Source organism: Molothrus ater, chromosome 35, assembly GCF_012460135.2.
Source record: "Molothrus ater isolate BHLD 08-10-18 breed brown headed cowbird chromosome 35, BPBGC_Mater_1.1, whole genome shotgun sequence".
Lineage (NCBI taxonomy): Eukaryota > Metazoa > Chordata > Aves > Passeriformes > Icteridae > Molothrus > Molothrus ater.
Window position 1 is genome coordinate 1,201,849 of NC_071662.1, and position 70,814 is coordinate 1,272,662.

Here is a 70,814-nt window from a genome sequence, read left to right on the forward strand (position 1 = left end):
ATAAGCTGAGCCTTACAACACCAGGAGCAGCTTGCCTACTGGATTCCCAGAGGACAAGAGCTCCAGAACCAGCCTGGACTCCAGAGGAAGACCAGACCCTTCTACAGGATCACTGCTTGGACAGAATCACGTTCATCACTCCAACAGGACTGCAGCCATCATTTAATGGGACTGCTGCCACCAGCCTGAGCAGCAACAGGGTGTCAGGTTATATCCTGACTCTGTCAGTTTAGTGCAGTGTTTCTGTATCATTGCCTTGATTTTCTTTTCTTATGAAGTTGTAATTATGGTTTAGACTCTCCCCAGGTTTGCCTTCAAAGCAGTGCAAAAGACAATGTGTGCACAAGTTGTTTTCTCCCAAAACAGGATTTCCCATCCCCAAACCATTGCCAGATGAAGAGCAAGATGAAAGAAGAGGAAGGAGCCCCAGGACACCAGTCAGGTGAGAAGGAAGTCAGTGCCCTTTCCCCTCTCTCCTGCTCCATCTCCCAGCCCAGCACAGCCCCCGGCTGCAGGACCACCCTGCTGCCAACCCCGTCCTGCTGGGGATGCACTGGGGGGATCTCCTTCCCCTTCCCTCTGGCATGGAGGCAAATCCATCCTCTCCTTGTCCTTCCTCCCCAGGGAAGAAGCTGAGGATGTAGACCAAGGGGAAAAATCTCCTTGGCAGAACCTCATGGAAGAGGCTGTTTTGAGCGGCTCCATGGCAGAGGAATCCAAGGGGAGAGAAAATCCCCAGAGATCCCACAGGAGGAGGGGCTCAAAACCCAGCCCAGGGTGCTCTGAGGAGGAAAGACCCACCCTGAGCCAGGAAGGTGGACAGAGCTTCAGCCAGAGCTCAGAGCTGGTGGTCCATGTGCAGCTTCACAATGGGGAGAAGCCCCACAAGTGCTTGGAGTGTGGGAAGAGCTTCAGGAAGAGCAGCACCCTGATCAGCCACCAGATGATCCACACTGGGGAATGGCCTACGAGTGTGGGGAGTGGGAAGGGCTTCAGCTGCAGCTCTGCCCTCATCACCCACCAATGTATCCACACTGGGGAGAGGCCCTACGAGTGTCCCCAGTGTCAGAAGAGGTTTCACACCAGCTCCAGTCTCCACCTGCATGAGCGAATTCACTCAGAGAGGCCCTTCCACTGCCCTGACTGTGGGGAGGGCTTCAAGCAGAATCCCACCTCATCAGGCACCAGTGCATCCACACTGGGGAGAGGCCCTACGAGTGTCCCAATTGTCAGAAGAGGTTTCACACCAGCTTCCAGCTCCTCAACACCAGCGGATTCACACCCAGGCAAGGCCCTTCCTTTGCCCTGACTGTGGGAAGGACTTCAAGCACAACTCCACCCTCTCAACCACCAGCATCCACACTGGGGAGAGGCCCTACAAGTGTCCCCAGTGTGGGAAGAGCTTCACCAGCAGCTCTCATTTTACCAGACACCAATGGAGCCTCAGTAAGGGAAGCCCTGCAAATGCCTCGATTGCAGGAACAGCTTCATGCACCACTCCAGCTTCACCCCATGGAGAACCCACATTGGGAAGAGCCCTGGTGATCCATGTTCCCTGTGATCCATGCTGGGAAGACACCTGTCCCTTTTCCTGCCCCTGCCAATGACCTGATGTGGGATGGAAGAACGTGAGGGTCTGGCCATGGCCCTGTCATCACATTCACTCCCACCTCAGGTCATTGCCAGGGCAGGAAAGGGTGCCATGGAAACTGACCATAGCAACAGGAGGCTGGTGATGGTTGCCATGGAAACTGACCATAGCAACAGGGGGCTGGGTATGGTTGCCTGCTTAGGATCAGATTTGTCACAGGCCCTCAGAGGGGTTCCATGGGGACTTTCCAAGACTCTGTCTCTCTCTCTCCCTGAGGAGAAGGATGTCCTTTCCAGACAGGAGAAATTGTGGCCAGCCAGACCCAGTGAGCTGTGTTTTAGTTTTCCCTGTAAGCAGCTTTATTTATCCCTTCTGTTATCAATATTGTTTTTGTTCTGTCTGTTCCTTATCTGGTTGCTGTTCCAATAAATTGTTCTTATCCCAGCCCGGAATCTTTGCCTTTTGTGCTTTCCATGGGAGGCGGGAGGGCAGCGAGGGCAGCGCGGTTTTAGCGGGAGCAGGAAATTGGGGAATCCCATTCCTGAAGCCCGGCCCGTGGAAACCGAGCATCCCAGCTGGTGGCAGCCCTGGTGGCCATGGCAGCAGCCTTGGGAGCGGGTCCCTGGCTGGGGCTGTGGGAACCTCTTCCCTCTGGTGCCCAGGGACAGGAGTGGAGGGAGCAGCTGCAGCTGAGTCGGGGCAGGCTCAGGTTGGATGTCAGGAAAAGGTTTTTGCCCAGAGGCTGCTGGGGCCCTGGCCAGGCTCCCCAGGGAAGGCTCCCAGCTCCAGGGCTCTCTGAGCTGCAGCAGCGTTTGGCCAGTGCTGCCAGGCCCAGGCTGGCATTGTTGGGGTGTCCTGTGCAGGGCCAGCAGTTGGACTGGAGGATCCTGATGGGTCCCTCCCAGCTCAGCCAATTCTGTGCTTCTGGGATCCCATCAGCCTGGGGATGGGGCTGCCAATGGTTGCCATGGCAACAGGCTCTGGCTGCAGGCCTGAGCTGGTGTCCATGGCAACCAGCCCTGGCATGGGGTCTCCATGGAGCTGCCAAGGGACTAAGCATAGCAATAGGGGCTGGTGATGGTTGCCATGGAAACTGACCATAGCAACAGGGGGCTGGTGATGGTGAATTAAGAGTTTAAAGAAACTGCAAGTGTTAAAATCTAGAGGAAGGTTAATTTAGCCAAGGGGGACAGTATTGCGAGAGAAGTAGAAATAATAAGGGATAGTTAATTATTAGCAGATAAAGTAGTTAAGTCCAGGGCAATATCTCTGCCTGTCAGAAATCACCTGCCTGTCTTTACTATGTTTAAAGAAGTAGGGTGGGATATGGATTGAATTGTGGAAGAGGACTGTGGCCTGCACCTGGGCCCTGAAACTTGAGCTGTAGCCATGGGGTTGGAAAGCCTGCCAACAAGTCATACGTAAAGAGGTCAAATTGAGGAAGACATCTTTGCCTTCATCAGAAGGAGACCACTCCCATTTTAAAACCTCCCGACCCATTTGAAGTGAAAGACTGCACAAGCGTGAAGGAACTTTGGACCCAATTATTATACTTTTTACTATGAAGTGGGGATAGGCAGGGTTAGGTAATGAAAATGTATTAGGCACTTTGGAAATTATATGAATATATAAGACTTTTTCAGATAAATAGAGAGCCAGAGCCTGTAATTCTTTGCACATGCCTTTGGGAGATTACTCTGCTTGTATCTGGTGCTGTCAATAAGCACACCACTTTCTAACTTTAACTGCTTGGGGAGTTCTATTCCACACCTCATTTGATGACCGTGGCAGGACACTTCTCTGTCCTGGCGAGAGCAGCCAGGCTGAGCACGTCTCTGGGCACTGCCAGGACATTCCTTTCCTGGAGGGACCTACACTCTCGGCTGTTCATTGCAGGGACAGACAAGAACTGCTGGGACTGCGGATAATGGGCACGTTTAAATCTGTGTAAAGTAACCCACAAGCCGCACGCAGGGGAAGGGCTGTTGGTAAGCCACACAGAGACATCCTGCACACAACGTGAGCCTGTACAGTTTCCCTTTGGGTTTGTTGCCGGCAGAAGGATTTTCTGTGTTGATAAGGACCCACTAGCAATTCTGGGGGTGAATTGAGCAAATTCCGGTTTATTGCTGCTATTTGATTGTGTGTTGTTATTTTGATTGTGTTTTGATTTTGATGTGTTTGTGTGAGCTGATTGGTGAGGTGAATGTGGGTGAATGCTAAGGTGCTGTATGCTGTGTGTTGAGAGGAGGTGAGCACTTTATCCCTTGAGATACCCCTCCCCAGTGATTCTGTGTGTGGACTTTTTAGTTGCAGGGGATGGTATTCCCTTTAGCACCTGGTGGTTGGGTTTAACTGGTCCCTGCCAATGTTTTGGGTTTGGGTTTCACCAATGCCCTGCCTCTGGAACTTGAGAGGCAAGGGTCGGATGCTGTAACGCGGTGTCTTTGTGGTCCCTTTTTGAGGGGTTTGTGAAGCCATAATGCCTTTATTTTCTTGGATTTATTTGGTGTGGTTTGGGGTTTGATGGTTTGTGTGTATTTTTAGTACAATACTGCCATACTGCCATCTTGTGTCAAAAGTTATAATGGCAAAAACCTGGTAATTTTTGCTTTGTGCAGCTGTGGTTGTTGGCTATAGCTGTGTGTTGTTGGATGTCTTGTGGTGGCAGTTGAAGCTTGAGCCCGGGTTGAAATGGTTCAGCCCTTTAGGCCACCCCTTTTAGGATGGCTTTAGCTTGAACCAGTGTTTGTGGGTTGTTAGAGCTGTAACAGGGACAGCTTGTTGTATGAGAATAGTGGGGTGAGTTGACTCCCGGGATTTGAGCTATGGAAAGGGTTGCCAACAACTATCAGAGTGATCTGATAGGCACTGCTAAATGATTAAAATATATGATGAAACAACATAACCCAGATTGGACTGACATTCAATTCCTGTTGGATGCTTTAACTGAGATGGAAAAGCAGTTAATTTTGAAAATTAACAGGAACTTTGTGGAAGACACTTGTAGACCAGCTGAACTTGATGCTAAGGAATTTTTCCCCCTTTGAGATCCATGATGGGATCGAACTAAACCAGAAGATTTGGCCAAACTGGAGGATTATCAGGAGATTATAATAAAGGGAATGGAAAGGTCAATCGCTAAAACCATAAACTGGGCTGCCCTATATGCAGTGAGACAAGGCCCTTCTGAAAGTCCTGAATTTTTAGACCACTTGTGGGAGGCAATGCATCATCATGCATCTGTAGATCCTGATTCCCAGGATGGGATACAACAGTTAGCAAATTTGGCTTTGGGAAACAGGAGACATTAGGTGTAAGGTGTAGAAGATTTGGGGGCCTATGGGGTGAAATTTAGAAGCCTTATTAGAAGAGGCATGGAGGGGTTTTAGCAGTTGAGAGGAAGGATACAAACAAGGGATGAGAAAATTAGTAGCAGTAGAAAGAGAAGAGGAAAAAGGGAGATGGCATATTCAAATTGCTTCCACAGGAGGTCATCAGCAGTGGAATTATAGGGCATGGATGGATGGCTGGTCCAAAAAGGGAATGAAGCTCATGTTCTGCAAGTCAAGGCATTTTCAGAGATGGCACCACAGAAACGGACTGTGGGATCTTGGCTCCGAAATGGTCATTAGTATTGTTGATGCATTCAGTCTTTAAGCTGTTACAGTGCAACAAGGTCACTGAGTTATTATCTTTGTTATATTCATGTAACAGTGTCTAAAGTTGGACCCTTGGCTGAAATATCAATCCTGACATAAGTTTAGACAAAAAGTCCCGGTATTCAGTAGGACAGAAGAGGAAGAACTCCTTAAAATAGGAGCCAAGAAAGATAAGGAAGGGAAGTGGAAATTAGCAGATGGGAGGAAAATGTTGAATAAACCCCTTGCCAGGAAAATGCTAGAAGGCATACATGGAACAACACATTGGGGTACACAAGTACTAAGTGATCAATTTCTAAGGGATTTGGGATGCATAGGAATTTTTGGGATAGCTAAGCAGGTGACTGAACTGCTTGTGATATGTCAACAAGGAATAAGAAGATCATGAGGAAAACACCCAGGGGAGGGTGAGAACTAACCTTAGGGCTCTTTCAAAACATCCAAGGAGACTTTACTGAGCTTCCCCAGGTACAATGGTGGAAGTTTTGCCAGTGATAGTAGATCACTTGACTCACTGGGTAGAGGTGGTACCCACTGTGAAAGCCAATGCCAATGCTGTGATTAAAACACTTCCAGAATCAATCATTCCCCAATATGGGGTGGCAAACAGGATTGATTCAGACTGGGGAACTCATTTTACATCAAAGATGTTGCAGAAAGTTGTTCAGGCCCTGGCAGTAAAATTGGAATTACACACTCCATGGCAACCACAGAGTTCCCGTTGGGTTGAGAGGATGAATCCAACTCTTAAAAGAGCTCTAGTTAAGATAATGATTGAAACCCAAATGTCATGGATAAAATGTCTCCCTTTGGCCTTATTAAGAATGAGAACCCAACCCCAGTCAGATCTGGGGCTGTCACCCTATGAAATGATGTTTGGGTTTCCCTTCCTGACCTCACCCCAGAAGGCTGCCACCTATGAGGAAGGGGAAGCCAATGCCAAGAATAAGTGATGTCTATAGCACAAACCTTAAAGGGCTAAGACATAAAGGGGCAATTCCTCAAACTACCACCCTGGATTTCAGAATCCATAATATTAATCCTGGGGATTGGGTGATGATTAAGCCATGGAGAGATCAGCCTCTAACTCCTCAGTGGGAAGGTCCCTTTCAGGCACTGCTCACCACCGAATCGGCCGTGCGAGCTGCAGAGCAGGGATGGACTCATGGCAACAGAGTCAAAGGCCCAGGAGAAGAACCCAAAGAGTGGACTATAACATCCAGGCTGGGTGAAACAAGATTGATTCTCAAGCAGAGACTGAGACAACCAGAAAAACACCAAGACGCCCAAAAAGTAGAGTCAAGCTTCCACCAACCAACTCGAGAACTGTCTTCCTGTTTTCATGGGTGAGAATTACCAGCATCTGTTGAGGGGAAACACACAAGGGACTGTAAAAGGTAATGGGACAGCTTCTTTAAGAAAATAAGACAAAGGGAGGAGGGCAAGACCGGGTTGGCCCCTTTGTTTGCTACCAAGAAGGCTCCATAGCCCTGCTGTGGGCAGCAACCCCATAGGCATGGTAAGGTAGGGACAAAAGGCCATTCCAGACCTCTGTCATTCCTCAGTTGTCTTTTAATTCAACAGGGACTAGAGGGCAGGACCGAGTTGGCCTCTGTACTCACCCCTAAGATGCACCAACTATGGGTAGCAGCCACACAGGCACGGTAGATGGGAGTCAAAGCCATACTGGACCTCTGGGATGCCCTTTTGACCATTCCAAATGAGTGTGTCTAATGAAAACCTGAGATTTTTTTCTCCTGTTCCCACTGTCCATTGTCCACATCCACAGATGCTGGTATGACTCATTCAAGAGACAAAGAAAATTTTTTACTTAACTGTTTGAGCAAAATGACTTATAGAAAAAGAAAAAGGGGGCTTGTTATAGATGAGTAATCCTATGGTTGACTCTCACAATTAAGGGGTGAATGTTAAATATATGTTAAGAGAAGTTTTGTAGCTGTACAATTATCCTTCCCCTCCCCCTTGCATTGTTATCCCAGGATGGCCTCAGTAGTTGGGGCATTTGGGAGGGTTGGCTTGTTCCTATGGCAGCACCTGACTGTGGTGTTTGGGTTTGGGTTCTAATTCTGATGTTCACAGGGGTTCTTGGATGAGGGAAGAGATGAGAATGTTGACTCGATGTTTCAGAAGGTTTATTTATTATTTTATGATATATATTACATTAAAACTATACTAAAAGAATAGAATTAAATGTTTCATCAGAAGGCTGGCTAAGCTAAGAATAGAATGGAATGATAACAAAAGCTTCTGTCTCAGACAGAGAGTCCAAGCCAGCTGACCGTGATTGGCCATTAATTAGAAACAACTCTATGAGACCAATCACAGATCCACCTGTTGCATTCCACAGCAGCAGATAACCATTGTTTACATTTTGTTCCTGAGGCCTCTCAGCTTCTCAGGAGGAAACATCCTAAAGAAAGGATTTTTCATGAAAAGATGTCTGTGACACCTGACCTCCAATCAAGGTGTGAGACACTGATCTCCACCACTGGACAGTGAAGAAGGAGTCGATTGACAAGACTTTGGGAGGGGCTGGAGGTATAAAAGACAGAGCATCCATTTTGTAGATGAGAACATCCTGACTGAATCCTTTGCTCCTGGCACTGTGTTATTTTCTTTATTCAGTCTTCTGTTGTATTTTGATACGATTTTAATATTTTAAATTTTTGAAAGTGAAAATGGTTTCTCACATGAGGTTGGGGAATGTGGGGCAAGGTTGTCCACACTGGGTCAACTCTCAAGGTAAAACGTCTCTGACGTGGTGAGACCTCCTTAGGAGCGGCCCTACATCAATATAAATCACAGAAAGCTGCAATCAGCTCTTCTCTAAAGAGAACAGTAATAAAATACACTCTTTAAAATAGGATTACTTATTTCTTAGAAGCTCATTGAAATATTTCTCCAAAACTGTAAAAGGAAATCTGCCTAATAAACGCTCCAGAGCTGAGGGAAATTAAGGCAGAGCCATGGTGTGTCAGGACTTGCTTGACCCTAATGAGCCCCGTGGTGCATTTGGAGCTGAGCCCTGGAACCTCAGGGCCTGAGATTGCACAAACCTTTCCAGGAGTCAAAGTCAGAGGAAAAACTCAGAGTATCTCAAAGCATGAATGGGTCTCACTGAGGTCCATCCCCAACACAGGCTCCTCATGGACTCCTTGGAGGGGAGAATTGGAGGCCAGAATTGGAAAAAAAACCTCTCAGAGATTCAGAGTGGAAAGGAACATCCAAAGTACCTTAAAAACCTTGAGTATCTGAAAGTATTAATGAGCCCCACTGAATGTCAGTACAAAGCCCTCAAGGGACTTATTAAAGCAGATAATTGAGACCATGATTACACAAACTTCTCACAGAGTCTGTATCAAAAGGGCAACACCAAATACCTTAAAATAACTGAAGTACCTTGAAGCATTAATGAGCCCCACTGAGTGTTGTGACTGACAAAGCCTCTCCAGGGACTAATTACAGCAGATAATTGGAGGCCATGATTGCACAAACCTCTCAGAGACTGCAAGGCAAAAGCCAAACCCTAAGTCCTTTGAAAAACCTGCAGTCCCTGCAGGGAGCATGAAGGAGCCCCCAGGGCCATTGCTGAGCAAGGCTCCCCAGGGACTCCTTGCAGCAGATCCTTGAGGCCACTGGGATGTGGGCTAGGGGGGGATGCTGAGGGCAGCACAAGGGGCTGACAGTGCCCAGCCTGGCTGGGCTGTGCCAGGAGGCCCCAGGGCCTCAGGACAAGGTGTCTTCCCACAGCCCTTGGTGGCACAGACCCTGCTGTGCCCCAGGGCACCAAGACTTGGCTTCTCTTTGTCCCCTCCTGTCATCACTGCCTGCAGTTCTCTGCTCTGCCTGGGGCCTGGGGACACTTGCTCAGTCGTGTCCCTCAGAGGGACCCATTAAAAGCCCAAGAAACTTTGGAGTTGGATTCTGCCTTGGAGTTCTGGAGAGGTTTCTTCAGCTCCCTCTCAGGGACTGATGCTCAGGGCCTGAGCACAAAGGCCCAGAGGCTCATTAAAGTCCTTGTGCTGTGTCTGTGCTGCTGAGCTGGGCTGGGCTCCTGGCACAGAGGCAGCTCCTGCTCACCAAGGAGAGCTTCAAAAGCACATTTCTCTGGATGAGCAGCACTTCTGCCAGCCCAGCAGGGCTGGGGCACTGCCTGCAGCCAGCCCGGGCACAGCACAGAGGCACAGAGAGCTTCAATCAGTCAGGGCTGGGAAGGGGCTGAGAAGTGCCTGGGGCACAATCACTGCCAGCCCTTGGCACAGGAACCTCTGGCTGCAGGACAGTGCAGCTGCAGCTTCTGGAGCCATCTCCTGCAGCTGGAACATGCCAATGCCTGCAGAGCCTGTGAGTACATTCTCTGCTTGTCTCTTGTGCAGAGCAGCCAGGGGTGCCCAGGGCTGTCCTGCAGAGCAGGGTCCTGCAGCCCAGGGCGCTGTGCTGGGGCAGGGACTCTGCTGCCTGCCAGGGACAGCTCTCAGCCAGCCCTGGCAGCTGCTCCCAGCACTGGGGGACAAGATCTGGCTGGGAGGAGACAGCTGGTGAGGCTTGGGAGTGTTCTCCTTGTGTGGGGAGGATGCTGCATTGTTCAGGACTGCTCCCAGCATGACATTGAACTGCAGAACATTTCCAAGTAGATTATACCGGGAGCACAGCAAGGCAGGGACTGCATAAAAGGGAAAATCCTGTTGTTTTAATCTACTGCTCTGAGTTGCCTGGATGGGAAATCGCCCATATATATTTATCTTTCAGTTCAGGTTGAGAAGAATAAAAAAATTTCTCTCAGATCTGAATAAACCAGGGAGTGACAGAAATCACCACAGGGCCCTTCACAGGCAGCATCAGTGTCGCTTTTCCAGCCTCCTCAGGGTTGCTCTGACGCTGCCATCAGAGCCTGCAGAGCCAGAGCTGCCCCTGGGCAGTGCCTGAGCTGGAGGGCTCTGCAGGCCAGAGCTGAGCCCCCAGAGCTGGGCTGGGCTCTGGCAGCACTGGCAGGGCCCAGCCCTGGGTACAGGGAAGCAGCTGCTGGCAGGGACAGCTCCAGGCAGCAGAGCCCTGGGCAGGCAGTGGGGGGAAAGTGCCCCCAGGCTGTGCTGGGATATTTCAAGTCCTCTCCAAACCCAACTATTCCATGATTACTTTTCTTACAGATCCCCATGCCAAAGCACCCACAAATGTCCAACAGCAGCTCCATCAGGCACTTCCTCCTGCTGGCATTGGCAGACACGCGGCAGCTGCAGCTCCTGCACTTCTGCCTCTTGCTGGGCATCTCCCTGGCTGCCCTCCTGGGCAACGGCCTCGTCATCAGCGCCGTAGCCTACGGCCACCACCTGCACACGCCCATGTTCTTCTTCCTGCTCAACCTGGCCCTCGCTGACCTGGGCTCCATCTGCACCACTGTCCCCAAAGCCATGCACAATTCCCTCTGGACACCAGCAACATCTCCTACACTGGATGTGCTGCTCAGCTCTTTTTCTTTCTCTTCTTCATCTCAGCAGAGTATTTCCTCCTGACCATCATGTGCTACGACCGCTACGTGTCCATCTGCAAACCCCTGCACTACGGGACCCTCCTGGGCAGCAGAGCTTGTGCCCACATGGCAGCAGCTGCCTGGGCCAGTGCCTTTCTCACTGCTCTCATGCACACGGCCAATACATTTTCCCTGCCCCTGTGCCATGGCAATGCCCTGGATCAGTTCTTCTGTGAAATCCCACAGATCCTCAAACTCTCCTGCCCACACTCAAACCTCAGGGAACTTGGGCTCATTGCTCTAAGTGCATGTTTGGGATCTGGTTGTTTTGTCTTCAATGTTTTCTCCTATGTGCAGATTTTCAGGGCTATGCTGAGGATCCCCTCTGAGCAGGGACGGCACAAAGCCTTTTCCACCTGCCTCCCTCACCTGGCTGTGGTCTCTCTGTTTATCAGCACCTCATTTTTTACCTACCTGAAGCCCCCCTCCATCTCCTCCATATCCATGGACCTGGCCCTGTCAGTTCTGTACTCGGTGGTGCCTCCAGCCCTGAACCCCCTCATCTACAGCCTGAGGAACCAGGAGCTCAAGGCTGCAGTGGGGAGACTGATGACTGGATGGTTTCAGGAACATTAATCTGCTGGCCAGTTTCTGCAAATCACTAGAAATAAAAGTCATCTTTGATACTTCTTGTTGGTCTGGTTGAGGGTTTTTGTTCCCTTTGTTTTAATTTTTTCACACTGTCTACAAAGAAATGTCATACTTTGTGCCATTTCTCATTGTGTGTCTCTTGACCTTCCCTGTGTCAATGAGGGGCTGTGCTCTCGGCGCCTTTAAAGGAACTAAGAATCTCCCAGCAGAGTTTTCTGCAGAGATGCCCTTGTGTTGCCTTCTCTGGAGCTGCAGCAGCAATGTCTGTGTGCAGAGCTGGGGCAGATCAGGGCTGGCCCAGCAGCTGTGCCCAGCAGCAGCAGCAGCAGCAGCACTTGGTGTTGCCAGTGCTGCTGCCGTGGCCCTGCCCCGCTGCCCTGGTGGCCCTGGTGTTGCTGCAGGGCCTGAGTGCTCTCGGGGCCGGGCACAGCCCTGGGGGTGGCAGTGCCGGGGCTGCAGCAGGGACAGGCCATGGGCACTGCTGGGGCAGCGCTGACACCTCAGGCCAGGCCCTGGGGGCTCCAGGCTCCTTGCCCAGGCTCTCTCAAGAGCACGGCCAGGCCAATGCTCAGCACAGAAACCCCCCGTGATCAGCCCCAGTTTGCACTGCATGCAGCAGGATGAGGACCCCCATGCTGTTGCTGTGGGGACATGAACCTGAGGGAGCACAAATGCCATCAGCCCCTGGGGCCAGCAAGGCCTGGGGGACACCAGGGAAACCACTCAGCTTTGTCCTGGCCTCTGCACTCAGCCAGAAAGTTTGTTCCCATCAGCTGGGAGTTTCCTGTGCCACTGCAGATGCTGTTGCTCAGAGCCAGGGCTGCCTGGCAGCCACCCCCAAACTGCCCTTTTTCCTCTGCTTCTCCTTTGCTTTCTTGGCTCTTCTCTGGTACAAATTTCTTCCTCTTGCCCAGCCCTGTTCTCTGCCCTGCAAACAGCCCATCCTTGTTTGCCCTTTCCTCTCTGGCCCCACTCCCCATTGCAGTTCCTGACTTGGCACCATGGGAACGTCCCTTGGGGAGAAGGATCATCCTACAATTGCTGCAGGAATTGTCTGCAGGCTCCTGTAGTGCCTGCTGCTGCTCCCTTGCCACAGGCACCCCAGGCCAGGGGGCACATCTGGGCTGCTCTGTCTGCCTCTGGGGCTCCCTGTTCTGGGCAATGAGGAGGAGCTGCAGAGGCTCTGCAGGACTGACAGGATGGGCTTTGGGGCTGCCAGGAGAAGCTGAGGGACCTGGGCTGCTGGAGCTGCTGAAGAGGAGGCCCAGGGCTCATCCTGCACCTGCTCCAAGGGTGGTTTCAGAGAATCCCAGAATCAGCAAGGTTGGAAAAGACCTTGGAGATCATCAAGTCCAACCTCTGCCCTGACACTGCCTTGTCTCTCCTGAGCCTCCTCTTCTCCAGGATAAACAAACCCAGCTCCGTCATCCACTCCTCACAGGACTTGTGTTCCAGACCCCTCCCCAGCCTTGTTGCCCTTCTCTGGACACGCTCCAGCCCCTCCAATGGATCCTTGGTTCCATGAGGTCAGGCAGTGCAGCAATGCTCTCCTTGGTTCCACAGTGTCACAATGGCCTCTTGGTCCCAAGGGCCACCACGGTTTCAAACATGTTTCGTTCATTCCAGGAGTCCCTTAGGACCAGCCCTGGACCCTTGGTTCCATGGGGCCCTGCAGTGTCACAATGGCCCCATCGTGACACCAGGTCCTGCTCTGTCACAATGCTCTGCATGGTTCCACAAGGCTCTGCAGGGTCTCAGTGGCCTCTTGGTTCCATGAGGCCTCAGAGTGCCACACTGAATTCCTTGGTGCTGCAGTGTCACAATGAAGCCCTGGTGACACAAGATCCTGCAGTGTCACCAGGGACCCTTGGTTCCGTGGGCCCCACAGTGTCACAATTGTTCTTTCAGTTCCAAGAGTCCTTGCAATGGAACAATGGCCCCTTGATTCCATTGTCCCCAGGCTCTCCCAAGGGTCTCCTTGGTTCTGCAGTGTCACAATGGCCCCTTGGTTCCTCAAGGCCCTGCAGGGTCACAGTGGCCTCTGTGGTTCCAGCAGGACCCAGACTGTCACCATGGACTCCTTGCTTCCATCCAGCCCCACAGTGTCACCCTGGCCCCTTGGCTCTGTGCTGCCATGTCGTACACAGTGTCACCATGGTCCTCTTGGTGCCACCAGGAGCTGCAGCTTCTGCTGTGCCCTTGGCAGGGGCTGAGGCCGTGGGGCCAGTGCCCAGAGCAGCCTGGCTTGAACAGAGCTGTGGGGCCAGAGCCGGCCGGGCTGGGCTGGGCTCAGAGAGGCCCTTGGTGCTGCCCAGAGCTCAGGGCAGCTGGCAGAGCTTGCAGGGAGCTGGGCTGGGCTCAGAGAGCCTGGCCCAGAAACCATCAGTGTCCATCTCAGCATGGCTGAGCGTGCAGGGGCCAAGAAGAGCAGCCCAGGGTCTGCAAGTTCTCTATGTGGGAGCTGAGCTTGTGGACCCCTGAGCCCTCCCACGTGCTGGGGCTGCACCTCCAGCTCCAGAGGAGATCTGACAGATGGGAGCAGAGACAAATAATTCCTGCTGGGTTCTTTATTGTGTTTGCTTATACAGGTGACCTGGAGTCATATGTAGATGAGGTGTTCTGCATCAGATAACACTGGGAGAGTTATAAGAATAATATTTTTTACCTGAAAATGATATTTCATGCATAACATACAATGAGAAAAAAAAGACACATGATCAGAGGAGCATCTGAGTTTTTCAGAGGATGAGAGACTCATTCATGTTCCAGCAGGTCAAACCTGTTCAAATACTTCCCTCAGGGAATCCTTGAGATGAGAGGTGACCACCAGAGGCCAAGGCCAGCCAGAGCTCTCTGTCCTGGCAGCTTTTGTCTGGGAGAACCCTTGCATGTAGGGAATTTTTCTGAGTGAATATCAGTTTTGTCTATGGGCACCTGACTAGATGGATGGTTCTTTTCTATAGGAAGGAAAGCACTGCGTATCATTTCTCCAGGGGCTGATGAGAGGCAGCCCTCAACATTCTAAGATCAGCTGGACCTGTCAGGCCTGAGAGGCCACACCAGCCAGATCTGTTCCATGTTCCCTTGGTTTCATGTCACTCTGCAGTGTCACAATGTTCCCCTCACTTCTGCAGTGTCACAATGGCCCTGTGCTTCCATGAGGCCCTGCAGGGTCACAGTGGCCCTTTTGTTCCGTGTGGCCCTGCAGGGTCCCAAGGGTCTCCATGATTCCATGGGGCCTTGCAATGCCACAATGCTCTCCATGGATCCACAGTGCCCTGCAGGATCACAACGGCCCTTGGGCTCCACGAGGCCCTGAAATGCAGCAATGGCCTCTTGGTTCCACAAAGCCCTGCTGCTTCACACTGGCCCCTTGGGACCATGCGGCCCAACAGAGCCACAAAGATGTCCTTGGTTCCACGAGGCCCCACAGTGTCACAGTGGCCCCTTGGATCCATGGTGCTCTGCAGTGTCACAATGGCCCCTTCATTTCACAAGACTCCACGGTGTCACATTAGTCTCCACAGGAAAGAAACCACAGAGCACCCATGTTTCAGGGGCTGATGAACTGCAGTCACCAGAGGCCAAGGCCAGACCTGTCTGTCCTAGCAGGTTTATCTGGGAGCAAGCCTTGGGTGTTTGAAATTTTGAATGTTGAATCCCAATTTCAGTCCTTTTTGCCTCAAGGAGAAGGCCAGATCTTTTCCATAGAAAGGAAGGCATCAAGCCCCTGTCTTTGGAAGGCAGGTGAGAGCTGGCCCTCAGGAGGCAAAGGCCAGCCAGACTTGTCTGTAAAGGCACCTTTTGTGTAGAAGCAATCATTGGATATAGGACTTTTGGAGGTGGAATCCCAATTTTGGCCATGGGCACCTGGAGAAGAAGGATGGTTCTTTTCCATGGGAAGGAAAGGGCAGAGCCCCAGTGTTTCAGGGCAAAATCGAGGTGACAACCAGAGGCTAAGGCCAGCCAGAGCAGTCTGTCATGGCAGCTTTTGTCTTGAGAAACCCTAGCATGTAGGGAATTTTGGAGGAAAGGTAAGCGTTTTGACCAGGGGTGCCTGTGCAGGAGGGAGGGTTCTTCTCCATAGAAAAGAAAGCTCAGAGCTCCAGTGTTTGAAGGCAGGTGACAGCCAGCTCTCAGAAAGTCAAGCTCAGCCAGACTTGTTGGTAATGGCAGCTTTTGTCTGGGAGCAATCCCTGGATATGGGGAATTTGGGAATTTGGGAGGGGGAATTCCATTTTGGCCATGGATGCTTGAATGAGAAGGAAAGTTCTTTCCCATAGGAAGGAAAGTCCAGAACCCCAGTGTTTCATGGGTACATAAGAAGAGACCCTTGCCAAGCCAAGGGCAGTTGGACCAGTCAGGCCAAGCCAACCAGACCTGTTACCTGTTCCCTTGTTTCCATGGGCCCCTGCAGTGTCACAATGGTGGTGTCATATTGGATCCTTGTTTCCATGAGGCCCAGATGTGTCACACTGTCCTCTTGTTTCCATGGGGCCCCATGATGTCACAATGGTCCCTTGCTTCCACGAGGCCTTGCTGTGTCATAGGGGTCTCCTTGGTACCTTGGTGTCACAATGGACCCTTGGTTCCATGTGGACTCACAATGTCAGAAGGGTCTCCTTGGTTCCATGAAGCCCTGCAGAGCCCCTTGATTCAACAGGGCCTCAAAGTGTCATCATGGCCTCCAGGATTCCATAAGGCCCCTCAATGTCACAATGGACCTTTAGTTCCATGGGGTCCCATGCTATCACATGAATCCTTATTTCCATGGGGCCCTGTAGGGTCACAATGGCCTCCTTGGTTCCATGGTGCCACACAGTGTGAACACTGTCCCTTGGCCTGCCAACACTCCATAGTGTCACAATGCTTCCTTGCTTCCATGAGGTCTTGTAGTGTCACAATGGCCCCTTGGTTCAGTGACGCCATGTAGTGTCACAGTGGTCTCCATGAGTCCATAAGGCCTTACAGTGTCACAACAGACCATTGGTTTCACTGAGCCCCACAATGTCACTGTGGTCCCCTTGGCTCCACAAGGCTCTGAAGTGCCACAATGGCCCTTTGGTTTCTCAAGGCCTCAAACTTTAAAAATGGCCTCCATGATTCCACAAGGCCCTGCTGTGTCACAATGGACCTTTGGTTCCACTGAACCCTTCATTCCCTGGAGACCCGCAGGGTTCACTGGAGTCCCCTTGGTTCCATGAGGCCCTGCCATGCTGTAATGGCTCTTTGGTTCCAGTGGGTCCCAAAGTGTCAGAACAGTCTCCATTGTTCCATGAGGCCCCACAAAGTCACTGTCATCCCTGTGGTTCCCCTAGGCCCCACAGTGTGACAATGGACTCTTGGTTCCATGAGGTTCCTCAGTCACAATGGTCTCCTTGGATCCACAGTGTCACAGTGACCCCTTGGCTCCATGTGGCTGCACTGTGTCACAATGGCTCATGGTTCCATGAGGCCACACAGTTTAACAGCGGGCCCTTGGTTCCACGAGGCCTTGCTGTGTCACAATGGACTTCATGGGTTCCATGAGCTTTCACACTGCCCACAGCAGTCTCCTTGGTTCTGCAGGGACACCATGGACCATTTGTTCCATGAGGTTCCATAGTAGAACATGGTCACCTTAGTTCTGTGAGGTTCTGCAGTGTCACAATGGACCCATGGTTCCACCAGGCCTTGCTGTGTCAGAATGGCCCCATGGTTCCCAGAGGTTTCTCAGTGTCACAATGGTCTCCTTGGATCTCCCGTATCCAATGGACTGTTGGTTCAATGTGGCCCCAATGTGCCAAAATGGATTTTGGTTCCATGGGGTTCCATGGTGTCACAATGGACCCTTTGTTCCATGAGTTTGGTTCTGTGAGGCCTTGCCACAATCAAATAGCCGAAATATCAGAATAAGACTCGTTAACACTAAATTGCTGTTTAAGAGGGTATCATTTATTCAGGCCTGAGGTCTAGTGAGGGATAACTCCTAACCCTATGTGGACATGTAATTCTACCAGTGTCAGTAAATGTGTATTACAATTTACCCATTACCATAAAATCCACCCCAAGTTCCCAGTTTCAGTCCTTCTTTTTTCTGCCACTACATTCTTGAGCCAGATATCTTCCTGTCTTCCAGCCATCCTTGCTGGGAAAGCAGCCCCTGCATGCCTTGTTCCTGTGCTAAAAGTTCACAGGCACAGTAAAAATTGAATGAACCCTTTTGGTATCAAGGCCAAGGCTTTGTGTGAGAGGGCAGAGGCAGGCAGGAGGCAGAGCTGTCAGCAAAGGAAGGGCCCAGCCAGGTGGGGCAGCCGGGAGATGCCGACAGCCTGCAGGGACAGAGGAGCACGGCAGGGACACCGTAGGACAGCCTGGGCTGCACAGGGCACAGGGATGGGCAGCAGCTGCAAGACAGCCCTGACAGAGCCAACTTGGGCAGCACTTTGGCCATGGCAGACACAAAGAGCACCAAAGCCCCAGAGGGTCATTAAAGCCCTTGTGCTGTGTCTGTGCTGCTGAGCGGGGCCGGGCTCCTGGCCCAGAGGCAGCTCCTGGCAAGGGCAGCAGAACTGCAGAGAGACAGCTCTGGCCAGGAGCAGCTCCTGTGCACAGCCCAGCAGGGCTGGGGCACTGCCAGGGCCCCTCAGGGACACCAGCAGGGCACAGACAGAGCTCCCAGGGGCTCAGCACTGGCAGGGGCTGTGGCATGTCCCAGAGGGGGCTGTGTCACAGCAGCTCCTCTGTGGCTGTGTCATGGAGGCACAGAGCAGCTGTGATGTCAGCAAGGGGCTGTGTGACAGCACAGAGTGGGCTGTGTGAGGTCACAGATTGGGCTCTGACATCCCAGAGTTTGTTGTGTGAGGTCATTGAGCAGCTACAGCATCATAGAGGGGACTGTGTGACATCACAGAGCAGGCTGTGAGATCCTGGCATGGCTGTATGACATTAGAGGGGGCTGTGAGGTCAAAGTGTGTGCTGTGACCTTACAGAGTGTCAGTATGACATCACAGAGAGGGTCTTGTGGCACCACTGAGGGGATTGTGACATCACACAGCTGTCTGAGACATCATAGTGGGAGGCAATAGAGCAGATCTTGCCATCATAGAGGGTGGCTCTGTGACATGAGGGAGTGGGTTGTGACATCACCAGGTGGCTGTGTAACATCAAAGAGCAGCCTGTGACATCACAGTGTGACTCTTTGACATCAGAGTCTTCTGTGACATCACAGAGCAGATGTGTAACATCACAAGGGGACTGTGTGACATCACAGGGGACTGTGTGACATGACAGATATGGCTGTGTGACATCACAAGGGGGCTGTGTGACATCACAGGGGCTGTGTGACATCATAGGGGTGCTGTATGACATCCCAGAGTGCGCTGTGACATCACAGGGGCTGTGGGACATCACAGGAAAATGTGCGACATCACAGGGGCTGTGTAACATCACAGGGGCTGTGTGAGGTCACTGGGGAGGTCACTCTGCCCCGGCCCCCCTCATCGTTCCCCCCAGTGCAGTCCAACCCTGCTCGTGCACAGCGGGGTCCCCTGTCCCCCCGGGTCCCCCCGCCCCCGGCACCGCAGCCTCCTCCAGAGGATGTTCCACGAGATCGACCCCAGAGCCTGACACGGGGATGGGGGCCGGGGCCCTGGGGGTGGCACAGGGGGACAGGGACCCCCCGGCAGCGTCCTCGTGTCCCCCAGAGCCAGAGCCTGGGCCAGGGCTCCTTCACCCTGGTACCAACGAGGCCTTGAGAGCGCTGAAGAAATCCCCACCAAGGGATCAGCAAAAACCAGATTTAATATTAAGGGACAGCAGCACAAAGTTCCTTGGCAAGAGTCACTCTGCTCCTGACTGGACACTTCAGGCACACCAAGGAAACAAAGCAACAACAAAACCAAACCAAATCCAGGCAATCAAACCAGAAATGAACCAAGAGCTGTCCCTGTGTGTATATGAGACACAAGAACAGTGAGGGTAAAAGGAATATGGCCCAAAAGCTTAACAGAGCCCAAACTTAATAGGACTTAACATAACCTTAACTGATACCTTCAACTTCACAATTTAGCAAAAGAACAGCACTTAACACTATTTAACCTAATTTTTAACTGATGACTTTACAATTTAACAGAGGAATAACAATTAACTGTATTTAATTCCACTTATAACTTTTAAATAACTTAGCAAAAGAACAACTCTTAGCAGCATTTAACTTCCCTTAGACCTCATGACTTATCCTCACTTACAGGCCTGACTGGCTCAGCTATCCAAGGCACTCAAACCCTTCCGAGAGCAGCATTTCTGCCACATTTCCCCAGCACAGGCACTCCTGTGTGCACACAGACACAAAGAGTCAGTGCAAGGCACCTGGGAGAAATTCCCCTGAGGGCAGGAAATGCTCCCTGTGGATCCTTTGGCATCTCCCCAGAGGGTGAAGGGTTGAGCCTGGAGGAGTGGGGGGATCGGCCCAGGCTCCGTCGTTGTTGGGGATCCCCGAGTGCAGCAAACGGGAGAGTTCCCGGCTGGGAGAGGCCCCACTCAGAGGGAGTCGCTGGCCCAGGAGAGCTCCAAGGGCTCCTTTTGGAGCGCTGTTTGCAGGGCCCCAAGAGAGGGGCTTCAGTCCCAGCAATGGTTCATCCTGGCCACACTTGGCACCAACAGCTTTCTTTGGCAGTGTGAGAACAGGGATGTTGTGCCACTGAGGGAACAAAACCAGTTCCCACGGCTGCTCCTACAGAAAGCAGGAGCTGGTTGGGCAGCAGCAGTGCCTGGAGCAGACAGTGTTTGTGATGAGCTGCAGAGGAGCTGAGCCCAGGGGCTGTTGGCCAAGGCCGAGGCCCAAGGAGCATTTCTCATCTGGCAGGGCAACCTGAGAAGGGGAGGGAGGAATGCAGCAGCACAGGCCCATGGAACCAAGGGACCATTGTGACACTGTGGGGCCCTGTGAGACCAAGGGACCATTGTGACACCGTGGGGCCCTGTGAGACCAAGGGACCATTGTGACACTGTGGGGCCCTGTGAGACCAAGGGACCATTGTGACACTGTGGGGCCCTGTGAGACCAAGGGACCATTGTGACACCGTGGGGCCCTGTGACACCAAGGGACCATTGTGACTCTGTGGAGACCTCATGGAACCAGTGAGACAATTGAGACCCTGGGGGCCCCCGCAGAACCAAGAGGACCATTGTGATACTGTGGGGCCTTGTGAAACCAAGCGGCCTTTGTGACACTGTAGGGCTGCATGGAACCAAAAGTCCATTGTGACACTACAAGGCCCCATGCAATTGATAGGACCATTGTGACACTGCAGGGCCTTCTGGAACCTAGGGGCAATTGTGACACTGTGGGACCCCATGGAACCAAGTCACCATTAGGGTACTGTGGGGCCTCATGGATCCAAGGCATCATTGTGACACTATGGGGTCCCACAAAACCAATGGAACACAGAACAGGTTTGGGTGGTTTGGCCCCCCAGGGGCTACCTGACTGGTCCAGCTGACCGTGGCATGTTGAGGGTCTCTTCTAATCTGCTGCTGAAACACTGGGGCTCTGTGCTTTCCTTCCTGTGGAAAAGAACTGTCCTTCTTCTCCCGGCACCCATGGACAGAATTGGAATTCCACCTCCAAATTTCCTTATATCCAGCGATTGTTCCCATAGGAATATTGCCAGGATAAGTCTGGCTGGCAATGGTTTCACAAGGGTCACCTCTCATCTGTCCCCAAAACACTGGGGAAGACTGCATGCTCTCCTTCCTATGGGAAAGAACTGTCCTGCTTCCCAGGAACCCATGGGTGACATTGGGATTCAACCTCCAAAATTCCCTTAATCCAAAGACTGCTCCCAGACAAAATCTGCCATTCCTGACAAGTCTGGATGGCCTTGGCCTAGTGAGACTCTCACCTGGCTTCCAAACACTGGGGCTCTGTGCTTTCCTTCCTATGGAAAAGAACTGTCCTTCTCAGCCAGGTGCCTCTGGCCAGAATTGGCCAGAGGCATTCGCTGTTGTGACAGACTGGAGGAGATTGTTGGCTGGAAACATTTCATATGTGGGGGAGGAAGGGGCAGGTCCAGCCTTGCCCTGCCCTGGAACCCCTGCCCTGCCCTGGAACCCCAATCCCCCCAGAGCCTCTATCCCAGCCCAGCAGTGGCTGCCAGTCCCTGGCACAGCACAGGCGATGCTCCACAGCCACCTCTGCAGCCCCCAGCCCAGCTCCTGAGGGACCAAATGAGCCCAAGCCCCACCTGGGGGAAGAGCCCAGGGAGACCAAGGGGTATTGAAGGCTGACCACAAGGCAAGCACGCATCTTGACCCTGCATCCTCTTGGAATTTCCATCTGAACAGTGCTGGAATCCAGGAGTTGGTAGCTGTGTGTGTGCTTCTCTGTATCTTTTTTGTCTTTCTCTCTTTCTGTGTCTTCTTCTTCTGTTTCTCTTGCAAATTTTGATTAACATTACATTGAACAGGCTTAGAGTTTCTGAAGGTGAATGGGCCAAGTTAATGCTTTGAGAAATGTTTTTTGTTGATTGAATGTCTGTCGTAGTTTGATATGAGAAGAATTTTAAAAAGTAATACAAAACTTTTTATGTAACTGACAATCTGTTAAACCACTGAGGTACTGAACATGCCTCTGTGAAACACAAATGTTAAAGACAAAAAAACCCAGGAACCTCCTCTTTCTTTTTCAGTCAACAAAGAAGCAGCAGGCCCTGGCCCTGACCTCCATCTCAACCAAACCAAACCAAACCAAACCAAACCAAACCAAATCAAACCAAACCAAGCAACCCTGCCATGGGCTGAGCCCCTTCCCCCCTCCCCAGGTTGCCCCCCCCTCCCCATTAGCCCCATTCTGACCAAACCAAACCCCAACAACTCCCAAACAAGAAAACAAAAGAGGCTACAAAACCCCAACCAGAACAAAGCCAGCCACAGCTATTAAAATCTCACCATGAAGTCCCCTCCCCCCAACACAACTAAAATCAAAAACCCCTACAACCCACACGGAATAATACTACAACTAAAATTAAACACAAAAAACCCGAAAATCAACCATAAATCCAATCCTAACACAACCCAACCACAACTTCCACCACAAGTTACTGGCAGGTCAGGTGTTAATCCTTTCAATACTTCAATCCTGCCTGAAGTAAAATAAAAACAAAATACAAGCATATAAAAAAACCAACATAAAAGCATCAAAGTCAGTAAAGGAGAAATTAAATCCCAAATACGAAAGAAAAAATACCTTAATCTTAAAACTAAAATCCTCTTATAAACTATAAAGAAAAAACTCTTTTTCATTATAACACAATAAACAATTGAAAAAAAATTAATATTGAACAAAAACCTGCATACTAAAATAAACAAATGTTAAAATAACTGTAATTCATCAAAATTTAAACAGAAAAAAATAGTAATCCAATACCCCCAAGAGTAGATCTCTATTCCCAGAGATAAAAATAAATTTAGACGTAAATAATAAAAACCTTTACCTTTAAAGAACTCATCTTTAAAACAATACGCCATAAGTCATGGCCCATCAACAAGCAGTAAAAAACCTTGTAGCAATGAAACAATTTCACAAGAATAAAGTTCCCCAGACAGGTGCTAGCCATGACAAAATTAGGAGCCACAAAAAAAAATTTTTTCCTCTTGTAAAAAAATCTCCATAACCTTAAGAAGAAAAACTTCTCTCCCTAAGTAAACTAAATAAAGACAATTCTATAAATATTAAACTAACTAGAAATTTTAGGTTTACTTTCTTTACATTGTCAGTAAAAAGAAAAAGTTGTAAAGAAAAAAAAAGGGTTCTAAATAATTTATTTTAATTCTTAGTACCTTTTTTCTTCATAAATTTATTTTAAATAAAATTTTCTATATACGCTTTAAAAATCTTAGGCCTACTTTACTATTCTCATAATACAATCTCACAATAAAATAAATAGATAAATATTTAACTGACACTAAAACCCCCCATAATCATCAATCCATTAATTAAGAAATCTCAAAAATAGAAAAATCTTAAATTAACAAACCAAAACCACTACAATGTCATAATAAACGTTTTGCCAAAGTTTCTCCAATTTTCTGAACTTCCCAGGGAAGGCTGTTTGGTTGTTTTGAGCTCCTAGAATCTCTTGTAATGGTATTTCTCCAGTGCACTCAACACTCAGAGTACACAAACAATTGTAATTCCTTTTAAATGTCTCCTTGAGAGAGATGTTTGGGGAATGGGAGTCTGGGCTTGTGTGTCCTGCTTGGCCCAGCCCAGACAGGGCTTTCCCAGCCACATTCCACACTCCATTGCCCAGCTGGAGCCGCTGCTGCCTCTGAGTTGTGCTGCCCCAGCCCCAGGGACGCTCTCCTTGTCTGCCCATTCCCCCACGGTCTCTGGGCAGGGATGGCCTCAGTGGGGGCTGCTGACATCCTCAGCAACTTGGAGGCTGCTGCTGAATTTCACTGCTCCAGAGGCTTGTTCAGCCTTCAGCTCTTCAGTGCAGGAATTCAGGGTCCCAGGGCTCATGAACATTCAGAACACCTGAACAAGCCAAACCTCTGGGAATCGTTTGAATTTAATTTTCAAATCATTTGTGGTTAATTAGATCTCAGTAGTGCATTCAAACTGAATACATGATATTTAAAAAGACAGCGAGAAAAGATTTTTCAGGTCCTGTTTAGTTTTGTTTTCCCGTTAATTCATTGATATGTGCAATCTCCAATTGACACTGAATCCAAGCACCTCCTCATGCAGTTGGAATGGATATGAAAATCAAGACCCTTCATGGCTGACAATCAATCAGACTCTGTCCCTACCCCAAGCCCACCATTTCCCCCATCCAAGCCCTGGCACTCAGAGCAGCCTTGTGCAAATCTGAGCTCCCTCCAGCCCAGGCTGCACCTGCAGCTTTCAGCTCCTTGGTTCCAACTCCCATCTGCTTTCCTTGGAGAAGGAGCTGCCCGAGACACAGAGGGATGTTCATTTCTTGTCAGCCAGCAAAGCCAAGGGAAGGCACAGCTCCATCAAATGCAAAAGTCTTTTTTCTCCCTGGCTCTGCCCCTGATCCCCACAGCCTGTCCTGTTTCCTTCATCCCTCCTTTGCCAGGGACTTTCTGGGACAAGGGAGCTCTGCTCTGGGGATGGAGGGAGGTCCAAGTGCCACCACTGGAGTGGGAGCCACAACTCATCAGGTTTGTGTCCTTTGAGGGACCAAGAACTGGTGAGACTCAGAGGCACAGACAGTTTCTCTTCATGGCCAACAGACCATAGTTGAACAAGACAATTTAATAACAATGTCACTCTTCCCTGAGCTATGTGCAATGTCCGAGCAGCGTCTGATGAGTCCACCATCCACAAGGGATTTACATACTAAAATTAATTTCAGAGAAACATGGTTCTGTGATAGATATAAACACAATTATGTTCTTGTATCAGGATGCTCATCCTGGAGTAGGGGCAAAACAGCTCCAACAATTCCTGATTTGCAAAGCTGTCAGTGGTGGGTGGAGAAGGGAGGTCAGGCTGCTCTTGGTGCTGAGGAAATGCTGAAACCAGCCTGACTCATTTCATCTCCTCCTGTCCTGGCTGATCTCCCCTCTTTCCCCTTCCACCCATTGGCTTTTGTCTCCCACCAGGCCCCCGGTGAAGAGCCTGGCTCTGTGTTCTCCATCCCCTCCTTGCTGGCACTGCCAGGCTGGGATGAGGAGCCCCTCAGCCTTCCCTGCTCCAGGCTGGACAAGCCCAGCTCCCTCAGCCTCTGCTCACAGCCCAAGGGCTCCAGCCCCACCTTGGAGGCCCTTCCCAGACCCTGCTGCAGCTGCCAGACCTCTTTCCTGCCCTGGGCAACCCAACCCAGGCCACAGTGACCTGGGTAATCCCCGTCCTTGATGTCCTGGTCACACAGCCCTGGCCCCTTGTCCCCATATCAGGCTCTGGGGTGGATCCTGTGGAACATCCTTTGGTGGAGGCTGTGGCTCCAGGTTGGCCGGGGGGAACCCGGGGGACAGGGACCCTGCTGGGCGTGGACAGCATTGGACTTGTTGGGAGAAACTGTGAGGGGGAGCTGGGGCGGAGTGACCAACCCAGTGACCTGACACAGCCCTGCTGGGATGTCACACAGCCCCTCTGGGATGTCACAGTCTGCTCTGTGAGCTCACAGCCCCTTCTCTAATGTCACAAAGCTGGTGTCTGGTGTCACAGACAATTCTGTGATGTCATAGTCTCCTCTATGATGTCAGATGTCTGCCCTGTGATGTCACAGCCTACTCTGTGACCTCTTGTTACCAGATGATCAATTGTCTACACCAGGTGAGCTGACACCTGGAGCTTGTTCTCCACATCCCCAGGCCTATGGAAACCACACAATGCCCATTGTGTGAGAAGGGGAACTGGAATTTCAGCAGCCTCAGTGTCTTGCCAGCTCAGCCAGGCCCACTGGAACATTGGGGTCCACGACCACCAGGGACCACCAGAGAGACCCCCAGGACAGAAGAACACATGGGTAAAGGGGAGGGGAAATATGTTAATGATTTTGGGGAAATGATTATCATATGTGTGTTTAGTCCAGGACAATCAATGGATATGTGTGCCAAATGCAGAAAATAAACAGCAACTCTCCTGTACTCAGCATGCTCTCCCCTGTGCAAGCAGCTGAATAAAGAATGCTGCTTCTTAATGCTTCACTGGTGTTAAAAGGATTTTTCTGTTTTACCAGATTTTTGGTAACACTCCCACTGCCAAGGAAAGCTCTGTCTGCTGCTGTTCACAAACAGAAGGGCTGGGGGCAGATGTGGGGCTCAGAGGCTGCCTGGGGCACAGTGACCATGAAATAATCAAGTTTTCAATGTTCTGTGAAAGGAGGATGGGCAGCAACAAAACTTCCACACTGGAATTAGGAAGAGCAGACTTTGGCCTATTGAGGATGCTGATTTGGGGAGTACCGAATCAGGTACTGATTTATTTTAAAGGAAACACCCCTTAAAAACAAAGGGGTCCAGGAAGGACACACATTTCAAGAAGATAATTTAAGGGGGAAGGAGCAGCCTGTCCCAGTGTGGAAAAAGATGAGCTGGTGAGGAAAATGACTGTCCTGGCTGCCCATGGAGCTTTTGTGGGAACTCAGGGATAAAAGGACTGGCAACTCAGGAAGCATTTAAGGATTTCGATGGGTTATTCAGAAAGAAAAGTTGAGATGTGAAAGCTCAATTAGAGCTTAATCTGGCGGCTTCTGTAAAAAAAAAGGATTTTATAAAAATAAATTATAGCAAAAGTAGGGAGAAGAAGAACCTCTACTATTTATTATAGGCAGTAGAGGATATAGTAATTAAAGATAAGGGAAAGGCTGAGCTACTTAACACCTTGTTTCTCTCAGTTTTCAATATCAGGACAGGTTTTCCTCAGGACAAGTGTTCTCCTGAGCTGGTAGATGGGCACAGGGAGCAGAACAGCCCCCTGGAATCCAGGAGGAAGCAGCTGGGGACCTGCTGAGCCACTCAGATGCCCACAGGTGTATGGGATCAGTTGGGATCCATCCCAGGGGGATGAGGGAGCTGTGGATGAGCTCCCCAAGCTGCTCTCCATCATTTACCATCAGTGCTGGCTCAGCAGGGAGGGCCCAGAGCACTGGAGGTGCCAGTGTGAGCCCATCCCCAGGAAGGGCTGGCAGGAGGAGCTGGGGAACTCCAGGCCTGTCAGCCTGACCTGGGTGCCCGGCAAGGTTATGGAACAGATCACCTTGAGTGCCATCACAGGGCACCCACAGGATGGCCCAGGGATCAGAGCCAGCCAGCGTGGATTTAGGGGTGGCAGGTCCTGCCTGACCAGCCTGGTCTCCTTTTATGCCCAGGTGACCCAGCTGTGGATGCGGGAAAGGCTGTGGATGTTGTGTGCCTGGACTCCAGCAGAGCCTTTGACTCTGTCTCTGACAGCATTCCCTGGAAAAGCTGCAGCCCACGGCTTGGGCAGGTTCCCTCCTGGCTGGGAGATTTAAGAGCTGGCTGGAGGCTGGGCCCAGAGAGTGGTGGGGATGGTGCTGCACCCAGCTGGTGTCCAGGCACTGCTGCTGTCCCCAGGGATCTGTGCTGGGCCCAGTCCTGTTTAATATCTTCACTGATGGTCTGGGTGAGGGGATCGAGTGCAGCATTCACAAATTGCAGATGGCACCAAGCTGGGTGTGAGTGTGGATCTGCTGGAGGGCAGGACAAGAAGACACAGCCTCAAGCTGCACCAGGGGAGGCTCAGGCTGGACAATAGGAAGGAGTTCTTCACAGAAAGGGTGAGTGGGAACTGGAATGGGCTGGCCAGGGGGGAGGTGGCAGAGTCACTGTCCCTCTCCAGTGGCACTTAGTGGCATGGTCTGGGTGACAAGGCAGTACTGGGGCATTGGTTGGACTTGCTGATCCCAAAGGTCTTCTCCAGCCTATTTGATTCTGTCATTCTCTGATGATTGGGACACTCTGGGGCCATTGTGACACTGCAGGGCCTCGTGGAACTAAGAGGACCATGGTGACACCGTGCAGCCCCACAGAACCAGGGCTCCATGGTGGTGCTGTGGGGCCAAATGGAACCAGGGAGTGCCCCGTGACACTCTGGGTCCTCGTGGAACCACAGAGGCCATTGTGACACTGCAGGGCCTCGTGTAACCAAGGGGTTGCACCATTTTGACACTGCAAAACCAAGGGGACCATTGGGAGACTGCAGGGTCCAGTGGAACCAAGGGGCCGTTCTGACACTGCGGGGCCTCATGGCACCAAGGGGACATTGTGACACTGCAGGATCTTGTGTAACCAAGGGGCCACTGTGACACGATGGGGCCTCAAGGGATCTGGAATAATGCTGTGACACTGTGTGGCCTCGTGGAAACAAGGAGTCCATTGTGACACTGAGGGGACTTGTGGAACCCCAGAGCCCATGGTGACAGTGTGGGACCTCATGTGACCATGGGGCCATTGTGACACCCTGGGCCCCATGGAACCAAGGGGTAACTGTGGAACTGCAGCACAAACGAGAACATTGTGACACTGTGAAACCTCACGGAACCAAGGAGTCCATTGTCACATTTTGGGGCCCCATGGAACCAAGCAGACCAGTGTGACAGTGCAGGGCCTGGTGTAACCAAGAGGCCATTGTGACACTGAGGGAGCCCATGGAACCAAGGACATCTTTGCAGATGTCACCAAGCTGGGTGTGAGTTTTGATCTGAGGGAACATACGAGTGGTCTGCACAGGAAACTTGATAGGCTGGATCCAGAGGAAGAATCCAACAAGGTGAGTTTTAACAAGTGCCAGTTCCAGGCCCTGATATTTGGCCCCAGTGCTACAGGCTGGGGACAGAGTGGCGGGAGAGCAGCCAGGCAGAAAGGGACCTGCAGGGACTGATGGACAGCAGGCTGGACATGAGGCAGCAGTGTGCCCAGGTGGGCAAGAAGGCCAATGGCTCCTGGCCTGGCTCAGGAATGGTGTGGCCAGCAGGAGCAGAGCTGCTGTGCCAGAACTGATCTGCCCCCAGCTCTGCACACAGACATTGCTGCTGCAGCTCCAGAGAAGGCAACAAAAGGGCATCTCTGCAGAAAAATCTGCTGGGGGATCCTTTAGTTCATTTAAAGCCACCGAGAGCACAGCTCCTCATTGACAAAGTCTGTGGTCACAGGGTAGGTGGAGAGAAAAAAAATGAGAAATGGCACCAAAAATGACATTTCTTTGTGGACAAGATTAAAAATGTAAAATAAAAAGAGAAAGAACCTCCATAATGAAAGCAACATGTACTATCAAAGATGATTTTTATTATAAGTGATTTTCAGAAATTGGCCAGCAGTTTAATGTTTCTGAAAGCATCCAGTGATCAGTGTCCACACTGCAGCCTTGAGCTCCTGGTTCCTCAGGCTGTAGATGAGGGGGTTCAGGGCTGGAGGCACCACCGAGTACAGAACTGACAGGGCCAGATCCAGGGATGGGGAGGACATGGAGGGGGGCTTCAGGTGAGCAAACGAGCCAGTGCTGATAAACAGGGAGACCACAGCCAGGTGAGGGAGGCAGGTGGAAAAGGCTTTGTGCCGTCCCTGCTCAGAGGGGATCCTCAGCACAGCCCTGAAGATCTGCACATAGGAGAAAACCATGAACACAAAACAGCCAAAATCTAAACAAAGACTACCCACAATGAGACCAAGTTCCCTGAGGTTTGAGTGTGAGCAGGAGAGTTTGAGGATCTGTGGGATTTCACAGAAGAACTGGCCCAGGGCATTGCCATGGCACAGGGGCAGGGAAAATGTATTGGCCGTGTGCAGCAGGGAATAGAGAAAGGCACTGGCCCAGGCAGCTGCTGCCATGTGGGCACAAGCTCTGCTGCCCAGGAGGGTCCCGTAGTGCAGGGGTTTGCAGATGGACACGTAGCGGTCGTAGCACATGATGGTCAGGAGGGCAAGCTCTGCTGCAATGAAAAAGACCAAAAAAAATACTTGTGCAGCACATCCAGTGTAGGAGATGTTGCTGGTGTCCCAGAGGGAATTGTGCATGGCTTTGGGGACAGTGGTGCAGATGGAGCCCAGGTCAGCGAGGGCCAGGTTGAGCAGGAAGAAGAACATGGGCGTGTGCAGGTGGTGGCCGCAGGCTACGGCGCTGATGATGAGGCCGTTGCCCAGGAGGGCAGCCAGGGAGATGCCCAGCAAGAGGCAGAAGTGCAGGAGCTGCAGCTGCCGCGTGTCTGCCAATGCCAGCAGGAGGAAGTGCCTGATGGAGCTGCTGTTGAACATTTGTTATGTCTTGGCATGGGGATCTGTAAAAAAAGTAATCATGGAATAGTTGGGTTTGGAGAGGACTTGAAATATCCCAGCAGAGCCTGGGGGCACTTTCCCCCCACTGCCTGCCCAGGGCTCTGCTGCCTGGAGCTGTCCCTGCCAGCAGCTGCTTCCCTGTACCCAGGGCTGGGCCCTGCCAGTGCTGCCAGAGCCCAGCCCAGCCCTGGGGGCTCAGCTCTGCCCTGCAGAGCCCTCCCAGCTCAGGCACTGCCCAGGGGCAGCTCTGGCTCTGCAGGCTCTGATGGCAGCTTCAGAGCAACGCGGAGGAGGCTGGAAAAGGGACATTGATGCTGCCTGTGAAGGGCCCTGTGGTGATTTCTGTCACTCCCTGGTTTATTCAGATCTGAGAGAAATTTTTTTATTCTTCTCAGCCTGAACTGAAAGATAAATATATATGGGCGATTTCCCATCCAGGCAACTCAGAGCAGTAGATTAAAACAACAGGATTTTCCCTTTTATGCAGTCCCTGCCTTGCTGTGCTCCCGGTATAATCTACTTGGAAATGTTCTGCAGTTCAATGTCATGCTGGGAGCAGTCCTGAACAATGCAGCATCCTCCCCACACAAGGAGAACACTCCCAAGCCTCACCAGCTGTCTCCTCCCAGCCAGATCTTGTCCCCCAGTGCTGGGAGCAGCTGCCAGGGCTGGCTGAGAGCTGTCCCTGGCAGGCAGCAGAGTCCCTGCCCCAGCACAGCGCCCTGGGCTGCAGGACCCTGCTCTGCAGGACAGCCCTGGGCACCCCTGGCTGCTCTGCACAAGAGACAAGCAGAGAATGTACTCACAGGCTCTGCAGGCATTGGCATGTTCCAGCTGCAGGAGATGGCTCCAGGAGCTGCAGCTGCACTGTCCTGCAGCCAGAGGTTCCTGTGCCAAGGGCTGGCAGTGATTGTGCCCCAGGCACTTCTCAGCCCCTTCCCAGCCCTGACTGATTGAAGCTCTCTGTGCCTCTGTGCTGTGCCCGGGCTGGCTGCAGGCAGTGCCCCAGCCCTGCTGGGCTGGCACAAGAGCTGCTCATCAAGAGAAATGTGCTTTTGAAGCTCTTCTTGGTGAGCAGGAGCTGCCTCTGTGCCAGGAGCCCAGCCCAGCTCAGCAGCACAGACACAGCACAAGGACTTTAATGAGCCTCTGGGGCTTTGTGCTCAGGCCCTGAACATCAGTCCCTGAGAGGGAGCTGAAGAAACCTCTCCAGAACTCCAAGGCAGAATCCAACTCCAAAGTTTCTTGGACTTTTAATGGGTCCCAGAGAGGGACACAACTGAGCAAGTGTCCCCAGGCCCCAGGCAGAGCAGAGAACTGCAGGCAGTGATGACAGGTGGGGACAAAGAGAAGCCAAGTCTTGGTGCCCTGGGCCACAGCAGGGTCTGTGCCAGCAAGGGCTGGGAGGAGACACCTTGTCCTGAGGCCCTGGGGCCTCCTGGCACAGCCCCAGCCAGGCTGGGCACTGTCAGCCCCTTGTGCTGCCCTCAGCATCCCCCCCTAGCCCACATCCCAGTGGCCTCAAGGATCTGCTGCAAGGAGTCCCTGGGGAGCCTTGCTCAGCAATGGCCCTGGGGGCTCCTTCATGCTCCCTGCAGGGACTGCAGGTTTTTCAAAGGACTTTGGCTTTGGCTTTTGCCTTGGAGTCTCTGAGAGGTTTGTGCAATCATGGCCTCCAATTATCTGCTGTAATTAGTCCCTGGAGAGGCTTTGTCAGTAACAACACTCAGTGGGGCTCATTAATGCTTCAGGGTACTTCAGTTATTTGAAGGTACTTGGTGTTTCCCTTTTGATACAGACTCTGTGAGAGGTTTGTCTTAATCATGGCCCCTATTATCTGCTTTAATGAGTCCCTTGAGAGCTTTGTACTGACACTCATAGGGGTCATTAATACTTAGAGATACTCAAGATTTTTAAGGTACTTTGGATTTTCCCCTCCACACTGAGTCTCTGAGAGGTTTTTGTGCCATCCTGGCCTCCAGTTCTCCAAGGAGTCCATTAGGAGCCTGTGCTGGGGGTGGACCTCACTGAGACCCATTCATGCCTTGAGACACTTTGGGTTTTGTCATGGTGAGGGAAACTTGGACGCTCAATATGAGTGTTTAGCAAGCTTCATTTATTGAAGAGAGCATGAGACTTTTATGCACAACAAGTAATAAGCTCATACATATTCTGCAAGCTAAGCAGTCTATTGGCTATAATACGATATCAGCTCTTCCTCATACCTTAGGGATTACATCTTTCTTTTCTCATGTCTCTCTCACTGCTTGTTATTGTACTACAGCTATGCTCAAGGACACAGTGTTTTGCAGGTGCAGAGACCCAGATTAGCTGCATCCTCCCGATTTTTGGTCCAGAACCTGGCCCCTGTCACGTAGCCATTCCTCCACACCTTATTCTCTTCCCCTCTGATTTTCCCACACCCTCCCCAGGCCCTGCTCCAGAGTAGCATTGGCCGTGCCATCCTGGACCCTCCTTTCCAAGGTGGTGATGGCTGCGCCACTTGGAACCTGTTCTGCCGCTCTTCACCTTCTCTTCCTGGCCTTGATCTCGCCTCTGGCTCCACCTCTGGAGGTTGTGACCACTCCATCACAATACACGTCTGTTCCAGGGAAGATGGAACCAGAAACCCCACTGCAGAAACCTCCTTTTGTTTACTCCCCCAAAATGGTGATGCCCATAACCCTCCTAGCAGAGCCCCAGACAACTTGCTACAGTGACCCAGCACAAACATCAGGGCTTCCACTCCTTCTCCCGAGAGGATCTCCCACTTCATTGCCTCTGCCGGCACCATAGGGCCCCTCCAAAGCCAGGCCCGTCCATCAAACAGTTTGGGACCTGTGTTTCAGCATCGAGAGCCTCCTTTGAATGCGGCCACTGCCATCCGGACTCCCCAGAGAAACTTTGTGTTCAACCAAATTGTGCCTGTGCCAGTGCCCACTGCCATGGATTGCAGCGGCAGGCACCTCCAGCACGCCATGGCAAACTGCACTCAACAAAGTTTGACACCCAGAGCTCCCAAGCACAGCTGGTGGAGAAGGAGAAATCATCACCAAGCCTGCTCCAGACAGCAAATTAATGTAACTGCGCAAGTTTTCTGTAGAAACCCTAACACTTCCCTTTTTATTCCCCCTTCCTGGTAAATATATTTTCAGTTGTATTTAGATCATTTTAATTTTAAGCGAGTTCTAGATCATGTTTATATCACAAAAGATATGTTTGTTTGATTAACCTTTTCCAACCCCCAGTCTTCATTAAAAAGGAGTAGCTTGATTTAATAGTACTAATTTAAGTAATGTAAGCTATTAAATACCAGAATTATTATTTCATTTGTTAATGTAAATTTAGTTTTTACAGACTATTATTATCTCTTTTCATTTTAATATATACATAAATGTAAATAGTTCTCAACTAATATTACAAGAAGTTAATATGACACAAACAATCCTAACTCCCATTACTCATTTAAAGTTTTTAAATCTCTTTATTTTAATTAATTGGAAAAATCAAGTTTCCAGAATACACTCTTTATACCCTATTATCCTTTGTGCAAGGAACCCTGCAGAAAAACAATATCTCATGATAAATGTATAAGTCTAATTTGATGCTTGATTTTTCACTGGTTTAAATAGTTTTTTACAAAGGATGAGTTTCATTTTGTGTTTTTATAAATGATGTGTTTTACTTTCGTACTTGATGTTGCAAATGACAATTTTTGTTAGCAGAAAAGTAACAGAAGTTTTAATTAGAGGGAAAAGCAAGTGAAAAGAAGGTGTGCATAAGCTGTTTGATAGTAAGTCAAGAAGTGATAGTATAGAATACTTGAAAGATGTTTAAAGGGAAGAGAAAAAGGGGAAAGAGGAAAAAAGGAAAAAGAGAAAGTAAGAGAGTGAGCAAAAAAGAGAAGGACTAATTTACTAAGAATAAGGGTATTAAGCTGAGAGCAAAGAAATGAGAGAAAAGGCTTTAGTTAAGTGTTACTTTAATTATTACATTAAACTTACTTTCTTACCTATACCTTTTAATCTTCTTGTGTGTACCCCTTTCATGTTTAGTCTTTCCATTAAGATTGTTTATTGTCTCAAGTTTAGCTAAAATTATCAGTTTTATAATTGTTATTGTCATGATAATAGTATTTTACTGTTCATTATTATGTCCCTGGGAATCCCTTTATGAGTTGTGATAATCCCTCTATAAGTTACCCATAAGTATTAACTAATTTAAGGGCCATAACCTAAATTATTCCCCTGTTTCTAAAAGAAAGAAAAAGGGGGAGGTGTGGGGTTCCCCTGCCCCAGGAGGTGGGGATTCTACCCAGACAGAGAGCATCGGGCGAGGGGTGTGATTAAAGAAGATTCCACCCCTCCATCCTGTGGGCTGTGACCCCGGAAGCCCAGGAAGAAACACTCCACTCCATTTTGTCAAATAAGGAATGGCCCCAGAATGTTCTTCTTTTCCTGTTCTCCCATTAGTTTAAATTCTACTGCAATGTCCCCGCCTTAGTTTTTTCCACTGATTTTTTTTTTCCTTAGTTTTTTCCTTGATCCACCCCTTTGCAGTCCCCTGCTCCTCCTGCTATTGGACCCCAACCCTAAACACCACCCCTACCCTGTCATGTAAAATCCATGACCCTCTGTCCCTCGTTTCTTGTCTTGGTCCCTGGCACAATAAAGGATCCTGGGTTTTGCTAAACCCAGACCCATCCTGTTGCCTTCCTGTCCCTGTTGGTCACTGGTGGCTGCCTGAGGTCTGAGACTCCGGGGCCTGGGGGAGTTGTTACACCACAGGCCCCTGGACCCGAATGCCAGCCCTTTGCCATGGGAAACAAAACTCACCAATCCAGTTTCCTGATGTCAGTTTGCAGGAGGCGCTTGGCACTGCCAGGGCAGCCCGAGTTGGAGGTGGTGGCAGGTTGGATCTGGGAGACATCCTGCGCTGTTCGGGATTTCAGGAGGCGGCAGCCCAACTGGGGCCACAGGCCCCTGGGCTGAACGCAGGCCTTTCTCCATTGGAAACAAAACTCACCACCCCAGTTTCCTGATGTCATTTTGCAGGAGGCGCTTGGCACTGCCAGGGCAGCCCAAGTTGGAGGTGCTGGCAGCTTGGGTCTGGGAGATGCTGTGCGCCATTCGGAATTTCAGGAGGCGGCAGCGCAGTTGGGGCTACGGGCCCCTGGACATGAATGCCAACCCTTTTCATGGGAATCAAAACTCACCAATCCAGTTTCCTGATGTCAGATTGCAGGAGGCGCTTGGCACTGCCAGGGCAGCCTGAGTTGGAGGTGGTGGCAGGTTGCCTCTGGGAGACACTCTGCGCTGTTCGGGATTTCAGGAGGCAGCACCCACTCGGGGCCACAGGCCCCTGGACATGAACACTGGTGGAGGAAAGATCCAATGTTAAAAGCATCACCCAGGCAATGCTCTTTTGACAAGTTCTGCCCTGAGCTTTCCTTAAGAAGATCTGAAACGTTCAATGTCACCAGCAAAGGCTCCTGCAATGGCTGCTGGCCAGCAGAGCAGGGCTGTCAGCTGTGAAACAAGTGCTGCCACAAGCAGCAGCTCCCCCAGGGCAGCAAATCAAGAGCTGGGAAGGAGCTGATCTGATGGCCAAATCTCCTTAGCTCCTTCTGAAAGAGCAGGAACAGTTTCTCCTTCCAATGTGGTGGAATGCTGGGCACCACAGCTCCAGGTGAGGACTGGACACAAGTTTGCTCCCACTGAGTGCTGTGATGGTTTCTGCAGGAGCTCTGGGCCCCTGTGCTTGCCAGGCACAATGAGGAGAGAAGGAGCCAAGTGCACTGATGTGGAAAATGGATATGTAAAAAGTTTTTAGAGCCTAAGAGAAGGCCCACACAGTATGAATCTGTATATAAATCTTGAGACAAGAAATGCTAACTTAAAATGTCATGGAATAGGACAGATATTATTGAGAGAGAAATGGAGCTAGAAAAAATTTTTAAAGATGGCCTTGCAAATAAGACTTTGGAAAAATAAAGCCATGAAAGATGCATTGTAGTGGGAGCCACAAGGGGTAGTTTGAAATAATTGGCTTTAAGGCATCTACAACGTGGTGTGGAAAAAAAGCAGATAGACCAAGAAACATTTAAAAGGTATTATAATTAGGAAATAGTCAGCTTCTGATTGTGATGGTGTGAATTATAACATCTGTATTGTCTCACCCTTCTCATGAGACTGAAAATGGAATAAAAGTTTTTAAAACACCTCTCAGTTGTCCCATTTCTAGGTCCCGAAAAGAGTATTATCCAACACACTGACACACCTTTGCCTCGAGCATAACCCAGCCTGCACCAAACACACTGAAAGTTTTCCCCTTTGGCCCGTGTCTTGAAACATCAGGTCTGCTGTTTGACAACTCAGGTTGGTTTGGTGTCAAGGAGTTTCCCTCAGAAATACTGGGTTTGTCTTCCTCTGTGCCTTTCCCTCAGCAGCCTTGGGGATGCTCCTATGTGAAGCCATCTGTCTCACACAGTTTGAGATAACTTAAAACAGGATATTGTGCAATAAGTCGTCTCCACTATAGTGTTCCAACAATCCCTTTCCAGCAATAGGAAATTATTACTAATAGATGAAAGTGGGAAAAACCCCAACAGTTTATTAACAAACAGAATCCCCCCATGACACGCGTTCCAAGAAGGCGCCGGGTTCTCTCTCGGGAAGAACAGGAGCTGTCACGGAGCAGTTCCAGCAGCTGATGGAAGCTCGGTGGCTCATCCGGCATCGGCTTTCTCCCATGGCAGAGCCCCCTGGAACGGTCAGGGCAGGGGAAGCAGCTGGGCTGGAGCCCCTCGCTGTCTTTCCTCCCCGGCGTGGCTCAGCTCACAGACTCTCGGGCTGGGAGCGGGGCCGCTCCGCTTCTGCCGGCACCATGTCCCTGGGCTTGGACAAACAGTTTTCTGCCAGGAGAGCCCTGCACACTGCTCCACTGATCCCTCATAAAGGCCCAAACCAACTCCAAACACTCTGTCTGCAGCAGCTTTTCACAAAGGGCTGCAGAAATCCAGGACAGCTGCAAGTGAGTGACGGAAGGATCTTGTCTTGTTCCTGACAGCAGAATTCTTGATGATCTGATGCAATTTTATTCAAATGTAACAAGAGAGCTGAGATATTTTGTTAAAATATTTCACGATGAGTAACAAGCCTTGGGAGCATGAGGTACAGGACTGACATGTGAAAGCATGAGCATATCCTCCAAAGTGGCCAGTTTAATTGTCCATTTTATTACTCTTGTATTTACTCCACACTAATAAGGAAAACCAAGCTTTGCTTGGAGGCAAAACAGGCATGGGATACACTATGGTCCCTCACAGGCTCACCAGGGCTGGCAGTGACAAAGCAGGCAGTCTGCTTCATTGTGAACCACTACAGAGCTACATCCCAATCTGGTTTAAGTAGCATGGTATTATTAAGAGCTCCTTTTCTGCATGAGATACACAAAGGAGATCCCAAATGATTTTCATGCAAGCATGCAGTCAAGAACTGGTCCTGCTGTCCTAATGAAGGATGGCTTTGGCAATTACACTCTTCCCATTCATCTTTTGATGCAGACACTTCAGGTTTTCCCCCACACCCCTGCAGGGCTGGCAGTCACTGTTTCCCATTTCCTGTTCTTCCCTAGAGATGGTGCAGTGGCTGCTTTGAAACAAAAAGCCCTGAGATCTGGACAGCTCGAAGGAGCATGAAATGCTAATTAAGTGCTCCTATTGGTAATACCCAGGTCTGCACTTCCCAGTCCTCTGAAGCAGCAGCAGCAGGACCATGCATCATTCCTGCTGGTGGATGTTCATGTTTCTGATGTGCAAGAGCAATGGCTTTGAGGAGGGACAAAAATGCCCCTGTTCAAACAGTGGGTGTGCAAGGAGATGTGAAGTTTCACAGCCTTTTCTAGGATATTTTAGAAAGATCTAAGAGAATATTGGGGCATGGAGTAGGTCCCTAATTTTGTCTCCAGAGAAATCCCCAAAGGGCACATTCACTCTGCTGCTGATGGCAACCCCATAAGCTCATGGACCAGTTTTCCCTGCAACGTGCCACCCTGCCTGGGCTTTACTAGGCCAGGACTAGACCCAGAGCTCAGCAAACACATGCAGCCAGGTGACATTGTGTGACATCAGAAGCTGGCAACCATGAGGACTTTGCTGTCAAAAGAGTACAGTTTGCACTGGGCCCAGAAGTGTTTTTCCCTAAGACAAAGCAAATTGAAATGTGAAGTTTCAAACTTCAAATGATTATGAAAGGAAACTGCAGAATAATTTCTGGAAGGGCAGCATTGTCAATGACCATGCAGCCCACAAACAGCTGGAGCTGAATCCAGAATTGCTTCTTCCAGCTGCAGGAATTCATTACACTGGCAAGCACTGGTCCATGGGAACAAATGATCCCCTAGCTCTGGGCTGAATGGCACCCAGGCTGCAGTGCAGATTGGAGGAACCCTTGTCACTTGTTATTGGCCTCCCAGTGCACTCCTCCTTCTGCAAACAAGGTGCAAACAACACAGCTGGACTGCTGTCCCGGGTAAATATACATACAGGTGACTTTTCTAAAGCAGTGCATCATTTCCCAGTGAAATACATGACCTCTTCTTACCTATGGAATTGTGATTGAAGACACCTGTGAGCCAGATCTGTGGGAGGTTGCAAAGGAGCAAAGTTTTGAGATTTGGGCACACTTCTCTTGGTTTCTTTGCTCAGGCGTTTGGTGAGCACAGAACACACCTAGGTAGAAAACCTTTGACTATACAGGATCTTTTGGATCCATTGTCCCCCAAACAGGTCAATGGTGGCCCCGTTGTAATGCCAAGTAACAAAGAGCAGCACAAATGACACAAAGAAAACATGGCCAAAGAGGAAGAGGAGAGGCCCAAGGAGGAAAGAATGTGGTGAGACACTGGCACATTGAGTGAGCTGCACTCCCATAATCTCTAGGCTAGCAGGTCCTGGTCTCACATTCTCCTCTTGGTTTATTTAAATTTGTTTATTTACTTTTTTCATCATCAAAATTATATATAGTTAAAAATACGTCATCATCAAAATTACATATAGTTAAAAATACCCAAAAATTTTAAAGATACAATCAAAACACATTAATTCAAAACTACATCTAAAGATCAGAACATATGTACAGCTGTAACTGTGAAGCCTAAGGCATCAATCCTATTCTTCAAACACTCTTCATGCAGGCAGCAGCTTCTTCCTGAGCTTGGAGGAAAGAGAGCTCTTCTGGACAGGAGGCAAGGACTTTGTGGGTGAGGGAACATCGGAAGTGTCTGGAGAAAACTTCTCGGTAAGACTGTAACCAGCCAGATCTGCAAAATGAAGGCACAAAGTTTAACAGTGGCCACCATGCAAACCTAAAGCATCTGAAGCTCCGTATTTCATGGGACACATTTCCTGCAAACTTCTAAACAGCTGCACAGGGAAACATGCTCCTGCTGGCAGACACTTGAGGCAGGCCAGGGCAAAACCCTGAGCCACTTGCCCAGAGCTAGCACAGGCACAGCCTGGCCTCTGGGCTGCCCTGGGACAGCAGGGAGCCCAGAGCCCTGTGCTCTCCAGGAATGGCTCAGCTGCACATGCACCCTCCTGCTCCTCTGCCTGCCCCACAGCTCAGCAGCCCTGCAGCTCCAGGGGCACTGGCAGCAGCACAGCTCCTTGCAGGGGCACATGCAGGGCACAGCTGTTCCCTGGCAATGTGCACAGCCTCTCTGCGCTGCCACAAGACGCTTCCTCCCAACAGAGAGTGGCCCAGCTCCCCCCTCACCTCTGTGTGAGGCTGAGCCATGATTCCCTTCACCTTGTCCTCAGTCTGGAGCTGCTCCAGGCCCCCCATGCCATGACTAGGAAGAGCAATGGAGAGAGCGGGGGTAGATGCAAACCCTTCCTTTGGATTTCGTCTTTTTTGGCACAGCTAAAAAGGCAAATCCAGGGTGTCCAACTCAGCGCTTCCTCAGGCTTCTGGAGAACATCTCGCCTTCACCAGCCCAGCATTTTGGAGAGGTTTTCCCGCACGTGTGGAGGCTTGCTGGCAGCACATTTCTTCAGCTGGGTGCCCATCACCTTGTAGAGGGCAGAGGCGAGCTTGGTGGCCACGGTGCGGACACTGGCGCTCCGCACGGGCAGCGCCTTGTTCTCCAGGAAGGACCAGAGCACGGGCAGGGCGTCGCGCTGGACGACTGCAGGGCTCCTGGCATGGACCCACTGCACAAGCACTGCCGGGACAGAGACACAGCTCCTTAGCCACCAGCCTCAATGCAAACAAGGATCTACCTCTGCTTTTGCTTCTGGCAAGCCTCTCTGGCCAAGATCAGCAAAACAGCACACAGAGCCCCTTGATCCAGAAACGGGCAAAGCAGCTGATCATCCTGGAAACAGAACCACCAACCCCTCAGGACTAATTGCTCCAACCAGAGCCTTGTCCCTGTGGCAGACTTTGCACATTTATTAAATTATTTCACTATCTCTTTCTGCATGAACAATGAATGAAATGTCCAACTGCCTTTTATTTCCATTAGGAACTTGTCTAAACCCACACTGAAGATTTGGAAATGCACCATAGAGAGGAAATGGAGAGATTTCTAATAAAGGGATGATTCCATTTTTGTAACTTTGATGTCAAGTTCCAAATGCCTAATCTGGCTCTTCCCTGTGCTCAGTGGCACACAGCAAAGGGCAGGATTAGAACACACCTCAAAACTCCAGCCCAGCAGAGATGGCTGCTCCTTGACAGCTGGATTAGAAACATCAGTGACCAGCTGGTGTCTTTGGCAGAATGCTTTTGGGGCTTCCAAGAAACAGCTGTTTCAAACCTCAGGGTGTCTTAGATAATTACCCAGACCCCATTGGTGTGGCATTTGAGCATCTCCGCATTTTATTGCCACTTCCCCTCCCAATGTTAATGGCATTTTTTCTTTTAAGGTCCACTGAAATAGGGGCATAGAGAAAGAAAAATGCTACACGGGGGACTGAAATGTAACCAAAACACGAGTGTTTTCTCATATTGTCTCTGAAATGTGCTCTCTGCCCATTTTCTGAACTGAACTATATCAAACACAGACAAAAATTTACTACCAACAGGCTTCTTGCATGGCAGATTTGGCTGAGAGACCAAAACCTGAACTGCTCTGGAGACCATTCTTATTTTCTGATCAGACAAAATGTTATCTAGCAGCCATTTAATATTCTGTGGTGGAAGAGACTTCATTTTCTCTGTGCTGTTATTCCACCAGCAGTCATCAACATTGAAAGAGCTCCTGCAAGTACCCAAAACCAATTCTGCTAAGCAGGAAAGGGTTATGGTACCCATTTTAAAATGGGAATTCATTTGAGTTTAAATGCAAGTAAAGACATTGGTGACTACTGAACGTGAGGAACAGCTGTCTGTTCCTACTAAATCTCAGAGACAACATCTGCTCCTTCTAAAGTAGTCCTAATTTATGGTTAATTCCTTTATTTGAAAAAGAGATCAAAAGAACTGCTAAACTAAATTCCCTATTGCTGGAGATCTACTTTATTCAATTGCTTTTTAAAGGGCCTTTGACATTCCCAATTGCCGAACGTGCCCTTTTGAGATTCCTAATGGAGACACAAAGTGTATTAAACCTTGCATTTAAAGATGTTGGCATAATTAGCAGTGGATTTAGCCCCAGTTAAAGCAAGACAATCAATCGTCTTCTCTACTATATATTGAGATTATCCTTTTTCCATTCCTTGGCTCTTGCTGACATAGCAAGCTCCTCTGAGGAATCAATTATCAGCTGCATTTGTAGCATTTTGGACAGCGCTGGCACAGGCAGACACTGTTTGCACACCCTGAAAGGCTCAGTCCAAGGCACTTTGACAGCAAAGGCAGGGAGCCTCAGCACTCTGCTTCTGTCCCTGTGCCCCAGGGGCTGCCTTGCACTGAACCCGTGCCTCTGATACCTCTGTTGAGTTTTGACCTGAGCTGTGACCCCCAGGCTCTGCACGGTTCAGCCTCAAAACTTTCCAAGAGAAAAACAAGAATTCCGTGAGGACAAAACAAACTGATGCCCTGAAAGAGCATTTGCCACCATTTCCCCTCAAAGATCACAGATGTCCCTGAGCTTCCCAGAGAGGAGCCAGCTGGGGTATTTTCAGCCCCTCCCTTTGCTGGAGGTGGTTCTGAGATGCCCCAGTGAGAGCTCAGCCCCGAGGCCAAGCGCTGTCCCCATCTCAGATGCTGCCCAGCTCTGCAGCAGCCAGGGCAAACCTGCCAAATCCACCTGCCTGGGCTATTGGGCAGCAGGGACAAGCTCAGCACCTCCTGATGTGGAGGAGCTGCTCTGCTGTCTGTTCACAGGCATTCCCTGTAAATACTCCCTGGGCAGAGCTCTTGGCTTAGAAGGGGAGGCCATACCTGTGATACACTCGGTGACATCCAGCAGAGCTTGGCCACTCAGGTGATTCCATTGGTAGCTGAACTCTTTCAGCAGTGACACTTGATCTACAAGGGAAACACATGGTTCTGCTCACTTTTCTCAGGGCATAGGAGAAAGGACAGTGAGGAGGGAAAGGGCAGGGCCAAGACCATTTTATAAAATAAAGTACATTTCTGCGGATTTTTGAATCCTTTTCTTCTTTCCTTCCAGCATACTTGGCAGGGTTTAAAATTCCAAAAGAAAAGCTCTCCTTTCACATTTGTAAATCCAAAGTTGTCTGCTTTAGCAGGAGCTATGTTAAAACATTTCACATCAGGGACCTCAAGAGTTCAGTCACATGGAAGCAGTGAAAAGGTTTTGCATCCCAGAGCAAAAAGGAAGAAGCCCATACTTGGGTCACAGAAAGGCACTGAGTCAGGCAGTTCCTGAGTTCACAGAGCAGCTGAGGAGGAGAAAGTGGAAACTCCCCTTGAAGACCTGCCTCTTCAACACTCCTGTTTTCAGGCATATTTCCCCAGTGAGCATTCTCAGAGCTGACATAAATCTGTGTGGCAGAGGAATTTAGAGCAGCCCTTGCCTATGTAGTTAATTGCTGTGGCCATCTTGCCCCATGCAAAACAACATGTGGAACAAGGCATCATTGACAGCTGGGTTTATACCTGTTTGTTCTAAAGAAATGAACTTGGTGAATCATAAGTTCCCCTTTGAACATAGAAGACAAAGAAGAAAAGTGGAAAATAGGCAGCTGATGCCTCTAATGTAGAGCCTTGCAGGTGGCTGCTCTGCAGAAGCTCTGATGGGTCAGTGTCCCTTCATGCCAACAGCAAAGCTGGTCATTTGGGAAGTCAGACAGGGCCCAAGCACACTCCAAACCCCCTTTGCCTCTGAACTGTAGCAAAGCTGTAGCCCAGGACTTGCTCTTCAGACAAGCAGCACAGAGCCAAGGGCTCCTGGGACTGTTGGGAAATGCCGCTGCTCATTCCAGCCTGTTGGGGATGGTGCATAAGGACTGCAGCTGCACAGCTTCTGGTGGGTGTCAGCTGGAGTGTTCCACAGACAAGAGCAGCTGTCAAGGCACTCAGCGCTCTCTTGTGCAGGAGAGACAGAGACGCAGTTGAGGAGAGTCCCTGCCAGGGCTCAGCCTTACCCAAATGAGCAATGGATTCTTCCAGTGCTTTCACAGCTGCCCCACGAACCCTGGGATCCTTTGAGTTCAGGTTCTTTGTTATTCCTTCCACCAAACCAATGATCACCGGGTTCAAGGCATCTTTCAGGGCTCCTGTGATTTCAGCCAGCACGTCCAGCGCCCTCTGCTTCACTTTCTTGTGGCTGTCAGATATCCTCAGGACAAAATAATCAAAAATCTGTGAAGAGAACAAGCAACATGAAAGCTGGATTCAAATGTCCTTGTTTAAGAGTGGCTGTAGCAGTCAGCAATGTCAAAGATGAAAGTGATCCTTTCTGTCAGGTCAGCACTCGCTTGCACAATTTCACTGTTTTCCTGTGGGCCACTCACTGGAATGGTGGCGCAACCTCATGCTGGTTGAAAGATTTTCTTCTGTTTTTAAGAGGTTGGGCTGGGGACAGAGTAGCCCCTATGGTATTTCTCTCCATCTATAAATCATTAAATCAATTCCATTTATTAATGCTGAAGAGTACCTTTGCTTTGAATGGAAGCAGATGTTTACAATGCCTGGTTTTCTATACAGTTGCCTCAAGTACTGAGGGCAGTTCTGATTTTGCCAAAACTATGGCTGGAGGAGATCTAAGTTTTATTTTGTTTGTCTCAGAGCCAGTGTCTGGAGAAGTGCAGGGCTCTGGTCAACTCTTCCAGGATCCAGACCATTTCTCTAAGTAACAGGTGGACTTCTGAAATGTCATGTGCTGTACAGCTCTCATTAGAGCACGTTCAGTCCCTTGACAGCCACATTGTCAGGCACCTTTTCCTGGAAAAAGGGAAAAAGCAGCTACTGGGAGGAGAAGGCAGAGATGAGTCCTTAGCTGTTTCCATCCTTTTCCAAAGAGAAAAAAAGACCCCCCAAGAAGGGTGAGCACTGCCCTTACCAAGAGGAATAGGAACAAGGATGGAAATGAGTAGCCAGAGTTGTGCCTGTGTAAGACAAGATGGAGTATATAGAAGTGTTGTTTTTGAAAAGCCAACTGGGTTTAAACCAACCCAGGCTGATACTTCTCTTCCCTATGCAAACCCATTTTTGGTCTAGAGAACAATTGCCATGCTTTCAGGGGCTGGATTCCCTTCACTTAACCCAACTGGGAGTAGGAGACAGCAGCAGTTACACCAGCAGAAAATTCTGCCATCATCTGATGAACAGCATCAATAGGCACCTGCCAGACAAATACAGCTGCACTGAAATAACTTGTCCTGAAGACTGGACCTGAATTACATTTGTCTGGGTAAGAGGGACCAGCATGTCCCAAACAGCCAGGATGGAGTGCCAAGACACACTGAATTAACTTTGCTGCTACAGGCTTAGGAAAGGAGCTAAAGGAAAGGAGCAGTGAAGATACCCTACGTACTTGGACAATGTTAGTGGAGATGAGCTGGGGGCTGGTTTTGCACAGGTCTAGGAGGAGTTCCACTCCTTCCATCCTTGTCTGAAACGCCTTGGCTTCCAGGAGATGGTAAAGCTTCTGGAGCAGCTCCAGTTTCTTCCACAGCTGGAGGTGACGTGACCTGGGCTTTTGCACAGTGTAGGAGGTGTCCATCAGAGAGAGATTTCACCCTGGAAAATAAAACCAAATGAGGACCTGTTGGTGATAATTATTGTAGCATGGCATCCCCGTCGTGGAAATAATTAGCATTGACTCCATGATTCCAGAAGGCTGAGGCTGATCAATGACTTTATTACACTACACTACACTACACTATACTATACTATACTATACTATACTATACTATACTATACTATACTATACTATACAGAAACTCATCACCTTACAGACAGTCAGACACAGACAGACCAGATTGGTCAACTGAATCCAAAACACCATCACCAGTAGCCAATTAAGAAATTACCCTTTAGTAAACAAGTCTCCATAACACATTCCACATGTTCACAACAAGAGGTGCAGCAAGTGCAGATAAGAATTGTTTCTGATTCTTTTCTCTGATCTTCTCACAGCCTTCCCCAGGACAATGCCTGGGAAAGTTGTGCCTGCTGCTCTCTATGGAGAGAGCTGCAGCCACAGACAATACCTTCAGTTAATTGTGAGCAAAACATCTTGAGCAGCTTTCCTATTATGTGATTTCAAGCTGGAAAGTCATGAGGGTCTGAAGAACAATGTGGACCTCATGACAATGATTACCGGAGACAATCTGCAAGTGACATTCTTGCCAGAGCTCACTGAGGAAAACCAAGGATGAGATGCATCTGATCTATCTTCAGATGGCTGCCAGGGCACACAGGTCACATTGCTTTGTGGAGAAAGAGAGACACTGCTTCCAAGTCTAAATGCCTCCTCATAAGGGACGTGTGTGTCTTAGAATAAGGAAACTCATCACTCTGGAGAAGTGTCTCTACACCAGGCATGACAATCTGGAAAAGTAGCTCAGATGCATCTGAACAGATAAACAGGGCTATATTTGAAGGATTCAGAAAATCAGTAAGAGAGATAAAAACGGAAGCCAGACATCCCAGAACTATGCTCACATTTCATTTGCTCCCCTAGAGCCTGGATGCACAGGTTAACAAACCCACTGGGAACAATTCTCCTGGATCAACCTGTCTCTTCCATGAGCACGGGAAGATGCTAGCTGTGCTACTGAGGCATGTGGTCCCTTTCCTGCCACTGCTGAGCAGGACAGAGCTAAATTCTGTTATCAGAGGAGAACAGGTACAAGCAGCTCTGCAACTGCCATGAAGAGACAGCAAGGAGCAATTCCTGTCTTAAATGCTGATTGCAGCACAGGGGGAAATAAACCAAACATGCTGTCCATCAAGCAAATTACATGAAGGACAGGAATATCAAGACAAAAAGTGCACATTGAGACACCTGCTGACTGAAGTTGTTCAGGAATTGCCTTGCTCCTTACTACTCAAACTTGATACTGTTTGAGTGTAAGAAAACCATGATTCAGCCAGGCCAAACCACATGGATGAGAACTGCATCTTTGTGGAATGGCATCTTGCTTCCAGACTGAGATTTCTCATCAAAACACCCATCTGAAAAAGACTCCACTCAGATGAAAAAAAAGCCCTGTTTGAATTTACTTGTCCCAAGTCAGGCAGCAGAAACTTGGCCCTCTCCCAGCCTCCACAACACTGCCCTTGCCACTGCACTGCATCGTCTGAGCTGCAACCAATGGGTGTCTTTTTGTCTCTCCATTTTTGTGGAAACCCCTCCAGAGAAGTTGTGTTCAGCACAATGCAGAAGTAGACATTTTTTATCCTAGAGCATTTGTAGGGAAAGGAAACAATCTGTGGCACTGGTCATCTCTGCCAGAAAGTCTTTCCTGAGGAAGAGACATGTAGAGCTTGTCATGTGCTTTGTCTCATCTAACAAAAGTGCTCAGTACCGTTTGCTAGAAGACAATGTGGCCTGGGGCTTCTTTGAGCCACCGTTCCTCTCCTTCACCGGCTCCTTGACAGATGGGCCTTCACCCTTCTGGTTTGCCATCCCCTACAAAGACACAGAGAAACCCCATCAATCTTTGGAGTATAAAATTGGAAATTCCCTGTTGAAAACACAAGTTAGAACCAGGATCACTGCTACCAAGGCTTAGGGAAACATTTCCTAACTTACAGATGGAAACAGACCAGAGATTGAGTGATGCCAACTCTTTGTTTTCAGTAGCCCAAGGCAGGTTATGGGTGCTACCAGACTGAGCAGCAATATAAAATCCCAAATTCCTTAGTCTTGAGCATAAATGGGAATAATGCAAACTGGCAGGCAACGAGTGTTCGTGAAGGAAGCAGCAGAACAAACTGGACTCTTTGGGGGTTGGCCCATTGTGTTGGAAGTCGATTTGGTTCAACACTCACTCTCCCTGTGCCTGCACAAAGGCAGGCTCCCTTCTGTAATGTCGATAGAAAAATAAAATGCCCCCCCCCTCAAACAAACAAAGGATTTTCCACTGGATGCTGCTGAATTCACCAAGCTTCTTCCAGCTCCACAGGGCTTGACAGCAGGGCAGTATTCCCAAAAGACAGACAGTAATTGTAGTAACTAGGATTGACTTGGACATCTTTTGTATATTTGCAAATTTTCTTGGTACTACTACTTCCAGTGTCCTTTGCAAAGACTCTGTTATGTTCAGAAGCACAATTCTCACTTAATTCCTTTACAGGGGCAGAGTAGGGAGAGCATGGTGGGGGCTTACGCTTAAATGTAAACCCATTTTCTCCTCTTTCCCTTTCCTCTTTGTGACCGATATTGAAAATATTCAAAACCCCACTTTTTCCCTAATAATATCAATTCCTTTGTGATCTGCAGATGAACAGGCTGAGGATTAACAGCTCATTCCCAGGAGCAAAATGATTCAGCAGAAGCGGAATGAGCTAAAGACAGATTGGGTATGTTTGATCTCATATTAGCAGTGGCGATACTTGCACAAAGGAGACATTTCTCCTGCCAAGCACTTACTTTCTTCTTAATTCTTGTCAGAATATCTTCCAGGTCACGGGTGGAAAGAGATTGTTCCAAAAGCTTTTTAAATTGTTGATGATTGAGCAACATCTTCACCATCTCCTGTCCATAATGCCTAAGGAAGGAAGGAAGGAAGGACAGAAAAAAGAAAGGAAGGAGGCAAAAAGGAAGGCAGGAAGGCATGAAGGAAGAAAGGAAACAAAAGAAAAGTGAACAAACACAGGAAGAGTGTTAACAGAAAGGCTGATACCTTAAACTCATCAGGCGCAATCCTTGCACAAGAAGGCATTACCTACTCAGCAAAGAGGGAGATTTACCTCACTTGACACTGCACAGTGCTGTCAGCTGAACACAAAAGGCAAGAGGAGAATGTGGGGCAACAGAAAAATACCATTTCACTCTGAAACTGTGGGTGTGCTTCTGTGGCATCAAAGGATCTCAGGGAACAAGCAAAACACATCTGCTTTGTTGTCAGAGCCTATTAGCAGTGTCTGGCTGCCATTGCACAATATTTTGCCTTTCTTTAACTGGCAGGGAAGCCAGAACAAAACACCTCATGCATCCTATTGATTATTCTATACTATGTGTTTGCACAGGGGCAGCTAGTTGCTCTGGTGTTCTTGGAAGCTATTCATGGGGATTTCATCATCAAAGGAAGGGGATTTTGGTGGTTTGGGTTGATTTTGCCACAGTTTTCTTCAAGAAGAAATGTGGAGTTCACTGAGCCACAGATAACAGCATTCTAGAAATCTGCAGGACAGGTTTAGAAAGGCTAAATATGTTGGCTGAAGACCCCTGAAATATTTCTAGGAAAGTCTGAAGTTAATGAGAAATGGATGTTTGGGATCCTTCAGTGATGAACATTAGCCAACACTTTGGCTTTGTGTTGTGCACCTAAGGCCAAACAAAACTGTTGGACTGGCTGATCTGAGCTCTTTTGATCTCAGTAAAGAATCCTTCAAGCCACAGGAAAAAGTTGGCAATGCTCCTTTTTGCTGGCCAACCTCAGGTTTCCCAGTACAGCCATTTGCCCAGGCAACCCAGAGCAGTGGTCACAGTGCCAAGGCTGACAGAGCTCAAGAAGTGTTTGGACAATGCTCTCAAGCACATGGAGTGACTCTTGGGGCCACTGCACATGGCCAGGGGATGGACTCCATGACCCTGATGGGTCCCTTCCAACTCAGCATATTCCATGATTCACACCATGAGGTAACTTCATATTCCCTTTAGTTTCCACTCTTTTGTGGTTTCACCTTTATAGCCAGACACAAAACGGTTTTCCTGTTTTAGGAGGTGAAATGAAGATCATTACCTTGTGTCCTTGTGACAGTCCTGAGCAAGCTTCCCTGCCACGTGTGCCAGCCTCTCAGCCCTGGCTGTGCCTGCGAGCTTGGTGACTCCAATTCTCTCCATCAGGGACAGGAGGAGTTGGGCCGCACGCTTCCGCACCGGGGCGTGGCGGCTGCTGGGGAGGAGAGAGCAAACCCTGGGCCACAGGGACCAGGAGCAGCAGCAGCACAGGCCTTGGCCAGAGCCTGCTCCCTGCCCTTGCTGGGGGAAGGGGCCTGGGCTCTCCCTGCACCTTCAGACACCTGCAGAAGGTTCTGTCCTCAGGTAAACACAAAGTTAGCATTGCACACAAGGCCTGCCTGCATGGAAGAGGGAGGAATTCAGCCTCCCTGCACTGTCTGAGACTCAATTTCTTTCTCAGTATTTATTCTGAGAAAGATTAAAGAAATAGACGACATATGAATAATTTAGAAATTAAGGACAATTGATGCTGACCCATCAGAGGGCACCCAGTACACAGAGCTGCAGCAGGATTGAGGCTCTTTCCACCCATTTATCCCCAAATCTGCAGACCTTTGGAAAACAACAAATGCAGGGAAAACACATTGTGGGCTGTGAAGTTGCAGAATATCCAGCAATGCAGCCTGTTTCTTCTGTGAGGCTTGGCAATGGATCCATCTGAATGTTTTACCCTATTCCAAAGCTGAGGAAAGGGTGGCAGGCAGTTTAGCCAGGTTGTCTTGTTCTAGAGAGTGTCTCTTGGGAACTATCATCAACATTTAAGGCAGCATTTGCTTCAACTGCCCATGGCACTCGGCCTGTGTAGGCGCCTTTAAAGTGATTCATCATCTCAAGGCTAACATGAAACATCAGTTTGAATAGAAAGTAGAGCTCTGAGGCCAGGACAGTCATACAAGACTCCTTTGGCAGGAGCTGCACCTGCTGTGCAGGCTGGGCCACACCCAGCAGATTGTCCCCCATGTGCTCCACGCCCCAGCAAGGACCCTCCTCATTTCTCAAGTTAATGGCATCATGAGGATACGTGGTTTTCCCCAGGGCCTCTGTGGTTAGTGCTGTGAAATACCAAACACTGCTCACAGCTGCAAATGCAATTGTCCCTCTTCCCACAAAAGCACAAGGCTCTATCCTTGGCCTTTGCAGGCACTTTCCCTTCCCCACCAGTCACCATATCTAGGAAAATCTGACAGACTGGGAGAACTCCAGGAAGCAGCAGGAAGCTGAGTCAGAGGAGCTTCAGTTTGGATATCAGGAAAAAGGGTTTTTCACCCAGAGGGTGGTTGGGCACTGGAACAGGCTCCTCAGGGCAGTGGTCACAGCACCAAGCCTGACAGGGTTGAAGAAGCATTTGGACAACAATCTCAGGCACTTAGTGTGACCCTTGGGCTGTTCTGTGCAAGGCCAGGAGCTGGACTTGATGGTCCTGATGGGCCCCTTCCAACTCCCCATATTCTGCAGTTCTGTGATTGTGAGAACTAATAGGCTGCAGGAGGGCAGAAATAGGTGACAAGAGGAAAGAAGTGAGGGTGGTCGGAGAATCAAGTCACTGAGTTCACAGAAGATGCAGGATACAGGACCTTTCCCTCCCACCATTCCCATTCTCTGTCTCATCTCTTCTCCCTCCCACACACACGAAGGTGAAGAACATCACTAAAAGAAGAAGAACCTACTTGACTCCCATGTCCATGAGAGCAGCCATTGCTCGTGCAGGAGTCACATTCTCCATCATGATCCCCAGGGTCTGACTGGCTGCTTTCTGCACAAATTCTGGCGAGTTGGACACCATCTGGAGAAGGACCCGAGCAACCTCATCCACCTCAGAGTCCATGTCCTTCTTCAAGGTCACAAAGAGTTCTCCCAGAGTGACAATGGCAGAGTAGGACACCTTGGAACGGAGGTTGGTCACCTGGGGAAGTCATGAGGGGAAGTATAAGAATCACCTTGAAAAGAAGACCAGTTGCCTTCAACAGAAGTCCCAGGAAATGACAACACATCCCACTGTGTCCAGAGGAACATAAAAGTACAAGAAGAGCAGGAGAGCACAAGCACAGAAAGGCACTTACTCTGGCACCAATTTCTGGCCTCAGACCTGCTCACTGCAGGCCTAAAAACAAAATTTCACCAAAGTGTTCTACTTAACCTTTCTAAAATGTCCACAGCTTTGATTTTAGGCCCTTTTATTAGAAAATTAAAGCAAGAGCTGCTTTCAAATCATAAAGGCACAAGTCATAAAAATAAAAGAGTCAGGTGCTCCTGTTTAAAAAAGCAACACCAGCAGCTGAAGCACTCAGCCAGGAAACAGAAAACACAGGCTCTGGTCTACAGAATAATTTGCAGTGTTGAATTACAGCTTGGGCAGAGGTTGGGACTCTGGCAAATAACGTCATTAGTGTCTCAGTTTCTGCCTTTGCACATTGCATTATAAAGGCACCACACTCAAAGATGAGTGTCAGATACCTGACCTGCCAGTAAATACAGCTGCATGTGCCCACAGATCCTACAGATAGCTGACAGACATTAGAAATATCAGGTCTAAAACCAGAAATGAAGGCAGAGCTTGAGCACACATGGAGATGAGCAAGCACATCCCTACTCTACACACTGTGTATGAAGTATGGGAGACAATTCAGAACAATGTTCTCACCTCGCTGGTAAGTGCCAAGCAAATGTCACGAAGTCTACAAAGCAGGACCTCTGAATGGGACCCAGCCAGGTGTTGGATGGTGAAGAGTCCCTTCTCCTTCAGCTCCCTGAAAGGCAGAAGATTGATTTTTCTCTCCACCAAGGCAGCACCCTCTGAAATGACCAGGCTGGCAGCTCAGTTGAACAATGGGAGGTGCTTTTCAAGGAGTGCTTAATGAAATCCTGGAACGCGTTGCCCCAGGATGCTGTGGCTGTCAAAAGCATACACAAACCCAGGAGGCAAAGAGAGGGGTTTCAGAGTGGCCATTTTAGAAGACAGCCTTTCTGAAATCTCTGGCACATGAGGCCCCTCTGTCACTGCTTCCTAGAAGCTGTGAGACTGGGCCATGCTGCTGTTTCTTGTCGCCTCCCTGTACCTGTCCCTGAGACACAGTGCCACCGGGCTGTTATTGGGGCATTTTCCTTCTTTGTCAGCCCCAGCAGGCATTCAGCAGGGAGAGTCTGCACCGCCACTCTGGAGCTGAGTTTCCACTCTACAACCTCGGCCTCTCTGTCACGCCCTCCACTGCCCCTCACACATTCCCCAAAAAAGCAGCAGGACGACCCAGGAGATTCCACCCCTGGGCAAGAACTGTTGAACTCTGGCTTTTCCCAAAACCGCCTACCTAAAACAACCCCCACAACAGCAACAGGTTATTTAAAAGGTGCAAACAACTCTGTCTCAGAGCAGTTGCTTTGTGCAGGCCCTCAGCTACAGGAAGGTCTGTGAGGCATCAGGGCTGACGCCCAGGGCTGGTGACTGATCCCACAGGCACCCCTGAGTGTCATCCAGACCCCCCACACCTGCAGAAGCTCTCTGCACCTCACAGGGCACCAAAGAGAAATGGGGAAGAGAAAGCAGAAGTGAAAGGGCAAAACAAAGGTGACTCCACAAGGAGATGCATCATGGCAGATTTTTCATGCTTATCCCGGTGTGAATGGAGTCCTTACCCCTGTGTGAATGAAGCATCCACCAGGGAGTGATCAAAAAGACATCAAAAAGAAAACCAGTATCAGCTAAAATTTGTAGGGTTATCACCTCTGGGCCTCCTTCTGCCTGTGTATAATTTTGGGACACATTGGGAGTATTGGCAAAACATCTCAGGTCCATATGAAGCAGTGAGAGGGAAAAAGTTGAATTCCAAAAGTGCAAGATTCCTAGAGGGTTTTCTTTCTTTTTCCTTCTCTTCTGCCATGAGCCCTTCAGGAGTAATGGCAGGCTGAGGGACTTGAAAGCACAACTCAGTCCATTTCTCAGAAAAAGGAACTCCCTGGAGCTGCTTCTGGGACTCCCATGCAGGAGGTCACAGGGAGACCCTGTCACCTGCCATTGCTGTCAGCAGTGGGAGCAGAGAGGAATCTTACTCAGTCCCACTGGGCCAGTGGCCCAAGGCACCCAAATCTCTACACTCAAAACTGCTGCCATCCTGCTTCTGCCTTCAGCCAGCAAATCATCTCCTTCCAGAGCTTTCTCTCTTCCCTCAAGGTTTCCTTTGCAGCTCCATGGAGCAGCAGGCAAAGCGAGGAAACAGCACAGACCTGCTGCAGCTGCAGCACTGCTGCAGAGCAAGGCCAAGAAAAGGCTGCTCTCCAATCTTCATCCTCTCCCTGCTCTGCAGTGGTTTCACCAGTGCCCTTTGGCCCTCTGGGCTCTCGGGGCTCCGAGGCACGAGCAAGACACGCTTCTGACCAGCCTTAACGCCGAGAGGGACACAGAGGGAACGGGGCCTTTCTTACCAGTCATCGCTGCCCAGCAAGGAGAGTGCCTCCAGCAAGGACTGCTGTGGGTCTGAAGAGGCTCTGTCCTTCTGCCCACGCCCACGGAGCGGCTCCTCTCGGCGCCTGGCACCAGGGGCCGTCTGCGAGGTCACTGTGAGGAGAGGGTCGGCCATGGGCGCTGCAGCCCCGGGCAAGGCCCCGCCATGGAGCGGCCTCAGCCCCATCTCCCAGCCAGGGCTCCGTGTGCTACAAACTGGCACTGGCTCGGAGGCTTCCCTGCTGTCTGGCTCCTGGGGCTCCTTGCTTGCTCCCAGCCTCCCCAGCTGGGCCCAGCTCCAGGCTGAAGCTGACAATTGCCCCGCAGCGCCAGCTCCCAAGTGCCACAGGTGCCCAGATGGTGAGTGAACAACTGATCCTGGTGGTTCTCGTAGGAGCACAGTGAGCACAGCCTGGCAGACTGCCCTGCAGCTCATCCCTGCAGTCCCAGCTGCCTCCTGGCACCAGTGCTGTAGTTTGGACTATCAGGATGGGCAAAAGCCCGAGCTTAGGCCTTTACCACTACTTTATTCAGCTCAACTTTCCAATGGATCTCTAAGAACCAACTGCTCCAGTACTTCCAAGCTGGAGTCACTCAAAAGTAGACTTGCTGTTCACTCTCAGGACAGACTATGAAGCCAAGATCCCAGCAGTGCTGGCTGAGGCAGGAGGCAGGTTGTGCTCCTTGTGCAAGGAAAAACCCATGTGGAAAAAGCTGCCATGGAGCAGGCTTACCTGAGGAGCTGTGTGGGAAGCTGCCATCCCCATGGATGATGGGTGTATTGGGCAGTAAGGGAACGTTGTCCTGCTTCCTCACGACCTTCTTCTTCAAGTCACTACCAGGCTGTGTTCTCTGCACTCTAGAAGCTGTGCCATCAACAGGTGGTAGGCTAAAGGCTGTAGGGACCAAAGAGGAGCTTGTAAGTGATAGTGCTGCACAGGGTGATGATGGAAAGGGCCAGAAAACTTGCTGGAGCTGTGTAACATCTCTTTGTTATCCCAAAGAACTTCAAGTATAACAATGAAATACCACTTTATACCAAGTATAACACTAACATGGGACAATGAGCACAGAATCCTAGAAGATTTTGGGTTGGAAGGCACCTTTAAGCACTATCTAGTCTAACTCCTGTGAGCAGGGACATCTTCATCCTGATCAGGCTCCTCAGAGCCCATGTAAGATGGCCTTGAACACCTTCAAGGATGGACCAACAACAGCTTCTCTGGGAAAACCCTTCCAGCTTTTCATTCCCTTCATTATAAAAAAAATTCTCCCTTATGTCTAATCTAAATCTACCCTATTCTAGCTTAAAGCCAAACTGCAGTGATGCTTTCCCTAAGAAACAAGGAAACCCAGCATTGCTTTGCCTTTGTTCTCCTGTTGCAGAGGCTGGCAGGGGCAGTTGCCAAAGCAAAGTGCAGATAACCTTGGGTGCTGGCCTCGGGCTGAGTGCTGCCTCCTCAGGGCCCCGCTGCCGCCCTCGGGCAGCGCTCACAGCCCTGCAGGCAGAGCCCCTCAGCCGGGATTCAGTCGGGAACGCTGCTGCCTCCTGCAGCTACAACAGAAGCCCTGGCTGGGGCTTCAGCACAGCTCTACAGCGCCAGCTCCTCAGCAGGGAGTGGCAGGAGACGGATCTCTGGTGTCTTCATTACAAGGAGCTGAATTTTGTTTCTTCCAGGCTGCACCCCAGTTGAAAAGAATTCTTTTGGACTCCCCTTCCCTGGAGGCTGCTCTCCAGGAGAGAGTCTGAAGCCCCAGTGTACTTTGCAAGACAGAATTTTCTAATCTAAAAGACTTTAGAGGTCAAGGGAGGAAGCTGATATTCTGTTACTGACTCAGTGAGGCCATGGGCAAGACACTTCATGCCTCTGTATTTTTCTTTGAGAAACAGAATTCAATCCCAAGCAAGCTTCCACTCAGATGCAAGCAGAACAGCTCCCCAGACTGATTGCAACGCTGTGCAAAGGGCAAGCAAGTGGTCAAAAAGGACCACCACAAGTGTAGCCACCACTTACTTGCTTCAGCTGCATCCCCAGGCTCGACTGTCTCAGGAATAGGCGGCAATGATGTTTTCTTTTGTCTCCTTTTCTTCATCTCTCTCTCCAAAAGCTCTGCGTCCTTCCGCCCCAAGTTCTTTTGAGCCAACGTGCACAAAGCAGCACGGATCTGGGTGCAATGGAAATACATCATAGACTGTAAGCAGAGACACACAAACCACACACAACATCTCATCAGGAGCACAGAGTCCACACAGTGCCATAGGCTTCAATGCAGCTCCATCCACATTCCAACAGTTTCAGAGGAATGTCTCCTGTCCTCACCTTGGCAATTACACACAGTGAGGGGGAACACTTGAGTGCCACAACCTTCCACTGCTGCAACTGCAACCTATGTTAGGAAGCCCTGCTTGAAGCATCAAAGTCATAGGAGTGCTCCAAGACAGAGGAAGAGCTGACATGGCCAGTGAGCAGGCAGTTCAGTTCCTACAGGCCATGGCAGGAGAATAAAAACCATGTGCAATACCCAGCAAGGAGGGCTAATGAGCTGTTGCTTAACACTCATGGCCAGGAATTGCAGCTGTTTCTCACTTCCTGGCTTCTGAAGGACTCAGCTCTGAAGGACTCTGAAGGACTCAGCTCTGAAGGACTCTGAAGGACTTGGTCTCTCAGACTAGGAGACCAAAAGGAGGAGTCATGTGAAAACAAGTTGCAGAAACACTGATGGTAATGAGCAGAAAACTTGAGAATGAGAGGGCTGTGAGATACAGCCACAAAGGTAACCAGTAAAAATCAACCTCTCCCATTTTCTTTTGCAGCCTTGCTTACACCCAACATTAGAATCTTTGCTTCTCTGCTTCCAAGGGTGCACTTTGCCCACGTGCACTGATGTGTAGCTTGCTCTGCCATTCAGAACTTCTCTAAAACAGCCTTTGCACATAAAGAATGCTTCTGGCATGACCTTAGCACCATCTCCAAACCAGGGACCTTGGCACCACTGGAAATAGCCAAGCAATGGTTCTGTAGCTGTCCAATATATTCCCAAGGAAATCCCCATCCCCCAAGAGTGGCAGATGATGATTTTCAGTGACATTTTGGGCCAAGCACCAAACAGCCACTGGAAAGGAAGTCTGCTCATCCCTGTCCTTATCCCTTACCTTTCCAAAGCCATCCCTCAGCTCTTTGTCCCTCATTAGACCAGGACTGGTGGGATGATCTGTCTCCTTGGCCTGGCTCAGTGGGAGGCCTGGGAATGGAAGCAAAGCTTTGTGTCAATCTCTGGCAGACTTCAAGCCCCCCAAAACGCAATGCTGGGCAACAGGCAAGACAGGTTCCAGAGTGCAGAGCTCTCAAGACACAGAGATTGTGACTGAGAGCAGCAAGGTACAATGCCTGGACCCTCTCCCAAGGGATGGGCTACTGGCAGCAGACATGACATGGCTCTGTTGGCCAGCAGACTGAAACCTGCTGCATGATGAAGGCCTCAGCCCCTGCATGCTGGAGAGCCTCTGTGTCTGATAGAGAAGGGCAGAGACGGAGATTGCTCTCGACAGAGATTCTTTTCTGCCCTTTTTCACACTGATTTTAGTAAACATCATCTTTCCGGTTCCTGAAAGAAGCCCCAGGTTCTAATACCTGGATGCATTTAGATCAACATTGTCTTCTTTTTGTTGGAATATTTTAGAGGACATTCAAAGAAAATCTGAGCATTGCAGGAGTGTTACCTAGATGTGAACTGTGTTCTTGACACTAGATATTTCATTTTCCCCAAGGATTTTCATTCTAAACTGTATGAGCTTGGGCCACTTTTTGGGTCAGCCTGACTAAAGGCTGATTTTCTGTCACAGACATCTTTTATGAAAAATCCTTTCCTTAGGATTTTTCGTCTTGAGAAGCTGAGAGGCCTCAGGAACAAAATGTAAACAATGGTTATCTGCTGCTGTGGAATGCAACAGGTGGATCTGTGATTGGCCCATGTTGGTTGTTTCTAATTAATGGCCAATCACAGTCAGCTGGCTTGGACACAGTTGGAGATAGCTGCCTTTGTTATCATTCCTTCTTATTCTATTCTTAGCTAGCCTTCTGAGGAAATCCTTTCTTCTATTCTTTTAGTATAGTTTTAATGTAATATATATCATAAAATAATAAATCAAGCCTTCTGAAATATGGAGTCAAATCCTCATCTCTTCCCTCAACCTGAGACCCCTGTGAACACCGTCATAATTTTCTAGTTGCAATTCTATACAACAGCTTCACAGAGGATAAATTAAGTGGCAACGCAGTAGAAAAAAAGCAATGTCTTAAATCAGGACCTTTTGCCCCTGCAGAATGGTCAGCATAATAAAAAAAGGAGACTTAGATAGCAGCCCTGTGAAAGGAGGGCCTTGGAAGGTAAAAGCATTTGGGATATTGGCAGGGAAACTACAGATCCCAAGGTAACCTCCTTGGGACCACTGCTGTCAGTCAGGCCAGCAAAATGGACACACAAAATATAACAGAGGTGACGATGCAATCTAAAGCATCTGAAGCTCCATATTTCATGGGACACATTCCTGCAAACTTCTAAACAGCTGCACAGGGAAACATGCTCCTGCTGGCAGACACTTGAGGCAGGCCAGGGCAAAACCCTGAGCCACTTGCCCAGAGCTAGCACAGGCACAGCCTGGCCTCTGGGCTGCCCTGGGACAGCAGAGAGCCCAGAGCCCTGTGCTCTCCAGGAATGGCTCAGCTGCACATGCACCCTCCTGCTCCTCTGCCTGCCCCACAGCTCAGCAGCCCTGCAGCTCCAGGGGCAGCAGCACAGCTCCTTGCAGGGGCACATGCAGGGCACAGCTGTTCCCTGGCAATGTGCACAGCCTCTCTGGGCTGCCACAGGACCCTTCCTGCTGCCAGCAAGCAGCCCAGCGCCCCCCTCCCCTCTGTCCTTGTCCTCCCTGGCAGTGCCCCTGGGGCCAGCGCGGCTCCGCGGCCTCTGCCGGGGCTCCTGGGCCAAGGCCCCTGAGCCGCCCCGGAGCCCAGACCTCCATTCCCAAGGCCGGGCTCCGGCACAGGAGGCTCCAAGCCCAACAGGTCAGCCAGTTCCCTTGGGAACAGAGGCATCCCAGCTCCTATCTTGCACCAAGAGCTCTTTCCCTTCTTCCTCTGGGTGTTTGCTGTAGGCTCAGAAGAAGCTGACATTCAGGTACAAGAGAAGAAGTGAGTTAATTGAACTCATGCCTTTACAATCAACCCATCTAATGGGTGAGGAATTCAAAGCATATTTTAGTTACTGAAAAGATTGCTTGGTTTTTTTATTTTTCATGAAATGAGCATCAGTTTAATTTCTCTGAACAATATGGAGCTGGCAAGCCAAGAGAGAAGGGCTCTACTAGTTCATGTGGTGCCCCTTGCCTCCCCACTACTACAGGACCCCTTTCCTTCCAAACAGTTGGAAATTCACAGTGCTCTCTAGAATCTGACACTGGCAAGGAAGTAATTGTTTTCAAAAGTAATTTTCAAGGCTTTTGTTTCTGTGGGTCCCACTGAATTCCAGGTCAGGTTTTGCATTCTTGGGATTTTATATTACTCTTTACAACAAAAGAAGTGCTGGGACACAAACAATGGCACCACGTTTTAGGTGCAAAAGAAGCTTTGCTTTCTCCATTAGATGTGCCCAGTATTCTGTGAGCCTGGCTTTGTAGGGAACAAAGTGCTCATCCCAAAGTTCCATTTTTGCTCTACTTACTTGTTCCAGGGGTTTATTATCCCCTGCTGTCTTTTCAGCAGAGACGCTCAAACACAACATAACCATGACCTGCCTCAAAACATTTCTGATCTTGGCTAATACTTTCAATTCAAAATATTCCTAATGGAAATAGCAGAGGGTAGGTCACTTTGAAATACTCTCCAACAGAGAAGTTAGAATTAAGATAACTAGTTCTTTACATGGCTGCACAGAGAATAAAATCCTATGGCAGCCAAGGAGGATGAGTGTCTTAAACCTGGATTCCTTCACCCTGTAGAATACTGTGGTCAGTAATAAAAGTGAGAAAGGTAAGGCTTAATGAGATAGAAAATTTCTAGTACAGAATGGATCCAGCAAAAATGTCACCTTACTTACTGAGCATTAAGCATTTCAGCTGCATATCAGCAAATAAGGAGTCATTCCAAAGGGGCCATAGCCAGGATTTGGCAGAACTAACCCGGATGCCCAAAGGGACCAAGGGATCTGATCCCTTTCTCTGCATCAGTAGAATTATTTCTCCAAGTCTCATCTCTCCTATCATTACATGCCCAGAGATGATACAGGAACAACAACAATGTCATTGGGGCTTTCAACTTGAAAGCATTGCCTGACCCAGATGCACCAGGGACTGCATTTTGTCTGGCACAATTCCACTTGTCAGGGATCAGGCAAGGCAGGGACAGGGACAAGGCAGAAGGCATCTCCTGCGCCAGCCTCAGCCTGCAACACTGACACAGGCAGAGAGAGCCAGGCAAGAGATTTGTCACTGTGAACCTGCCATAGGTGGCTGAGGGCTTGTGCTGTCACAGCATGACAAACTCACACCCTGCATAGGCTGCATCCATTTGGAAGCCACCTTCTCCTTCATTGGAAAATTCAACAGGACTTTCTATCATAGGAAATTTCCAGATTTCTGCCAGTGCAAAACCAGGCAATGTCCATGAATCCTCTTCAGATCTCAAGGGGTTCAGCTCAGAAACTGCCCCAAGGAAAGGTTTTCTTCTTCAAAAGCAGGAGGAAGGAGTGGGAACATCTCTCATTTCATGATAAATGTCTTCTTTTTCCCTACTAGTTCTGAAACTAAAAAGGCTGCAGGGAGATAAAAGGCATGTGCAGGATGGAGAGGAAGGCATCCTCTTCCAGCTCAGCATTTCAGGGGCCCCGAGGTACCACTCAACACTTCACACTGGTGGAATTTTCACCGTGCCACCAGAGAACACTCCCAGGGACTGGGCTCTGGGAGAGTCCACTGAGACCACAAAAGAATTGAAATGAATTTAAAGAAATTTTGAAAATAATTGGTTTTAACCAAGCTTTCCAAATATCATCTCTGAGTCGAGACTACAATGGTCATTTTAGGACAGACATGGCCTGTACCTACCTGCATGTTCAAAGCTCTTCTCTTCGTTTATGCTGCTGGGTCTTGGCCTGGAGAAAATGGAGGACAAAAGAACATGTGAGGAAGTAGAAAGAGAAGGGAGGGAATGGGTGTACCATGAAAGGAGGCAAAACTTTTAAACATGGTCACTATGATGAAGGGAGAAATGCAACACACAAACCCAACAAGATGCAAAGCTGATTAATTGTCCTTAAGATTTCAGTTGATGGAGTCACACAGAGCTGGCCAAGCTCTGGCTGAAACACAGCAGTCATTCTTCAACTTGCATCAGAACTCCCCAGTCTTGCTGTCTATCCTTTTGGAGTGGCTCCTACAAGTGGATCCTACAGCCTCTCTGAAGCAGCAAAAGCTGCTGAGCTGAGACACGAGTCCGTATGGAGGGCAGCTACTTTTGTACAGCTGCCAAAGCTGACTTTGCTTGCCCGTGCCTTACCCTGGTGTCAGCCTCGTGCTACATGGGATCAGAGCACTGCTGTCTGCTGAGAATGATATTACACCTGCTGGCTCTTTCAAGAACAAAAAGGCTGTTTCCAACTCAGCTGCTAGGGGAGGATATTCAGATTGCACCTTAAAAGCCCCACTGAAGATTTTCAATTGGCATGATACTTCTGTATCTCCTTCCTTACTGTTATCACTCAGATAAGCTTGACAGCTATATTTTCTTACACATATCCAAGCCAATATCTTTCCATCAGGTACAGTCCTATGCCTCTTCTCTACCACCTTGCCCTCTTTGATCTTAAACCCAGATCAAAATATTAAACATCAATCGGATTATACATCAGATTTTACATCTATACTGAAAAATTTATCTGGAATCTCATTTCACAGTGGAGGCCCAGGCACAGTCAAGTTACACCTGATGTTTACAGAAGCAGCACCTGAATTTCAGACCCCTCTCCAGTAGCCAATATTTGCCCAAGCACATTCTCCTGGTTGCAGAATTTGACAGTCAAGGATCACAGCGTTCAAAGACCTGCAGGACCCTATCCCATGCAGTACAGTTCCCACATGTCACCACAACAATAACAGAGAGATTCAATAGCCAAGTCTAGCAGAGGACCCATCTTGAGGTGCTTTCAAGCCCTGCCTCCTCTTCCCCACCACCACCTCTGCTCTTGGGGCGTATGGTGTTGGGTTTGACATTGTGCTGGATCATCATGGATGGGTAAAATATTGAATACACAGAAGTTTGCCAAAATACAGGAGACAGATTACTGTGCAAAATAACCCAACAAGAAAGGAAGAGTGAGGTGAACAGCACACTGGAGTAACAGATGCCTTGGCTCACCTCATCTCCTGGGACTCCTGGAATTCCAGCTGGGGAGAGCTTTGCAGAGACCCTGCAGCATTGCCCACAGGGGGACTCACTGCCTTGCGTATGGGGGGGATCAAAGGTGGAGCCAGTGACCCCTTCTTCATATCCCCACCACTGGAATACAGCAAGGAAGTCTGGAAAGAGTAGAATACAGTGCTCAGATCAAGCATCCAGACTTGCCCCCATTCATGCCTCAAGACATTTAGATATGCCCTCAATTGGGACCTGGCAGGAAAAGCCAAACTGATGGTGCAGCTTGGCCAGGATGGGGAATGAAAATGGAGGAGGTGAGGGAGAGACCATGTCCCAGATTTGCCACCACTCCCCTCATGCTCACTTTTCTCTAAGGGTTCCTACATTCCCAGCTGGCATTCACATGTTTTGGACATCAAGATGTTCTGAGGTGCCCCTGCCTCCACTGCCCTTTTGGATGGCATGGCAGTGGCTTTAGATCACTGTTCTCTCCCTGCCCCTGAGGTGTCTCACAGCCACTGCTCATCTCCAGCCATGTCCCCACAAATCCATTCTGCAGGATGTCAAAACCTGCTTTTCTCAAGCCCCTCATTTCTCCTGCTGCTGCCCTTCCCTCCTGCACTTCCCCAGCAGCCTTGGAGCCCAGATGCTGCTGAGCTCTCGGGATGCTGGCTGCTGTCCAGCTCCCACACATCCATCATCTCCGGCTCCCTGGCACTGAGGAAGTTCGGCAGAGCTCCCTGCCCTGCTGCTCTCTGCAAGCTCTCTGCCTGCCCACATTGCTCCAGGGCCCCCATGCCATGGCCAGCAACGGGGCTGGGGCCAGCAGGGGCAGGTGCACACCCTTCCTTCATATCCCATCATTTCTGGCCCAGCTAAAGAGCCAAACCAAGACCTGTTCAAACTTCAGTGAGGGGGTCAGTTCCTGTCAGGGATACACTGGGCCCTTTCTCTGCAAGGCTGAAATCAACTACCAGAGTCCTTGATTGGACATTCTCTCTACCAAAGCTGTTGTTCTTCTTCCTCCTGCTGCACCCCATGGCAAACCCAAAACAACTGTAGGTCCTGGCCCTGCTGCAAAGGCAATCGTGGGGCTGGGCTCTGGGCTGCCCTCCCCATGGCCACCTCCCATCCCTTCCCTCTGCACAAAGCCATGCCAGAGCACACAGCTGCCCAGAAGCTGATGAAGTCCTGAAATAGCAGCAGAGACAACTGTGCAGAGAGCATGGCTGTACAAGTCAAAAGCTGAGACAATCTGAAACTGCCTTTGCAGGACTGCCTGTTCCAGCAAACACCTTTTTCCATCCTAACCAGACACAGCTGACACAAACCACCACCAAGACACAGAGACGGTTCAAAGAAACCCATTGTTTACTAAATCTAGGAGCACAGCCTGTCCAGAGTGGACAACTTTAGCTGCTCTGACTGCTTGTTGGTGTTTTCTCAGCCATAAGACAGAGGAAGTACCACGGCAGAGCCCAGAAACCATTGTAAGACCTCTCCTGCTATTGATCCACACTGAGGACGTGAAGGCTGCACTACACACCCATTGCAGAGACAGCCTGAAGCAGCAGTGTCCAGCTGAGCTCTTCTTTGGCTCAGCTGCTTCCCTGGGCTCACAGCACAGGAAAAGGTCTCCAAGCTTTGCCTCCAGCACATAAACTGAAAATCTACCGCACAGGATTTAGTTTGGTCTCCTTACCTTAGAACATTTTCCTTCTGAACTCTGCTCCTGGTATTCTCTACTGTCATTATCATAGCCAGTGCCTGCTTCCTTGTTCTCTCCTTCCACGCTGTCCATTTTATTATTGTTACAAGAAGGAGAGCTGATCCGGATGGGTGGCAGTGGCTTTGAGGGAAGGAGCCAAGGCCGGAAAGACTTGGAGAAAATGAACCTAGTCACACCTGCAAAGTGGAGGAGTTCTCACTGCACCACCAGAGAACACTCCCAGGGACTGGGCTCTGGGAGAGTCCACTGAGCCCAGCAAAGAATTGAAATGAATTTAAAGAAATTTTTAAAAGAATAGGATTTACCCAAGCTTTCCAAATGTCACCTCTGAGTCAAGACTACAATGCTCATTTTAGGACAGATGTGCCCTGTACCTACCTGCAAGTTCAGAGTTCTTCTCTTTGTTTATGCTGCTGGGTCCTGGCCTGGAGAAAATGGAGGACAAAAGAACATGTGAGGAGGTAGAAAGAGAAGGGAGGGAATGGGTGTACCATGAAAGGAGGCAAACCTTCTTAGCATGGTCACTCTGATGAAGGAGGAAATGCAACCCATAAACCAACAGGATGCAAAGCTAATTCACTGTCCTTAAGCTTTCAGTTGCTGGAATCACAGAGAGCTGGCCGAGCTCTGGATGAAATAATGGCCAAGTCCAGCAGAGGACCCATCTGGAGGTGCTTTGAAGCCCTGCCTCCTCTTCCCCACCACCAGCAGTCATTCTTCAACTTGCATCAGAACTCCCCAGTCTTGCTGTCTCTCCTTTTGGAGCCAAGAGGCTCCTACAGCCTCTCTGAAGCAGCCAGGGCTGCTGAGCTGAGACACGAGTCTGTATGGAGGGCAGCTACTTTTGTACAGCTGCCAAAGCTGACTTTGCTTGCCCGTGCCTTACCCTGGTGACAGCCTCGTGCTACATGGGATCAGAGCACTGCTTTCTGCTGAGAATGATATTACACCTGCTGGCTCTTTCAACAACAAAAAGGCTGTTTCCAACTCAGCTGCTAGGGGAGGATATTCAGATTGCACTTTAAAAGCCCCACCGAAGATTTTCAATTGGCATGATACTTCTGTATCTCCTTCCTTATTGTTATCACTCAGATAAGCTTGACAGCTACATTTTCTCTTGCATATCCAAGCCAATATCTTTCCATCAGGTACAGTCCTATGCCTCTTCTCTACCACCTTGCCCTCTTTGATCTTAAGCACAGATCAAAAAAATAAACATCGATTGGATTATACATTTATACCCCAAAACACATCTGGAATCTCATTTCACAGCGGAGGCCCAGGCACACTGAAGTTACAACTGACATTTACAGAAGCAGCACCTGAATTTGCAGACACCTCTCCACTAGCCAATATTTGCCCACAGATAATCTCATGGGTGCAGAATTTGACAGTCAAGGATCACAGCATTCAAAGATCTGCAGGATCCAGACCCATGCAATTCAGTTCCCAAATGACACCACAAACATTGCAGAGGGAATCAATAGCCAAGTCCAGCAGAGGACCCATCTTGAGGTGCTTTGAAGCCCTGCCTCCTCTTCCCCACCACCACCTCTGCTCTTGGGACATTGCTGTTGGGTTTGACATTGTGCTGGATCATCATAGATGGGCAAAATGGTGAATACACAGAGGCTTGCCTAAATACATGGGACACCTGACTGGGCAAAATAGCCACACGAGATGGGAAGAGAGAGCTGAACAGCACACTGCAGCAGCAGACACCTTGACTCACCTCATCTCCTGGGACTCCTGGAATTCCAGCTGGGGAGAGCTTTGCAGAGACCCTGCAGCATTGCCCACAGGGGGACTCACTGCCTTGCGTATGGGGGGGATCAAAGGCAGTGCCAGTGACCCCTTCTTCATATCTCCACCAATGGAATACAGCAAAGAAGTCTGGAAAGAGTAGAATACAGTGCTCAGGTCAAGCCTTCCCCCCATTTATGCCTCAAGACATTTAGATGGGACCTGGCAGGAAAAGTCAAACTGATGAAGCAGCTTGGCCCAGGATGGGGAAAGGTGACCTAGGAAAGGGAGGAGGTAAGGGTCAGCCCATGTCACACATTTGCCACCTCTGCCCTCATGCTCACTCCTCTGCAAGTGTGGCTGCATTGCCAGCTGGCATTCACATGTTTGACATCAAGATGTTCTGAGGTGCCCCTGCCTCCACTGCCCTTTTGGATGGCATGGCAGTGGCTTTAGATCACTGTTCTCTCCCTGCCCCTGAGGTGTCTCACAGACAGTGCTCATCTCCAGCCATGTCCCCACAAAGCCATTCTGCAGGATGTCCAAACCTGCTTTTCTCAAGCCCCTCATTTCTCCTGCTGCTGCCCTTCCCTCCTGCACTTCCCCAGCAGCCTTGGAGCCCAGATGCTGCTGAGCTCTCGGGATGCTGGCTGCTCTCCAGCTCCCACACATCCATCATCTCCGGCTCCCTGGCACTGAGGAAGTTCGGCAGAGCTCCCTGCCCTGCTGCTCTCTGCAAGCTCTCTGCCTGCCCACATTGCTCCAGGGCCCCCATGCCATGGCCAGGAACGGGGCTGGGGCCAGCAGGGGCAGGTGCACACCCTTCCTTCATATCCCATCATTTCTGGCCCAGCTAAAGAGCCAAAGCAGGACCTGTTCAAACTTCAGTGAGAGGGTCAGTTCCTGTCAGGGAAAAGGTCTCAGAGCTCTGCCCACAGCACATCAACTGAACATTTACCACACTGCACTTACTTTGGTCGCCTTACCTTACATCCTTTTCCCTCTGAAATCAGCTCCTGTTTTTTTACCCTAGACCCATCCCAGCCGGTGCCATTTTCTCCATTCTCCTGCTCTCCGCTGCATGTTGGGCCTGGCTTGGTAGAAGGAGAGCTCTTCTGGATGGGAGGCAACGGCTTGGAGGGAAGGAGCATGGAGGGACTTGCCAGGGAAAACCTCTTGGCAAGAGGGCAGCCAGTCAGGCCTGCAAAGCGGAGACACAAAATAGAACAGAGGCCACCATGCAAACCTAAAGCAACTGAAGCTCCATATTTCATGGGACACATTTCCTGCAAACTTCTAAACAGCTGCACAGGGAAACATGCTCCTGCTGGCAGACACTTGAGGCAGGCCAGGGCAAAACCCTGAGCCACTTGCCCAGAGCTAGCACAGGCACAGCCTGGCCTCTGGGCTGCCCTGGGACAGCAGGGAGCCCAGAGCCCTGTGCTCTCCAGGAATGGCTCAGCTGCACATGCACCCTCCTGCTCCTCTGCCTGCCCCACAGCTCAGCAGCCCTGCAGCTCCAGGGGCACTGGCAGCAGCACAGCTCCTTGCAGGGGCACATGCAGGGCACAGCTGTTCCCTGGCAATGTGCACAGCCTCTCTGCGCTGCCACAAGACCCTTCCTCCCAACAGAGAGTGGCCCAGCTCCCCCCTCACCTCTGTGTGAGGCTGAGCCATGCTTACAAGGGAAGAAGTGAGTTAGGTGAATTCCCACCTTAATCATCAACAAATCTAATGGGTGTGGCACTCAAGGGGAATAATTTTCTAATTATTGAGAAAATTTATTTGGTTTTATTTCTCATGGAACTGGCCTGCATTTAATTTTTCTGAAGTGTATTGAGTTAGCAGGTCTGAAGGTAAAGGTGGAAGGCTCCAATGATAAGAGGGGAAAAAAGATTCTTTCTTAAGGCTGGCCTGTGAATCCACTGGAAAAACCCACACTAGCTGTGACTGCTAGTTCTGCAAACCACAAAAACCTTCCCACAAGCAGGCAGGCCTTATTGGTGTTTCTAGTGCACCGTAATACCATCCTCAGGGTTGGACCCAACAAGCAAGCAGAGGAAGAACAGGAAATTTATCTGTAGTGAGACCTAATGTTGATGGCAAAGAAAGCAACAGGACTTGCATCTCATGACCATGTCCAATCTGTGGTCAGCTGTGGCCACAGTCCCTGTCCTGGCTGACAGTATGAGTGGTTTGGCCACTGTCAAAAAGGAGAAAGCAGAGTAAACTAATGACAGAATGTTGTGATGCCTCAGGGCATCCTTGCAGGATCATCTGTAGCTGTCAGCCACCTACTCAGAGCCAGCACTGACCACCACAGACCAGTTTTCTCTGAAATCTGGTGGGATTTGTTTTCCATTTGGCTTCAGCCTTTCAGCTCCTTTCTATCCTCACCTTTTCCTTCAGGGGTCTTTCCTTTTCCAGTGAAATCCATGTTTGAACACGTGCTTCTGCCTGGAAGAAGCGCCTGGGTTGGAATTTGGGAACGCTCTCAAAGCAGTCAGCGCCGGGAGCTTGGGCCCAGCCTTAGAACAAGGCCGGGTGACTCCAATCGCCAGCGCTCGGCACAGACAGGCAGAGCCGGACGCGTCTGCTGCCACTGGGGCCGTGCCAAGCACAACCTGCACCAGCCCAGCCTGGGGCTGCCCCTTTGTGACACGCTCACCATGGTTCTCTCGTTTCCATGGCTGCAAAACCCCAGCCCAACTCCATCCCCTTCCATTCCCTTGCAAAGGCCAGCCAGCCCTAAGCCCAGCCTGGACAGGCCTGAGGCTTTCACACTGTCTAGGATATAGACCCTTTCCAAAGCTACTTTTCAAGGCCTATATTTCTGTAATTCCCACTCAGTTCTGGGTTGCAGCTTGTTGGTGTGGGATTTTGTTTATTTGTCTTCACATCAAACCAAGTGGTGGGACACAAACAATGGCACCAGGAGGTGGAAGTTAAAGAAGCTTTGCACTCCCCAGTAGATGACCCCATAATTCAGCTGGCCAATAGCTGTAGGGAACAAAGTGACCATCCAAACGTTCCACTTTTGCTCTGCTTCATTGTTCCATGGCTTTATTCCCTGCTTTCCTTATTGCAGAGACACCCAAGCCCAACATAGACATGATCTGCCTCAAAATATTTCTGATCTTGGCAGTTCCTGACAATTCCAAATTTCTTAACAGAAACATCACAATAGGCAGGTCATTCTGAAATACACTCCAACAGAAAAGATAAAACTAATCATGCTTGATTTGGCAGAACTAAGCCTGAGCCATGGGACCCGTGGGTCTGATCCCCTTTTCTGCATCCACAAAATCATTTCTTCAAGTCTTATCTCTCCTATCTATTCAAAGAAGCTTTGCACTCTGTATTAGATGCCCCCAGTATTCAGTGGGCTGATATGATCAGTGTATCTGTAGGGTGTAAATTTGCCATGAAAAGTTCTCCTTTGTTGCTCAAGGGGTTTATTCCTGCTTTCTTTCCTGCAGACAGACCCAAAACCAACATTACAACACCTGCCTCAAAGCAATTCTCATTTGGACTGTCCCTGAAAATTCAAACCTACCCTCAGAGCGTTTCCCTGTCCCCAGGGACAGGCTCCAAGGCTGGGCTCTCACCTGCACGGAATGAAGAAGAGCTGCTGCCCTTGCCAGCAGCTCCGGGCTCTCGCCATCAGCGCTTTGAATGCAGCTTTTGCACACACTCTGCCTCTCTGAGCCCCGCAGCATTCCCGGGTATCAGCAGTGCTGCTGCAGGCCAGCATCCTCCAGGCACAGCTGCAGCAAGGAGATTGCAACAAGGCCTGGCTGCAGGAGTCTCCAGCCTGCAGCAGCCCTTCCCCTGCGGGGAATCATCTTGCGCTGCCATGGGGGAGCAAAGGGGGTGAGGGGCTCTTTGCAGATGAGGGTCCCCTCCATGTGCTGCTGCTCGCTGGGCTGATACAGCTGCTGGTGCCCTCCCCCACAGCTGTACCAGGAGCCTGCCTGGGAAAATAACACTGCCAGTGCCAGTGCCAGCCACCCATCCCTGCCACAGCCCTGCCCACAGGGCGTCCTGCCCACCAAACTGCTCCAGTCAGGTGATGTCAGACACCATCAAAATACATTCAAACAATGAATTTTCCACATTCTGGCAAAATCATGGCCATACAGGCCACATGCTGGGGGCAGACTGCTGTTGGCAGAATGGGGAAGCCCCAGCAGCTGCTCTCCCCAGGCTGGATGGCCATGGCAGCAGAGGCAAGTCTCTCATCGTGCCCACTGCTGTGGGACCCAGTGCTTTGGACTTGTTCCCACTGAACTCAGGCTGCTGCTACAGCAGCACCATGCTTTCACACATTTGATAACAAAGAGTTGGAATGGCACACAGGATTCCCCAAGAGCTACAAAAAAAAAAAAAAAAAAAAAAAGAGGAGCACATGGAGGAGACCCTCATCTGCAAAGAGCCCCTCACCCCCTTTGCTCCCCCATGGCAGCGCAAGTGAGGAGGCAAGTGAGTTATAATAGTTTGCTCCTTTTTAATACAAGCATACCTGGATTTAGGCAGGGACACTGGGCTAGTCATACTGGGGCCTGGTTTGTAAGCTTTGTTGTTGCAGTGTGATGCCATTTCCTGTTTCAGCTCCCAGGTGTGGCAATACCTTCTCCCTTCCCCTCCCCCTTGCCTCCTTGCTAATGCTGTCAGTCGATCTTAACATTCCAGCAAGGTCTGGTTGGTGCAGTTCAAAAGAAGCCCCTCAGCCCTGGGGTCATTGGCTCGTCCAAGTGTCATTGTCCCCTGAGCCTTCCCCCCCTCCCACCTGGTTGGTGGCTCACCTACCCCTTCCCCTCCCCCTTTCCCCGGGCTTAAAAAGGGACGGGACCATGCGGTCGGGATTCTGTGGAGCTGTTACCAAGATTCAGACATCTGTGCCCCTGGAATAAAACTCTGGATTAAACCCTCTGTAGAATCTGTCTCCTTTTCCTCTTCACCTAGCCTGGAGCCTTTCCATCAGAGGTAAACTGAGTTTTACCATGCCTGGACTTGTTCCGAGTGCCT

The 70,814-nt window shown here is 49.8% G+C and overlaps 2 protein-coding genes across 2 annotated transcripts; both read right to left on the minus strand.

Moving 5' to 3' along the window:
• Nucleotides 1–29,185: 29,185 nt before the first annotated feature.
• Nucleotides 29,186–30,118, minus strand: LOC118700717 (olfactory receptor 14A16-like). The gene has a single exon (XM_036405310.1). It carries the CDS (start codon nucleotides 30,116–30,118, stop codon nucleotides 29,186–29,188), a length of 933 nt encoding a protein of 310 aa, XP_036261203.1.
• A 10,009-nt stretch (nucleotides 30,119–40,127) lies between these two features.
• Nucleotides 40,128–54,039, minus strand: LOC118700718 (TOG array regulator of axonemal microtubules protein 2-like). Its single transcript, XM_036405311.1, has 10 exons — nucleotides 53,885–54,039; nucleotides 52,110–52,215; nucleotides 51,136–51,371; nucleotides 49,470–49,622; nucleotides 48,155–48,272; nucleotides 47,088–47,191; nucleotides 45,089–45,245; nucleotides 43,698–43,914; nucleotides 42,529–42,615; nucleotides 40,128–40,363 (listed from the first exon to the last, which is right to left on the minus strand). The coding sequence occupies exons 1-10, from the start codon at nucleotides 54,037–54,039 to the stop codon at nucleotides 40,128–40,130; spliced, it is 1,569 nt and encodes a 522-aa protein (XP_036261204.1).
• Between the last annotated feature and the right edge of the window lie 16,775 nt (nucleotides 54,040–70,814).

Bases quoted from the DNA above. Each gene is read 5' to 3' on its own strand.
- LOC118700717 (XM_036405310.1), bottom strand. From the start codon at position 30,118: ATGTTCAACAGCAGCTCCATCAGGCACTTCCTCCTGCTGGCATTGGCA.
- LOC118700718 (XM_036405311.1), bottom strand. From the start codon at position 54,039: ATGGCCGACCCTCTCCTCACAGTGACCTCGCAGACGGCCCCTGGTGCC. The intron at 52,216-53,884 runs GTAAGAAAGGCC...TCTGCCTTTCAG, and splicing joins TTGCTGGGCAGCGATGACTG to GGAGCTGAAGGAGAAGGGAC. The intron at 51,372-52,109 runs GTGAGAACATTG...TGACTTCCCCAG, and splicing joins GCTTGGCACTTACCAGCGAG to GTGACCAACCTCCGTTCCAA.